A 72,089-nucleotide genomic window follows, 5' to 3' on the forward strand; every position below is an offset into this window, starting at 1 on the left:
TATCCGATAAGAATCAAATTCCAACTACATCAGAAATTTCAAATCTCTTAGAAATAAGAGAAACTTACTTCCAAACGGAGCACTCGACGTTGTGATCGCAGATATCTACTCGAGATTGAATTCCAACGAACGAATCGAGCTAAAATCAAAATCACAAAAGCTTGGGAAAGCTTTTTTCGCTTCAATGGAGTGAGAGGCGGTTGGGAGGGATGAGGGAGAAGATAAGGAAGACTAGTCAAGGCCTGCAATAATATAACAAATCCACATTTTGCATTTCAATCCCTGAAAATTCCAAAAATTGCAAAATGGTCCCTGATCAATAAAAAGTCGACTCTCGAATTCTGAAATCACTTATTATCTCAATAAGTTCAATAAGATAAAAAAACGGGGTGTTACACACATGGTTCAACTGTCGATAGTTAATACACAGTAGCATAGACCCATCTTTTTTCTTCATAAAGAGAACAGGAGCTCTCCACGGAGATACATTAGGACAAATATATCCCTTGTCCAAGATATCCTACAACTGTTGCTTCAAATCACGCATTTCTAATGAAGCCAGACGGTACGTCGCTCGGGAAATAGGTGACGTCCCTGGAATTAACTCAATGTCAAACTCTACTTCCCAAACATGAGGAAAACCTAAAATCTCATCAGGAAAAACATCAAGAAATTCATTAATGACTGACAAATATCCTATACCAACACTCCTAGTGGACATATCAACTACATAGATGAGGTAGCCTTCCCCGCCTAACTCCAGAGCTTGACAGACTCTCAAAGCAGTTAACAAAGGCATTGGAGGTCGCGCTCTCTCACCATATAAAAATCAACTATCATTTCCAACCGGATGAAACCACAAAAGTTTCTGGTAATAGTCCACTAAAACTCGGTACGTGGTCAACATATCAATACCTAATATGCAACCAAAATCTTTTATCTCTACTAATATGAGATTCGATGTCAAAACATTTCCCTCAAATTCTAAAGGATAACCCAAAACTAGACATTTATCCAATGCTGACTGACCAGTTGGTGTAGAAATAGAAATTACTACATCTAGAGAAATATAGGGTAACTTGTGACGCTTGAAGAAACGTGCAGATATGAAGGAATGAGATGCACCAGTATCAATAAAAATAAAAGCAGGTATAACACATAAAATAAACATGCCTGCAATAACCCTCTCATTATCCTCCATAGATTGATCATGACTCAAAGCAAACACTTTGACTCGGAGCTCGTGGTCGCAAATTAGAACCTCCCACTGATTGCCCTGGTGACCTCTACTGGACTGTAGTTTGAGAACCAGAACTTGATCCTGCTCCCCCGGCCTGTCGACAATCCTTCTTGAGATGACAAATCTCCCCGCAACGAAAACAAGCTTCTGCAGCTGATAAGTGCATTTTGTGCACTTAATTTGCATTGATAATTATGGTTAATTTCTTTGTTTCAAGCGGATATATGTGTGGTTTGTTGTTGTTTGAGTTGGATTTTAGGAATTACAGGAAATAGTGAATTGGAGAATACTTGGAACGAAGACGTAGGCTTTTTAACCGGACACTGAAGCAATACTACGGCTTTATTATTCTATCTTTAATTTTCTTTTAATTGTCGAATTATGTTTGGATTATTAAATATGATTTGGTTGTGCTTGAATTTTTCTTAGTCTAGAGGTTGATGTAGCCTGATTGAGACATGTTCATGAATCTTTGATTTTATTGAATTGAATTTCTCTAGATTAATTGTGTTTCTAGTTTTGAAAGTCTTTTCAATTTACTGGCCATAAATTGATTGGTTAAATTTATTTGAAATCCGGCACTCGAAAGAGGGGATTTTGAGTAGGATCAATAGAATTCACACTATTAATTGTTTATATAACTCGGGAGAGTATATAACTTTAATAGAGCCTTAAAAGAGCATCGTTTTACACATATCACTACAGCTATATTTTTAATAGGGATATTGAAATTTAACTGTAGTTGATACACTCTATTTGTTACTCGGGAGAGGGGAATAGAATAATATAAGTATTCTTGGTTATTAATTGAAAGAAATTCAAGAAAATAGATTAATTAGGAATGAATATTGTTGAAACCAGGTGAAATCAAAATCTCTAGACCATTTCTCTATGATTGATAATCTCTTAAGAATTGTGTGTGCGTGTTTGCTAAAATTTACTATTTCTTTAATTTTTCAGCAAATATCTAAAACTTGATTTTCTAAATAAAATTAGGACTATTTTAATTACAAGTACTGAATATTTTCACGTTACTCCTCGTGGAATTGACACTTTACTTAATTTATACTAAAACTTGGCAATCATGCGCTTGAAAGCGTAAATTTCGCAACAGCAGCCTTACGGCATTTATCCATTGGGTGATTCTTTCCATAGTGAGCAAACTGACCCTTCTTCCCAAAACGCACAACTCCATCGGATCCATAGGAAGAAGTAGTAGAAGAAGAAGACTTCTTAAAATCTGGGCACGAGGACCCAAATAACTCGTGGGTCGAGAAGACTGAAGCATCCTACCACGGTTCAAACTGATCTCTACATGCCTACAACGGTTCACCAAGCCTTCATAAGAAGTGGGGTCATCACAGACAGTGACCCAATCAAAAATCTCTTGTTTCAATCCCAGCAGGAAATGATCATACTTCACCTCAGAACTAGCGCCAATATGAGAAAAATACGGGAGAAGGTCAATAAAGTTCTGCTAATACTCATCAACAAACAAGGATCCCTGCTTCAAGTTAATCAACTCAATTGCTTTTTCTTGGCGGAAAGCTGGAGGAAGATGCAACTGACGGAACAATCTACAGAAATTAGGCCACTAGACATGACCATGCTCCTGAAGTAACGGTGCAGACGCAGATCTCCACCACTTACGAGCATGCCCATACAAGAGAAAAGTAGCGCCTCCATCTTCTGGTCCTCGGAGCAATCGAAAGCATGAAAACAGTTCTCCATCCGCTCCAAGTTCAAGAAACTCTGATCAAACAAACTTGGCGTCAAGGTATGTAGCACTCTGTGTCGTCTCACAAGAAGGTGGATCCCACACCCTATTGTGGATATCGGTGACCTGATCACGAATACACGTATCAAACCATCCACTAATACTTAGGGTAAACACCCTAACGTCGGTTATCTCAAGGATAAAAGCTCAATATAAATATGCATGAAGCATAATATCGTGACATAATATATGTAGATAAAATCATGTCATATAAAAATACAACACATAATACATGCATACTCAGTCAGGATATCTCGAACAGTACTTTCATACCTCAATACTCTCTGGAAAGCTACACCAGCTCTACTGTCTAAGCCTATAATCACAAGATTACTATATCACTAATCATTATCTAAAAGTCTTAACTAAGCTAATAAATACTACCAACTATTTATAGAAACTCGGATTATACCTTCGTCCGCCGTTAACCCATTATTGTCGATTGCCCCATAACTTGGACACAACTCCGCTACGACACCGGAGACGCCTCTCCAAGGCTCGTCCCTCGAAAAAGAAACTCTTGAAGCCCCTAATATACTCAAGAAACCGAGAGAGAAAAGTTGTGAATTGGAAAATAAAATAGGCTCTCGGATGCCCTATTTATAGGCAGAGATCTGACGTTCCAAACCCCTGATCGCACGTTCCGATCTCTGCATGTTGTCCATGTCCCAAACGGCCACGATCGGAAGCTCCGATCTAGACTTCAGAAGTTCCGATCCCATGCATTTAGCTATGTGTTCAAACGTCAATGACACGTCATAAGTGTGCATTGCCTAACTCGATCGGAGGTTCCGATCTCACTTTCAGACATTCCGATCTAGCTTCCTAACACCATCGCTTGATCCGATCACTTCGGATCTTCCGATCTCGTTCGAACCTTTCGAACATGTCCAAGTCCACTTCGACCCTTTGACCATTTCTGACATCCTGAAGTCGATTTCTTGGTCCGATTAATCCAATTAAAATCACTTAATTAATTTTAACCATTTATTCTTGTAAAATACGACTGAGTTACTACACCGTAAAACCTCCCTATCACCCGAACCTCGAGTACAAAGCTAAAGCCCTAAGAATATAAACTGAATCAGAAACTCACACACACATTTCACACACTAAAATATGAGTTTTGACCCTTATTTATAGGCAAGGGTTCGAAAGCTCCGAACCTGCATGACTGCCACCCTCAAAATGCTTCTGATCGGAAGCTCCAGTCTGTCTTTTCGGAAGTTCCGATCGTCTTCGGAAGTTCCGATAGGAATGTTTTCCCACGTGTCTACACACACTTAACAAGTCAATAGTGTGCATGGCCTAACTTTTTGGAAGCTTTGATCTCACGTTCAGAAGTTCGATCTCAACCCTTGCTTCCGAACTGCATCGCTTCTTTCGATCTGATCGGATCTTCCGATCCTTATTAGTTCAAGTTCGGTGGTTCCGAGCCACCCGAACCCACTTTTTATTATGTCCCATTTCCGATAATTCCTAGGTCGATTATCCACTCGATTTAATCATATTAAAACTCTTTAAACATGTTTTACTTATAATAAACACGATTTAATCTGCTTTTTAAATAATATTGATTGTTGAATAAATTATTTTGATGAATTATGTAAAACGTTCAGTTTCTTGATTTACATATTTTGTTTTACTTTGATCGTGCTATTCAATTTTTTTCATATATATTCGACTTTTCAAATTAATGCAAAAGAGGGTCATATTTTAATCTTCGTTTAGGACCTCGTTTTTCTCAGGACCGCCCCAGATAAAAACATGTGTGGTAAAATTACAATGTGTTCACATGTTGTACTGAACATCTATTTAATTTTCTAATAGTAAAAACATACATGAATCGTTCCTAAGATTGATCAAATAAACTCAGATAAAACTATCTTCGATTTCAGTTGACACCACCATTGAAATTTATTAACTTGATCAACGATCCAATAATATCAATTTATTTTAAAATATCCACCATTGTAATTTTACTTCATATCTTTCCTTATGATTAGACGTTAAAAAGAAATGGAAAAATTATATATATTACCATTGTGAAATCTCAGGTTTGTTGATAAATCCTTATGAAAGTTTTTTGAGCTGATAACCCCCTATGATTACAGATATATAGCACGCGCACCCTTCTGGCTATGTTTTGTACTCACGCGCTTGTAGTGCGAATATCCAGTTTTTTTCGATAAAAATTGTCTAAAATACCCTTAAATAACTATTATGAACTCTTCTATCACTTTTTATTGAAAATTTTGAGTAAAACATCAATATATTAACTTATATTTCCAATTCATCTTATTTATAAAATTACCTTAATTACCTTAATTAATTTAAATAAATTTTATTTAAAAATAATTAAACTTATTAATTAATTTAATATAATATACAATTTTCTGCTACAATATATTTCACATATAACTACTATTAAGATAAAATAATTATATATAATTTTCATAGTTATTTAATTATTAAAAGTTGATTATTTTATTCAATTAAATAAAATTATAAAACAAAATTAATCTAATTATTTATTTAAGAATATTTTTGTCATTTTTATTTTTTATTTGAATAAATTCTGAGATAGGGTGCATGTGCTACATATCTGGAATCACCGGGGGTTATCAGCTCAAAAAATTTTCCATAGGAGGTTATCAGTACGTAAACCCGAGATTTTACATGCATGATATATGCAATTTTCCCAATAGGAAACATGTCCTAGTTCAAATCTTATGTCTTATATATCAATTAAAGCAATCTCATAAAAACGATAAAACTTTAAGAAACTAAACAACACAAATACAAGCAGTTTCATTTATTAATCTAGACAACTATTTCTCTTAGACTTAATAAATTCAAAAACAAAAATTATTAATTTTTTTGCTTCACAAATTAGAGAGATGATCAAAAGATAGCATATTTGATATCTAATTCAGCAATATATTAGATTTTAATATAAATCAAATGAATAACCAATAATCATGAAAAATAGAAAAACAACTAATCATATTCAAATATATATATAAATTAATAAAGATTAACGCAACCATCAATTCAAATCTCACAAATTAATAAAATATATATTTAGTACAAAAGTCTTGAGAAGCAAGTCTTCTTGCACAAATCCAGATCCTTCTAATTAAAAGTAAACATCTTCTTCCCTTTTCATTATTTACCCTATCGGTAGTTTTTCCCCGTACGTTTGGAGTCTTCCAATTCATGCTGATGAAAATAGTGACGAATTCTTCACCTATTTTATCTCCTTAAATTAATATCCGCGAGATCTTGCTTCATCGGAAGGACACGTTGCTCTTTTCCCTTTACTTCTCAATTTGGTATGACACATGAGTCGAATTATGAGCACTACATGGGCATGTGTTTTTTTTTCCATGGCACATTAAGGTATAAGTTATGAGCACTACCATGGGCATGAGCACTACATGGGCATGTTTTTTTTTTTTTCCCATGGCACATTAAGTTAAGTTATGAGCACTACCATGGGCATGTGTTTTCTTTCTATCATGTCACAAGTTGTCACGCTCCAGTCTCTGCACCATGGACTCTATATCTATTTTCGTTTTACGAAAATGATTAATTCAAGTTGATATAAAAGTTCATTGTAACTCATTTTCAATTTTCTGCATGTGGGACATAGGTATCGTAATCACCACTAGCTCTTTAATTTAGACCGGCACTTAGCACTGCATAACACTTATTTCCAAATGTTCCTCTGCTGCGTCAATGTCTTTGATGGAATTTTATCCCGTCTCTAGCTAGCCTAGGCCCAAACAAGGCGACTGCACAATGAATTAAGTAAGCGAATACGTACGTTTACCGGACGCCATGCAAGTATTATAGCAAACCTAATTTGGAATGTGATTCGTTATAATTCACACAATTTCCAGTCTGGTGGGAGTTTGATTTGTCCACTAGAGGCTGTCTGGCGGCGACTTTCTCCGACATATGCCGAACAATGAAGTTGGACTTTCTCCGTCAAATATTAAATAATAATAGCAACAACAAATTTGGGTTTTAAATTTTATTTATTTTTAACGAGCGAGTCATGTGACAATGCTCTATATCATATCATAATCATATTAACATATATGGCGCGTTGCGTTTGAAAAAGGATAAAGTATTTGAAAAAAATATAGCCGATTAATAGTAAAATTTGACAACAATGAATACCAAAATCACAGATAAACAAATATATATAGAGTACCGAAGAACTATTTTTCATTTCTATGCTTATAATTTATTTGGTTAAAAATGACATGTGTACCGTGCCAAAGTGGGATGAAATGTGTTATCACCTATGTGAAAATTACAAATGAAAAACCCTATATTGTACAAAGTCAATTGCATTTATAATCTTGTATTTTTAAAAATCAAACGTAAACTCCTTGTAAAGTGGGTAAATGCGCTTGAATTTTAAAAACACGAGATTAAATGTGTTTAATTTTTTAAAACAATGGAATATATACACAAAAACCTTTTAATTTATCGATGAAATTTCTAATTTTTTAAAAATATATTTTTACAAGGACCTAAAATGTTATTTACACTGTATAATTATTTATTATTATTTTTAAATGATGATCGAATTCATAACCCTATCTTTTTGGTTTACACTATGTAAACTATTGCATTAACAAAATAGCTGGCATGCATGCATAGGTAGGTTAGGGTTGGCAGTTGGAAGTCGTTACACAGCCAACTAGTCTATATATCATATTATTAATTAGGCAAAATTATTCAGAAACCTATTAAAAATATATTTTTCGTCTAAAAATTATTATAATTGTTGTATTTTTTTAAAACAACCAATTTATTTAAATTTAGCTAAATTTTAAGAAATTAGATATAAAAATACCATAAGGGGTAAAATACGATAACTTATGAAGTGAGGCGATGAGCTTATTCAGCCTCGATCGATAAACTAGAATCGAGACAAAATTAACTCTGTGTTCCATATTCTTGTGCATTATATTTAGCTCCAAATTATAGTATTTTCTCAACTTTGAATATTCTGAATCAAGACACAAATTTTTGCGGCCATCGCCCGCTTTAATTTGTGTTGATAAGAAAGACGAATATGTAGTAAGATTATTTTTTTTTTTCAAAAAAGCAAATTTACATACCGATTAAATTTTTATTTATCTTATATAATTAATTCAAAAAATAGTTAATACGTTTTCCATAAAACAAAAAACTTCTATGAAACGGTCTAAAAGGTCATTTTTTTGAGAGTGATCTCTTATATGAATTATCTATTAAAAAGTATTACATTTTATGCCAAAATTATTACTTATTATTATAAATATGGATAGGGTTAACCCTCTTTTCACAAATAATTTAATAGAGGGCACATTAATTAAAAAAAACAATTAAACTACATATTTATAAAAATTAAACAAACCAAGAAAAAGGGGGAAAAAATATAAAAACTTGATTTCTTCGTGTTTCATGGTTTCCCACAATATAATTTACGTCCAAAAGAAGAGCAAACAACACACGCAAAGTGGAGTGTCAACACTTGATTGGTATACTTAATAACTTCAAAACACAGAGTGAAGCTATAACCCCTCTACGTGGTCCGCTTTTTAGCCATGCAATACAATTCCCTCTTGCTCTTTTTCAGCGTTTGCATTAATGCTCAATATATGCAATCGACGAACTATGTGTAATTTTATTTTATTTTTAGTAATACTATATTTTATTTTGTTTTTAAATACCTTTTATTTAATAAAATAAAAAAAATTAACATTTCAACATAAAATATTAATATTTCAACGTCTTATTATACGACAACATACATATATATATATATATATATATATATATATATATATATATATACAAAATCATGAAATAATTATCCATCCTTAAATAGACTTTAAAAACAGAAGCTTAAAATTACCTCAAAAAAAAAAAAAAAAAAAAGGAAAAAAGCTTAAAAGTATGAATGCTGGAAGCAAATGAAAGCGCCCCTTATTACGGTTAATTTGACACGCAACTAGTCCCATCAATCTCTCGCGCGAACAAAGCACAAAGTTCCACGTTTGATGCCACAATCTTCTACGCTTCCCCTAACTTTCTTTTCTAGCCACCCCAATATCAACACCAAACAATTATAACCAAGAAACAAACCAATTAAAGCAAACCCAATAAATCTTCTCTTTTCCAATCAAACAATATTCTCTCTTCCGATCGAGTGGGAATTGATTTTATATTTGGTGAGCTATATGGGTGCTCTAACTCTGGCTTTGGTACTCCCTTCCAACCTCGAATTCCACCCCTTCTTCTCTCTAAACAGACCAAGAAGGAGATGTTCCACCAAAAAAAAACAATCCACTGTCCCGGTAATTATTAATTAATTTTCTTCAAAACATATTTTATGTTTTTTTTATAATAATAATAATAATATATCTGCTGCAGGTTGCGAGATTATTTGGGCCAGCTATATTTGAAGCATCGAAGCTGAAAGTATTGTTCGTAGGAGTGGACGAAAAGAAACACCCCGGAAAGCTTCCCAGAACTTACACGCTTACGCACAGTGATATTACTTCCAAGCTCACTCTTGCAATTTCTCAGACCATCCATAATTCCCAGGTAATTCATTCATTTTCTTTTTCCTTTTTTTAAGGTTGTAATTAATAATGGGATTAGTGATTAAACTTTTTTTTTAGTTTTAATTTAATGGGTTATAACTGGGGAGATTTACCATTTTCTTGTCTGTGGATACGTTTCCAGAAAAAGTTAGAAAGTCAAAGTACTGTGCAAGAAGACGGTGGTTTAATTAGTTTAATATTCCGTAATAAAGACAAGAAAAATTGACTGTCGGCCGTGATTTATCTTTCTTTCATTTTTTTTTCTACTTTTGTTTTTTGAAAAAAATATATATTTATATATGTAAATAAATGAGCATGGGAAATTATTACTGGTTGCTTGATTTTCATTTTTGGGCCATTAATTTGTGGCGTCGGGGAGTGAAAGCGATAGCATGACATTTATTTGTCGTCGGGTACAGTGTGACACACTTGGATGAGAAGAGATTAAAATTGAAAAAATTTGTGTGTGTAAATTATTGGGTTAAGATTATGATATAAGCCGTGATTATGTATTAATTAATTATTAATTATAATTGGATGGGATATGATGGATGCAGTTGCAAGGTTGGTACAACAGATTACAGAGAGATGAGGTGGTGGCAGAGTGGAAGAAGATCAAAGGCAAAATGTCACTCCATGTTCATTGTCACATCAGCGGCGGCCATTTCTTGTTAGATATGTTTGCTAGGCTCAGATTCTACATCTTCTGCAAAGAACTTCCCGTGGTAATTAATTACTAGCTAACCAATATTTCTTACGTAATTTCATGATCATGATTACTAAAAAAATTTGGGGAATTAATTATTATTAATTTATTTTTATCATCTGTAGGTTTTGAAGGCGTTTGTACATGGAGATGTGAACTTGCTCAACAATTACCCAGAGCTACAAGATGCATTGGTTTGGGTATATTTCCACTCCAACATCCCAGAATTCAACAAGGTGGAGTGTTGGGGTCCTTTGAAAGAGCCTGTTTCTCCTTCCGTGCCCCAGCAGCTCGATTCCGACAACGTCGTCATTTCGCTTGTGACCGATATTAACCTTAAACAATTAGTGGACACTCCGAAGCCATGCCAAGAAACTTGCACATGTTGCTTCCCACCAATCACCAGCTTGCTCCCTGCAGCTAATTGGCCCTCTCCTAATCAGGCTGCAGATGGGATCGTCTCCATTGGCTTGGACCACTCCAGTAACATCGTCTCGGGTGAATCCTGACGATTTCATTCATTCGATCGTGATATTTCAAAAGGTGTATTTGGTGGAAATTGTGTGTACGTGTGAGGTTTAATGTAAAGGTTAGAATATGATTTATTTTTAGAGTTGTACGTAGAAGTGATCATCAAAGGTGAAGTACCCACATTAATTAAATTTGTAGGCATTATTCCATATGATTTGATGTTGGATTCAAGGTCGATCGTGTAAATATTACACTTTAATATTGTTAAATATTCGATTATTTATTGTACATGGTGTTTGTTTACTCGTTTTTTAGTACTGGTAGATTAGTTATTTAAAACAATTTCGTTTTTCTTCAAATAAATAAATAACTTTCTTGCTATGAGTTAGGAAAACCTTGTAAAAGAAATTAATTGGTCTCAAATAGTTTTACATATTTGTCACTTTGGTTTTGAGTGGGTAAAGTAAATGAATGCTTGATCAATAATCAATATTTTTTCAAAGTTATTTTATTCTACATTATTTGTTTAGTACGATTTACCTGACTATAATATTTACATATTACTGTGTTAGCCGATAAATTTATCCCACACGTCGATTGTAAAAGCCACAAGTATAGTCCTCGATCGGAAAAAAAAAATAGTTGATGGCCTTTCGGAGGCATGAAATATCTCCTCATTCTATAATAGGAAATTCTTGTTCCCTGGGTAGATGATATGACACGCAATTAGTCGAGTTTTGATTTAGTTCAGTAAATGAGTTTTTCCATGTATTTAGTCTGTTAGAGATTTATATTATTGTACCGTCATTATTGATAATTGCAGTTGAGAATGAGAACATCCACGAAATAGATCTAAGACTGGTGAAATTAAAGAGAGACGAAATATATAAACAAATATTAACAGCAGAAACAAAAAAAAAATTAGATCTTTTCACGGAATAATATTTTTGTTAGAATTATCTCCGATTCAATTCGAATCATGAAAAATATTATTTTATGTCGAAAATATTACTTTTAATTATACATATAATCGAAACGATGTGTCGATAGATATAAATCCTAGTGATCTTACAATAGACCGGCCTATTTTATGAAAAATTGGCCAAGAGCAAAGAAATATAATGCAACGTAAAGCAAAGTAATGTAATGGACACACAAAAGATCTTTACTACACTGGGCCACACCCAAAAATCAAACAATTCACTAACAACCGACCGATGTTACAAATACCGACGAACTTATTTAACTGGAGACTCCCTCTCAAAAAAATAAAATAAAATAAAATAAAATTGACATCTAAGCAATGAACAAATTTTAACGAATCTAGCCCAAGAAAAACACTTTCCTCTCTCGAAAGATGAATCAAGATACTGCAAAACTGGATACAGACCACCTCGAGTTACTTCTCTTCAACACGTACAGCATGAATTTGGTCTCAAATTCATTGCAATAGAAAATAGAAACTTTGTATATTCATAACTACAATATTCAGAATTATATCTGTACAAAATCTTATTATTTCCAGCTCAATCTTTATTAAGAATTAAAATCAAAATAATTTTAAATTGATCTGGACTAGATATTCTCAATGATTTATCAATCTATTCTGAACACACACAAATATATGCTATTTAAGTATACATAAAATTCCTACAAAAATAACTCTCGTGAAATGGTCTTATAAATCAATTTTATGATACAGATCTCCTATTTGGGTTACCCATAAAAAAATGTTATCTTTTATGCCAAAAATATTATTTTTTATTGAAAATATAGGTAGAGTTTATTTGTCTTACAAGAGACCTACTCTAATTCATAGAAGACTGTCTCACATGTCAATGATCAATTAGTGAAAAGAATCTCTAACCTACCTGCATGACAGACGAGATTTGAGCGTGGACTCGAAACGTATTTATTTCGAGCAGAAGAATTATTATTATTAATAAAAAAAAACTTCTAAATCTACCTAAATAAATTAAAAAAACTACCCGCAGTCAACGGAAATCGAATCTTTTGACCAAAGAACCTCAAGATCTTAACCTTAGCCATTGAGCTAAGATCTCATCGTCGGATATGCAAGATGTTTAATAGAACAATATCTAGCAAATATAATCGTTATCTAATATCCATGAAACAATATCATCCTAAATCAAGTAATGACAAATTCCAAAACAAGCTAACAAAATTGAAAAACATAACCACTCGTAGAATTTTGAATAATTGATTTAAGAGGAGTTTTTTTTGAAACGGTTTCATATATCTTTATTCGTGAGATGAGTTTATCCTACCCATATTTACAATAGAAGTAATACTTTTGACATTAAAATTAGTACATTTTCACGGTAACTCAAATAGAAGATTCATCTCACGAAATTAATCCCTGAGACAGTTTACATGAGTTTTTGTGTCGATTTAAATGATGCTTGAGTAAATTTATTTGAAACAATTTATAAGCTCATACACTGTATTTTGAGCTTACTAATTGTATAGTTTTATTTTAAAAATACGTTTAATTATGCGTAGATAAACTTATTTAAACATGTTGAAGGGTTAGATCTTATAAGTTCTTTTATTTTAAAAATTACCAAATACGATGATAGTATGATTTTCTTTATTTATCATTTTAGATAAACAGATTAAAAATTGACTTACCCCATTTGTAGGGAGTTACCCAAAAAAAAAAAGTATATAGACCCTGAAATTTTTAATGTCTCCACGTAATAAATCTGGGCCGACACAACCGACAATTATTTTTGTTATGACCAGCTATGTTTATCCTAATGGATGAATATCAGTATATTTTTGGAAAAAGAATTGACCTTGAAGGGATCTTTTGTCACATGAGTACATGAGTGAAAAACCCATTAATTTATGTGGGGTTAAATCGAAGGATGTATACGAACGACGAAGACCTGAGTGAAGAACCAACATCCAATCCTAGCATACCAATGGTATATATTTATTTACTAACAACACGTATCTTAATAAAATGTGCTAAGAGTATGCCTAAAAAATTAATATATGTGGAGCGGAGCCCACAATTTTTTTTTTTTAAAACACATGTCTATTTATCGATTCAACTTTAGAGTAATATTCAATAAATACTGCAAAAAAATCTAAAGTGCCATGACATGTGCAAGAAGAATCGAGAAACTGAAGAATAATCGCCGAAAAATTGCCATAAAAAAGGCACGTGACATGCACGAGGGCCCCAAACCCTTGGACTTGTGTCATCTTTAAGGCCTCTGTCTACGTAACTCTTTTGCTCCTTCTTTCCTAAATTCCTATGTCTATCCATGTTCCAAATAAATAAATAAAATGTCCATATTTATCTAAATGTTGAAAGTTAAATAAAAATAAATATATGACAGATATGACATAACATTCACTGTCATTTTCGTATTTTTATAAGGATATTCATATTCGTTTTAACGTTAATATTTTTCACATTTTAAAAAACATAAGGTCCACATGCCACATACATATTATATTAAACAAAATATCACATATACATGTAGTGTTACATGTTGAGTTACTTACATAATACACATGAAATTACAATATTAATACTTTTCTTTCACTCACATTTATTTTAACTTTAATAAATACTCATTAGTTATGAGTCTCACTATCCACTTGAATATCTTCATTTTTATTTTACTAAGTAAATAATTTTTTTATTTATAATGTTTAAATAATTACTATTTAAAATAAAAAAAAATATCATTACTTTTTAAATATATTTATTACTTAAAATAAGATTTATGATTTTTTAAATGTAAAATAAATTTGTTTTTTTTAAGTTAAATAGATTTGTTTTTAAAAATTAAAGTAGATTAATATGCATTCACACTTCTTGTAATTAATATTCAGTTTTATAACTCTAAAAAAAAATAACCAATCTGCAGATGCTCTAAGTAACTAGTGTTTTTTGGGCTTGAGGTATAGCCAGTTTTTCGATAGTACTCTTGTTATAGAAAATCGGATATTGGATTTAAAATTCAAAATCACATCTAGAACTATATAAACTTTATTTTAAACAAATTAGATAGCATGATAAATTATGGTTATCAAAGGTTATAAGAATAAGTTTGATTTTCTTTCTATAGTGGAAAAAATAAAGAAGAAACTTAATTTAATAATATATTGAACAGAAAACTGATTATTTTTTTTTACGTTTTTATTTGATTTCATATAATAATATTGATATAAGACAATAAATGAAATTATAACAATAAGAATAAGGATAAATAAATTAACAACAGAAATAATCATAATAATAGCATAGAAAAATATTTCTGGAGATGACTATTTTTCCGTCTGAATTTAACATTGCATAATTATTTCGAATTTTTAATTCAAACTGAAGATTTGTATTGAAATAAATAATTTTACTTCTTTGTCCATAAATAATAATTGGGGTAATTGCATATATACATTACTCATATGAAATACCGAGATAGATAAAAAAACCTCTATGAAAAAATAATGATTTACTAGCTTCCTGTGTTTTTTTAATCTTGAGCACATACTTTCTGTGTTTTCAAAATTTGAGCACATAACCCTTTGTTCGTATGTAATTTCATGGATATCTGTGCACAAAATTTGAAAACACAAAGAGTTTATAGTCATAAAATTTTTTTAACAATCTCATGATCATTTTGAGGTAGTATATGCAATTATCCCATAATCATTTGTATAACGTACGGCTCCCGCCACCAATTAAGTGGCGGTAGAGTGGAAGAAGATCAAAAGGAAAAAATGTCACTACTCCATGTTCATAATTGTTACACAAGTCGCGGCCATTTCTTGATTGATATGTTTTCTCGGCTCAGATTCTACATTTTCTGCAAAGAACTTCCCCTAATAATATATATTATACTTTTCTTATATTCTATTTATATGTTCTTCCTATTTAGATCGAGATTTTTCGTTTTTAAATTTTTTTTCCCAGCGTGGACATCCCTGCAAGAACATGATTGAAAATGGGAGTTTTCCGTAAATTGTTTCAAATAAAAATACTTGAATGAAGTGTAAGATTTGGAGTATATGACATTCCATGAGTTCATTATAACGAAAAGATTGGAACATATTTTATTAGGTTCTAAATGTTGGAACTATTTTTATTGGGCTTACATAAATAAATTAATTGTTCATGGACTGTTATCTAATAAATAATCTAATAAAGTGATGTGATTAATTATGATCAGTTTCTAAAATATTAAAGTAAACTGGTATGGTCCACTTTATTTGTAGAAATCCAGCTCAATTAGGTCTTCTGTGATGGGTAGAAGACTGCTCAGGTTATATATATGGATCCTGGTTTCCATCCCAGGCGAGAATAAAGTGGTCGATTCTTTATTGTCTTGGAAGATCCATAACTCTGTTAAATCAATCAATGGATTCAGTTATGTTCTTACTGTTATTTACTTTCTTTTAATTCGACATGAATTCTTGGTTGTTGTGAGTTCAATCACAATTATTATTAAATCTCCAATAAGTGGTATCAGAGACAGGTTCATGTTGAATTATTAGAATTTTTTTATTTATTGATCATGCTATTTGAATTATTCGGATTTAGAAAATCAAATTGATTTTCATGAATAATTACATCAATTTTTTTTTGACATCATAATCTGAAATTAAAAAAAACAATTGAAATCCCCAAATATTATTGTGGTGAACCCTAGTTTGGAAATCAAACAAATCAATCGCCATAAGGAATCCACTTGCTGGAATTGAAGGACTTCGCCGGAATATCACGTCGGAACGACCACCAAGGGACCACCGTTCGCGGGAAACCGCTGCAGAATGGCCGGAAAATTGTGATACATGCGCGCGATTTCTGTCCAGTTTTAGATGATTTTTGCTTCGATTTCTGGTCAATTAGATCGCGGGCTTGACTTTATATGTCAATATAATGAAGATGAAGCACATGCATGTGATGGTGGAGATCGATGGTTAAACTGTCGTTAATTGGCCGGATTTTGGCCGTTTCTTTAAAAAAAACGCGACGGATTGCTGGCCGAAAAAAGGTACAGATGTGGTCGGCCATGGTAAGCGGCCATGGGTCATGGTCTCCGGCGGCGGGTTTGGCCGGAGGAGGTGGCGGCGGCGTGATTTAGGTTAATGGGTTAGGTTTTTTTTTGATTTGGGGATTTTCTTGATTTAGGGTTACTCTTTTACACCAACCTAGCCAACCAGATTAGGTAGCCCAACGTCAGCAGCTTGACATACTAGATCTTCCCAGGAGGCACCAATCCTAGTACTACTCTCACTCTTACACTCTTAATCCAACAATATTACCCCCAAAAAAGTATAGAAATATGCATCTTGAAAGACTCAAATCCATGAACTTGGCTCTCATACTAGTTGTTAGGATCAAGTGCTTAACATTAGACCAAAATTTATAGCGGTTAGCCAAGATGCAATTTTATTTTTTTATAGTACTTGTGACAGCGCAACGTCAGCTTGACGCACTAGAGCTTTCCAGGAGGTCACCCATTGATAAGTGTATTTTATACACTTAATTTATGTATGATTTTAATTGTTAATTATTTGTTTCGAGCAGATTTATGCGGAGTTTTGTTGTTTTTGTGTTCGTAGGATATTATTGAATTATTTTGGGAAGAAGAAGAAAAATGAGAATTGAGAAGAGAAAAGAATGAAAATGATAGAAGAGGATGTAAAGAAAGAAGACAAGGAAGAGAAGAAAATAAACGAGAAGTGGGCTTCTTATTGGGCCTCTTTAACGCTTAAAGTTAGCGCTTACATAAGAGCAAACGCGCGTCTCTTGTGAAGAATCAAAATTAAATCTGCGAAGCGAAGGTGCCTCCGTGCCGCTATGTTGAGCGCCCGCCCCGTCGCTGTAATCTCAGATTTTTATTATTTCGGGCAATTTTCTTGGGCTTTTGTGCAAAATATAAAAAGGCTACACTAATCAGAGAAAGGGGAGGAGCTGCCACACACATCAGAACATAGTTTGGAGAATTGAGATCGAGGTTTTGAAGAGAAGAACATCAATCAACAAAGACGGACGTCGATGGACTGGACACAGAAGACCGACTACGAATTTGTTTCCTTGCTTTGAATTCTATGTTTATTGAATTGATGTTGGGTTTTATAAACATGTTTTGTATTTATTTAAATTCGATTATTAACTAAACTTTTAGAGTCTAGAGGTCGGATGGAACCTGGTGTAGACACTCTCATGAATTTGTGATTTTACTGAATTGAGTTCCTTTAGATTAATTGTGTTTCTAGAATTGATTGTCTTTTCAATTACGTGATCAATAATTGAATTGTAATATTTATTTGAAATCTGGCACTCGACAGACGGGATTTTGAATAGGACCAATATAAAATACACTGTTAATTATTTATATAGCTCGAGAGAGTATATAATTTTAACGAAACTTAGAAAAGAACATTGGTTTTATATAGATCACTACAAGTAGATTATTAATAGAGATATTGGAATTGAATTGTGGTTGATATATTTTATTCGGCACTCGAAAGAGGGAATAATACACTTAAGTGTTCTTGATTATTAATTGAAGGGAATTCATGAAAATAAATTATTTAGGAATGATTGTTGTTGAAACCAGGTGAAATCTATACCTTTAGATCATTTTTTCTCTGATTGAGTTTTATCTGAAAGTTGTGTGCGTGTACTATCAAATACTCTTTGATTATTTTATTTTTTTGCAAAATTCTCAATTATTAATTTTCTAAATAAAATTAGGACTATTTTAATTACAAGAACTGAATATTTTCATTTTACTCTCTGTGGGAACGATGCTTGATTTTTCACTATATTAAAACTTGACACTCGTATTCTTGCGAGCATTTTTTACAACAAGTTTTTGGCGCCGTTGCCGGGGAGTAAATTTTGATTATTTTTTAGTCTTGTTACCAATCAGTCTAGATTTTAATTTAGAGTTTTTTTTATTTAATTTCAAATTACTAATTGATTTCTTCTTATTTTTAATTGCAGTTTATGCGACGATCTCAAAGTGCGAATTTTTTACTGTTTGATCCGGAGATCGAGCGCACTGCACGTGCTTTGAGAAGAGCGAGAAGAGAATAAGTTTATAGAATGACTGAAGAAAATCAAGCACCCTTGGTGCCAATTAGAGATCACTTCCGACCGACGATCCAGACTCACTACTCTGGAATAGCTCGTGGAACCATTAATGCCAACAATTTTGAGCTAAAGCCTGCATTGATCAACATGTTTCAGCGGAACCAGTTTAATGGGAGCGCCACTGTTGATCCTCTCCTACACTTACGCATTTTTTTAGAGATAACCGATACGATAAAAATTAATGGTGTGTCTGAGGATATTATACGCTTACGCTTGTTTCCGTTTTTTCTCAGGGATCAGGCCAGAAGTTGGCTCCAATCACTGCCACTAGGAAGCATCACTACGTGGGAGGAGATGGCAAAAAAATTTCTTGCAAAATATTTTCCTCTTTTTAAATCCACCCAACTGAAGATTGAAATCAGCATCTTCAGGCAGATGGACACTGAACAACTATACGAGGCATGGAAAAGGTACAAATATTTGCTTAGACGTTGTCCTAACCATAAATTTGCAGATTGGGAGCAAATAGAATTATTCTACAATGGGCTGAATGCGCCTACAAGGATGAATGTGGATTCTGCGTCTGGAGGTACTATATTTGCAAAGGACCCTGCACATGCCTATCATATGTTGGAACAGATGACGATCAATAGTTTTCAATGGCCATCTGAGCGTATGGGAGTCAAGAAGCCAATTGGAGTGTATGCAGTGGATCCTCTCACATCTATCACTGCTCAATTATCTACACTGAATACACAAGTAGCTGCGTTGAATAAAGTGAGTGTTGCAGAACCAGTAGGTGTTCCGGGTGCTATGGACGAATCTTACTATCCTGAACAAGTGCAGTACATAAATCAGAGAGGTTATGGAGCTTACAGAGGTAATCCTGTATCCAATACTTATCACCCTAGTTTGCGTAATCATGAAAATTTTTTGTATGCTAACAATAAAAATGTGTTGAATCCTCCGGGGTTCATTACAAATAAGGGTGAGGGTAAGAAGTCTTTGGAGGATGTTGTTAGTACATTTGTGCAGGAATCTGGTAAGAGGATGGCGAGGACTGAGACTCGCCTGGACAGCTTAGAGACACATGTGACCAACATGGGTGTTGTATTGCAATCCATGGAGACTAGCATTGGCCATTTGGCGAGCATACTGAAAGATAATAACAGAGGCCATTTCCCAAGTAATACTGAGGTGAATCCCAAGGAGCAGTGTAATGCTGTCACATTGAGGAGTGGGAAGCAAGTGGATAATGAAGAGCGCCAACCTGAGAGCAAGACGCCTGAAAAAGCTGTAGTTGAAGAGAAAGAAGTCGAGGAGAAAGAAATTGAAGCTGAACCTGAGCCAAACCAGATGTACAAACCTCCACTTCCATATCCCCAAAGGTTCAAGAAGAAAGCATTTGATGAACAGTTCTCCAAATTCTTGGAGATTTTCAAGAAAATTCATATCAACATCCCCTTTGCTGATGCTTTGGAGAAAATGCCGAATTATGCAAAGTTCATCAAGGAGGTGATGTCCAAGAAAAGGAGGCTGTTAGAAAACGAGGTGGTCAATCTAACGGAGGAGTGCAGTCCGGTGCTACAAAAGAAGATGCCACAAAAGCTTAAGGATCCAGGGAGTTTTACTATTCCTTGCACGATTGGTTCTTCTTATTTTAATAATGCATTTTGCGATTTAGGAGCTAGCATTAATCTAATGCTCTTGTCTGTTTTTGGGAGCTTAGGACTTTGTGAGGTGAAGCCCACAATGATTGCATTGCAGTTGGCTGATAGATCTATTACATATCCGCTTGGAATCATTGAAGATGTTTTGGTAAAAATAGATAAATTTATTTTTCTTGCGGATTTTGTTGTGCTAGATATGGAGAAGGATACAAATATGTCACTGATATTGGAAAGACCATTCCTGGCCACTGCGGATACCAAGATCGAGGTAAAGAAAGGTGAATTGTCGATGTGTGTTGAAGGCGAGAGAGTAATTTTCAACATATTCATGAAGACACTTAATCCACCCATCGAAGAACTATGCTTAATTGAGCCGGTTATGAAGTTGGAAGGTTGTCAAAGAGCTGATTTTGCGGTTGTTTCATCGAAGGAGAGAGCGCCAAATTTACCAAAGAATATGTTCACGAAAAAAAAAACAAAATTTAAAAGGCGGTTCGTGGAATTTATTTGGCGTGTGAAAGAAAAAGGGAAGACCGCCTAAAATCGGTGAAATTCGGGCTGACGACTTTAAACCAAGCGCTACTTGGGAGGCAACCCAAGCATTTTATTTTATTTTATTTGCTTTTATTTTTAGTTTATTTAATTTTTGTTATTTATTTATTGTTAAGTAATTTATTATCAATTTTTGAAACCTAATTCTTGTCATTTTTCAAATTTCTCGGGTTTAAAGAATCTCAAATTCGAGCAGACGGCGCGCCCGCTCCTCCCAATCGAGAGCCCGCTCAACCCCTGGAAGAAATAGATGTTGAAGTGCGAACAAGAGGCGCGCCCGCGCCCCTCCTCTCGAGCGCTCGTGCACACTTTACACTACACTGATGCAAGGATGGCTGCAAAGTGCGCAAACGCGCAGCCTATTAGCGCAAATCCATGCGCAAACCAGCTCCCAAGTGCGCAGACTCTTGCGCAAACGCGCTACTCTTCAGCGCAACTTAGGAGCAAACAAATGTCCTCAACCGCGCAGCTAAGGGCGCAATCGCGCAGCTCTTTAGTGCAATCCATGCGCTAACGATCCTCTTCAACTGCGCTTAATCATGCGCAAACGCGCTACTTAAGGGCGCAGACATCAGCGCAAACAAGATTACCAACAGTTCTTCATTATGCGCAATCGTGCATCTCTTCTACGCGCACAATAAACCTTCCACATATTAAAAGTCACAAAATGAAAAGGCTTCTTCTCGTCCCAGTTTATCTCACTCCCTCACTCTTACGCACGATCTCATCTCTAAATACTCGGACCATCTCTTGGATTTGGGGTTTTATCTTCATCAAAAAGGCCACTAATCAGATTTAATTTCTCCACGTTCGCACGGAAACAGGAAAGGAGCTTCGTGGAGGGTTTGTGCAGATTTCTAATTTGCTCGGTAAAAAGTACAAATTTTCTCTTATATTTCAGCCGTGCTCACGTTGTAATTTGAGGAAGTTGATTTCTGCGATTTTTGTGGTATTGAGAACGGTAATGCGTGTGTAATTGAATAGCATTGAAGTAGTGCACACCAAGTTTTCGATGAATTGGATTGGATATCTTTGTGCTTGAACCTACTTGTGAATTATATCTGAGACTGTGGTGATTTGATCGCGGTATTGGATTTGTGTTAATTTGTGGAGTTACAATGTTGCCAAAAATTAAAGGAAAGAGAGCATTGTCTTCTTCGGCTGCTGCCCCATATGATCGCCATCGTTTTTGGAATGTCACGATTGAGTCCTATTATGTTGATTTGATGGAGAAGGGAATGCAGATAGAAAGAGGAATGAGCCAAAGAGAGTATGATGCTCCGACATTAATTGAAGCGAGGAGAAGAGATTGGGAATCATTTGTCAAGAGTCCGCCTGTGGCTGTTGTATCTTTGGTTCGTGAGTTCTACGCTAATCTAATGATCAAAGATGTGAATCTCAAAGTTAGAGTTAGAGGAAAATTGGTGGATTTTTACAGGAGCACAATTAATAATCTCTATGGCATGCCAAACATTGAAGATGATGAGTATCAGGTATTCAAAAATGGTCCATTTCCCGATGATCTTGTAATTCAGACTTTGTGTCATGATGGGGCGGAATGGAAGAAAAATGCAAAGCAAGAACTTGTTACTTTTTCATCTATCTTTCTTCAAAGAGAAGCAAATAACTGGCATGAGTTTGTGGTTGCCAGGATGTTGCCATATGGGCATACATCAAATGTGACGAAGGCTAAGGCTACTCTTGTGTACTGCATTATGACGGAAAAATCTGTTGATGTTGGGAGGGTGATTTAGGATTCTATCATTGCTGCTGTTAGGGGATCCTCGACCATCACTATGCCCCATTCATCTTTGATTATAGAACTTTTTCAGAGAGTCGGTGTTGTATGGGATGATACTAAGCAACTTCTTGAGATACGGGGTCCTATAAAAATTACTGGTGCATTGAAACGTGATAAGAAGAAGGCGGCGAGTACTTCTGCACAGCTAGCTGAATCACCACCACAGCCTTCTGAGGCATTACCACACTTTGAGCCAGTCCCTCCTCCTTTGGAAGTCCCTATGTGGGGCCTTGGTTTGCTAATCAAATCTTGGGGCAATTAATCACTAAACATGATTAACTAACAAAGGATCAAAGATACTTTAAACAACAAAATTTTTTTTTCAAAGGGGGTTGCGCTTGGTCGGTTAAAAAGTGCTAATCGAGCGCCCCTCCCTAACCCCACTCTCGGGTTGGGGAGTTTTGGGCTGCGCCCGGTCTGCCAAAAAGAGCATATCGGTCGCTGATCTGGGCAGAAAAAGATCTTGTTTTTGCAGCTCAAACTTTGATCTCAAAACTCCTTTCCAACATGATATATTAAGTCTAAAACATGCACAAACATATATATCAATGGTCATGCATAATATCAAGCATGTCATACCTCAAAGTAGTAGTCTACAATACATCAAAAGAGTACAACTACACAAGAGTTTAACATGAGTATTCAAACTACAACCAAACTCTTATCATATAACAAACTGGATAGGAATCTAAAGTTCATCAAATCAGCTACAAACCGAGACACCACATCTACGTCTCACTCTCTCGAGCTACCCATATCAGTTCTGGTCAGCTCCTGCCCCACCTGTTGCCATGCTCACATACAAAATAAGACAACAGCCGGATAACTCCGGTGAGAATATAATTTCCAATATAAAAGACATATACATATCGAATTCATATCAATCAACTCTAAATACTTCAATTTAAAGCTTCAAAGCACTAAATCAAATCATACTTCAAATCAATAGATTTATATAGTGTGCTAGCGAATTGATTCATAATTAATCACTGCCATCAAGATTCGTATACGATATTGATATGGATATCCATCTATCGTAGTCGTCTGACTCGAAAATAAGGTCCATCAATTCAATTTTTTTCATATCATATATAACTCAATAAAGATCTACTACCTGAGATGGATCGACAACATCAAATTCTAAATCAAGAATAAAGAGCAACAAGTATGTGGTTTATCGGGACAACTCAAGAAGCTTCATCCTTGAGTTTCAAACCCTTGACTCTCGATGTCGTCTTATACCTTTCGTTTCGTTGAGTCGTGGTTGAGTTGCTCGCAATCTGGTAAATCAACACAACAACCTCATATCCAACTTCTATTCACAACTTCAACTCAATCGTCAAGGTTAACAAGTCACAACCCTTATTTTTTCGTCAACCGGTTTCGAAGTTGTCTTATTAACTTGAAGCCCCCTGTTTTCAATCTGAAAACATAGCATATATATCCAATAATGTCAGCAAGAACTCAAACAATATCCAGCTCAATCAATCTAAACTCAAACACTTTCCAATTCTTGACTCTACGGCATAACGGTTAAAATTCGGCAATCGTAACTCATTTTTACCAACTCTATCATTCAAATAAACTTCAAGTACAACTCATTCTAGCTATATATCATCAAATATCACAAAATCAGAAGCATAGGATCGAATATACTTCTGAAAAATCATAGCAATTGCAACCGACGCTTGTTCTTCGATCCAACTTCGATATCGTTATACATATCAAGTCTAACAATCATATTAGTTTCAAGTACACCTCCTAAACCAATATATCAGCATAAACCAACAACATCAAAGGTGTAATAATTCGAATATAAGCTGGAAGTTCATATCAAAGTCCAACAACATTCGTTCTTCGATTCGGTAACGCATATAAACTCAAGAACAAAAATTCATGCTTCAATTCTGATTTCCCAACATTATAATTTTGAAATATGCTGTAAACATCATAATACTTACACCAATTCGTAGCCCTCTTCGCAAGGATTCCGGAACTATATTCGGAATTCAAATCGGACGACCGGATCAAAAGATATCGAAATTTGAACGAAACGGTCATGGCTTTTTCTTCTTCTTTCTTGCTTCTCTCGATCTCTTCTGCTGAATGACACTAAGATGTACACAAATTATATACATCACACGTGTGATTTCCAACTTGAAAGGGAAATTGCACTTTAGCCCCTAAACTCTTCATTAATTGTGATCTAGTTCTCGGCCAATAAATTAATTCAATTTCAATTCTAAATAATTTAAGAATATTAAAATTTAAATCTAAACTCCAAAAATTCTCAAATTAGATATTCTCGGATTAAAATTAAAAATTGCATTCTATTCCTCGAAACTTCGATATTTGCAAAATAGTCCCTGCTCGAGTTTTACCTCCGAATTAAATCCTCTTAAATTCTTGGTACATGGAATTTCCATCTTCAATTTCAAAATATTCAATTCAAATATTTTATTCTTTTAATTTAAAAATTCCGGAATTTAAATCTCAAAATCCGTAAATTCTCAAATTAAAAATTTTCAACTCGGAAATTAAATCTCTAATTTCCATAAATAATCTAATTGAATATTTTCCAATATTCGAAATTTAAATCTCAAATTTCGTAATTAGTAACTGATTATTTTTTGGCCTTACACCCTATGTCATTACCGTCGCATTCCGCCGCTGAGTATTTTGCTCCGAATGATTCTAAGGCCATACTTGCTCAGATGAAGAAGCAGTGAAAGATGATGCGAGCTCATATGACATATATGCATGACTTCACTGCAGCTCTTGCTAGAAATTATCCTCCAACGATTGTGCCATATCCACTTCCTCCACAGTGGTCGCCTGATGATACTGCTGATGCTGCACATTCTTTCCATGGAGATGACGATGATGACGCCGAGTCTTGATGCTCGTTGTCGAAAGGTACGCGTCCCGTGTTTTTTTTATTATTTTTAATCTTTAGGGACAATGATTGTACTAAGTTTTGGGGCATGTATCATTTTGTCAATGATTTAGTTCCTTGTTTGGTTGATGATTTGAATTATTGAAAGTTGTTTAGTTGAATTTTATTGTGCTTTATAGTTAAAATTTTTGTTTGAGTTTATTTGTTGTGTTAGTTGAAGTTTTGAGTTGAATTGAGTCAAGCAAAAAATTGGATACATGGCCAATGCAGAAAAAAATTTTGTGCTATAACTGATATTCATGAATGTCCACCTATTTAACCAAATTCTAATTTTTTAAAAATAGAACCAATTGGATGAACAATTTCCTATATACTTTGTGAAAAATACTTGAATCTGATTTTTGAAACATACAAACATAGAAATGATTGAGGCATTTTTTGAAATTTTTGTGCCTGAATTTTATTGAATATATTTTATCCTTAGTTGCCTATTTGAGACTACATGTATATGAGTACAATGAGGTACACAAATCGGAATTTTGTTGTGAAAATCACGTTTACTGCTGATGATTATTATTTTTTGCACTGATTAAAATTTGTATGATTTAATTGTGGATTGAGACTTGTCTAGAACTAGTTCGAACACTTTTTGAGACAAAATACATGCATAAATGTGATTAGGGATGATTTAGGCAGCTTTTCTGAAATCGTTTGAGCATTTCAAGCTACCCATTGATTAATTTTACCCCTAGTACCTTGTTTGAGCCTTATTTAAAATCGAATGACATGCGTGTAAACGTGTGATAAAACCACCATTCGTCATTATTTCAAGGTCCTACATTTACTACCTATGATTAGCCTAAACACTAATTCCTATCTTTGAAGAAGTAATTTGAATGCTAAAATGTTATATGCTCCTAGTTTTTATTTTTGACTAAGTAATGGTGTGGTGGATGAATTGAAAAGAAAAAGGTAGTAGTGAAGAAGAAAAAAAAAGAGTTGAAAAGGTGTTTGAAAAAAAAATGACGGATGAAAAAGTAGTAGAAAAGAAAATGATGAAAAATCAATGAAGTGAAGAAAAAGTGAAAGTGTGAATGAAAAGGAGTGGAAATTAGAGTTGAGCATACATTACTCCTTATTTTGAATTTTTATTCCTTTATTTGTAGCCATGAGCCAGACCTTACATTATAAGCTGATTAAGTCCTATTGACCGAGTCTTAGTTGCCTAATATACTAATGGATAAGAGTTGCAAGAATTTAGCATATGGACTGTTGATTGATACTTTTAATGAATATGAATTTTTGATCAAAACACGCACACACTATTATTCTTTGCATTTACCTGAATGTGAGTGTTTTTGATATCCCTATATTTGATCCATTTCTACCTTGAAAAGTCCTCATGATCTATGAATGTTTGAATTGAACTTGGATTTGAAACGTGAGTTGCGAAGATTGTACTTTTATGAGGTTATTTAGTTATGATTACAATTTTCAAGTGTTAGTAGGTTGGATGAGATTGTATTTGAATTTTAAAATTAATGTTGAGGCCATTGCTCCAGAATATTTCTTGACTATTCTTGTTGGTTGTTGGTGATATGAGTTTTTGGTATATATTTTTTATAATTTTGCTCGGGACTAACAAAAGTCTAAGTTTGAGAGTATTTGATAAGTGTATTTTATACACTTAATTTATGTATGATTTTAATTGTTAATTATTTATTTCGAGCATATTTATGCGGAGTTTTATTGTTTTTGTGTTCGTAGGATATTATTGAATTATTTTGGAAAGAAGAAGAAAAATGAGAATTGAGAAGAGAAAAGAATGAAAATGAGAGAAGGGGCTGTAAAGAAAGAAGAGAAGGAAGAGAAGAAAAGAAACGAGAAGTGAGCTTCTTATTGGGCCCCTTTAGCGCTTAAAGTTAGCGCTTACATAAGAGCAAACGCGCGTCTCTTGTGAAGAATGAAAATTAAATCTGCGAAGCAAAGGCGCCTCCGCGCCGCTATGTTGAGCGCCCTCCCCATCGCTGTAATCTCAGATTTTTATTATTTCGGACAATTCTCTTAGGCATTATTTATTGGGTTTTTGTGCATAATATAAAAAGGCTGCACTAATCAGAGAAATGGGAGGAGCCGCCACACACATCAGAACATAGTTTGGAGAATTGAGATCGAGATTTTGAAGAGAAGAACATCAATCAACAAAGACGGACGTCGATGGACTGGACACAGAAGATCGACTACGGATTTGTTTTCTTGCTTTGAATTCTATGTTTATTGAATTGATGTTGGGATTTATAAACATGTTTTGTCTTTATTTAAATTCAATTATGAACTAAACTTTTAGAGTCTAGAGGTCGGATGGAACCTGGTGTAGACACTCTCATGAATTTGTGATTTTACTGAATTGAGTTTCTTTAAATTAATTGTGTTTCTAGAATTGATTGTCTTTTCAATTACCTGATCAATAATTGAATTGTAATATTTATTTGAAATCTGGCACTCGAGAGAGGAGATTTTGAATAGGACCAATAGAAAATACACTGTTAATTATTTATATATATAGCTTGAGAGAGTATATTATTTTAACGGAACTTAGAAAAGAACATTGGTTTTACATAGATCACTACAAGTAGATTATTAATAGAGATATTGAAATTTAATTGTGGTTGATATATTTTATTCGACACTCAAGAGAGGGAATAATACACTTAAGTGTTCTTGGTTATTAATTGAAGAAAATTCATGAAAATAAATTATTTAGGAATGATTGTTGTTGAAACAATGTGAAATCTATACCTCTATACCATTTTTCCTCTGATTGAGTTTTATCTGAAAGTTGTGTGCGTGCTATCAAAAACTCTTTGATTATTTTATTTTTCTGCAAAAATCTCAATTATTAATTTTTTAAATAAAATTAGGACTATTTTAATTACAAGAACTGAATATTTTCATTTTACTCTCTGTGGGAACGATAATTGATTTTTTACTATATTAAAACTTGATACTCGTACGCTTGCGAGCATTTTTCACAACATCCATCCTAGTAATACTCTCACATTGCACTCTTAACCCAACACAAATATAACATTCTCATATTTTTATAAGTAACTCTTTTTATAGAGAATTGGAAATTGGATATAAAAATCAACATAACATTTAAGATATATAACTTTTATGCTTTTTGATTAATTAAGTTATATTTGGTTAAACAAATATATATAGCATGATAAATTATAGTTATCAAAGGGTAAAAGAATGAAATTTGATTTTATTTCTAAGGTGGAAAAAATAAAGAAGAAACTTTAATAATCCAGGAAAAATCAAAGCATGCACATGTCACATGGTAATGTAAATTCAGCTTAATTTGCTTATAGAATATGAGTGCCTAAGGAAAATAGTCTCATTTTATTTTAAACAAAAAATGTTTTTTTCCGTTTGTATTTTATTTCATATAATTACTATTTTGTTCATAAATAATAATTTGCATGTGTTTTTATTTAAATAGTTTGGCATTATATATTGCGACACAATTAGTCAATTTTGGGTTTTAAGCAATTTCGTTCAATCGCTGGTTGCTCGATATGCTCCACGCAAAATACAAATTATATTTTTTATACGTACTGTACGTACAAAAAGAAAAAATACAAATTGTATTTAACAATCAACTAGTGTAAAAAGGAGGTTATCTAATCTCTCGTCTTTTGAAACTTGTTCACCATCGCAATGTATATGCTTAGAACTTTGATAATTTAAAGGGTTAATACTTAATTGTATATACCACCTTTGTAAAATTTTGAAATTGCTAAAAACCCATATGAAAAAAGAATGATCTATTAGCTCTCTGTGTTTTTAAATTTAGATCATTTACCCCTTGTCCATAGTCCATACATGTTTTAAGGGTATTTGTGCATAAAATTTGAAAACACGGAGAGTTAACAATTATAGGAAGTTTTTAATAATCTCGTAATTTCACAAGGATAATGTATGCAATAAACACTAATTTAAATTTGAATGCTCAAATTAAACATTCTTCTCGCCATTCACGCTAGGATTATCAATGTCTTATAGCTCATAAAGGGAAATTTTTAATATTAATTTTGTATATTTGTCTCATTTCAATTTTGTTAATCTGTTATAATAATTATAAGTCTGATCGTATCATCGTAATTATTTTGATTGATCGTATATGGATATGAAAAAGTCATGCTTCCGTAAATCGTAGAAAGTAATTTTTGAAGGATTGTGTGTGAAATGATTTCCTCCTTGATATGTCTTGTACTCTTGTTGGATTTCGAGCATCAATAAAGTGCAATTTTTATGAGGTGAAATTTTTTTAAGATGGTGCAGCATGTATGTGCGTGTGTTGGTTGTGCAGCGGCGGAGCCATATGTTTAGCTCGAATACTCGATTCAAAAAATTAAATAATTTCAGAATTTTAAATTTTAAATCAGGTAGATTTTAATCCTCCTAGATAAATATTAATATATATATGAAAAATAAGTATTTTGGTTTATTAACTTGTCCATGTTTTAGTTTTGGTTCATTAACTTTTTCGATATGGGTTTTGGTACACTAGCTTTGCATTTTCAGTGTTTTTGATCCAATTGCATACGTGTCAACTTCTGATTGGTCCAAAATGATGACGTGCACAAATCAGAAGCTGACACGTATGCAGTTGGACCAAAAACACTGAAAATGCAAAGTTAGTGTATCAAAACCCACATATCGAAAAAATTAATTTACCAAAACCAAAAGAAGATATAGTTACTAGACTAAAAAACTTATTTTTCATATATATATATATATATATATATATATATATATATATATACTTGTTGAGCATCTAGCGAACTTATCGAGTCTTTAGACTCATAATATAATCATCGTCTGATGCTGGTGAAGAAGATGGAAGAGGTGATGACATTCAAGTCATGAGGATGGTATTCAAGGCCGATCTTAATAATTTTTGGGCCTGAGTTTAACTTTTAAAAGAGACCTCTAAATCATAATGTGCGTTCATATTTTGTACAAAATGATTACTATAAAACAACTCGTCTAACAGTTTAGAGCTAACAATATTGATCAAATTGTTCAAAAAAATTTTCTCAATTAATAGCATAACCAATGCATTCAATCTTTTCATATAACATGGTTTATTGAGAAAATGTTTTGAAATGCTTTAAATTTGAGAAATTTTGTTTTGCACTTACAACTGTAAAAAGTATAATCAACAAGATTTTATAAGCAATGTGAATATTTGATAAATATCCATCAAATTTTTTTTTCAAGTAATTCACTACATCCATTGTCTATTGTGTTTCTCTTGGTAATGAGAACTTCAAGAATGTCAACTCCGAAAATGAATCGTGCTCATTAATATCAGAACAACTCTTATGAGTCAGAAAATATGTTTTTATATTCGTCCAATTACACTAATATATAATAAATTTAAATTTAGGGAATAAAAAAGTTTTTTGTTTATATTGGGCACGAGAAAAATAATTTATATTTGAAAAAAATTATCAAGAGACATAGGAATAATAAACTTCATAAATAAAATATTTATCAAGAAGCCCAGAAATAATAAAAAAAGGTTTATATTAGGCAGTAGACAAAGCAAAATAATTTTCTGAGATATGAATGAAAAAAGCCCAAGAATAATTAATTTATATTGGATCAATTTACACTTTTATATAATAATTTTTTTTTTCAATATTATGGGTCCCAAAAAAAATGGGTCTAAGTCGGAGAACTCTTCGACCTTCAAAGAAGAACGGCCCTGATGATATTAGGTGGGCCCACACTTACCCATATCTTTGTGCTTTCCACAAAAATGTTACAAAGAATCTCAACATGTCAATATATTTTTTAGATTTTGTGTTATGTTCTATTTGAAAGGTGCATGAATATGATATGGGTGGATTAGGCATGCACGTTTTTCTTTAGGTTGCATTCTTTTCAAGTAGTACCGAGACCATGAACAAATATTTATCTCAATTTCTTTCGCATTCTGGTTGCATGATGGTCCGAAATATTTCGTTTCCCCTTTAAATAGAAAATTTTCGCAAACGTGAGGAGGTTACAAATGTATGTTGCATCATGTTATATATATAGATATGCGTAAGTTTTTTGTGAGACTGATCGACTTGATATACATATAGAGTGAACATTAATATTTCTGATCATATAAAAAATAAACTTTCTCATGGATCGGATCGGATCAAATAAAATATCTGTCTAATAAAATTAACTCCTGAATTAATGGTTTCATAAGGTTTTTGTGCATGTAGATATACACATATGCATGGAGGCAAAATGATGCATATACTTATATATAAAAATTAAGCACAAAAACTCTCATGCGACGATCTCACAAATCGAATTTGTGAAGGCGAATCTTTATTTTACCCGACCCATTAAAAAATATAATGTTTTTATGAAAAAAGTATTTTTTTCGTTATAAATAGATTATAAGTGGTTTTATGTAAAATAAATCTATGTGTTGTATTAATGAGAAATTCGGAGATAATTTTTCTACTATTTTACAGTAATGAATTATAATCTTTAGTTATTTTAACTTTATGATGTTTTATAATAAATTTATGTATGAATTAAGTGATATATTTTACTGAAACATCGATAAGATTGATATATATATATAATAAATTTAGATTTAAATATATAAATTAGATATTTTATATAATTGTAAAATATTTCTTCAATATATTAAAAAATATATCAAACATCATATAGAATTATGAATATTTTATGCACCCAATATCACACCATGACATCGAATTTTAAACTATCACCCTCTCGTTTAATATTACAATTATAACTATACTATTCATAAAGAAAAAACCCTCTATATATATAACTACCTTTTGATGGAAATTTTTTTAATATTTCAAAATTGTCTTTAATATATATGTTTTTTTAACACTTAATTTCATATTTTTGTGAAAATCATTACATATTTTTTTTTATTTCCATGATCGAAAATTTCATTCAAAAGAGAAAGATACCACCAAAAATCATCATCGATTTTATTGTTTTATGATTTTATAAATATCTATTGAATTTATTTTTATCTTTTTTGAACATGCATTGTGCGCCAAGGTACTACTTAATATTACAATTAATTGAAGCATAAATTGGTCTGCGATATGACCTTATTATAATACCGCTGTGAATATTTTTATTTACATATTACCTGATCTATTTTTATTACAATCACAAAACTATCTTTATTATATAACATAATTACAGAAATTGATTAAAAATAATAGCAAAACCAAAATTGTACCAACTACCAAGCATGCATGTAAGGACTAAGGAGTGCTTCGGACCATTAGCATCGATAAAGTACCTACGACGGTCTTATAAAAAATTAAATAACATATATTTCAAATCTAATCTTCAAGATAATTGAAAGAAAATATAAAATGACATATTATAATGCATTCAATTTGTTTCTTTTAGAAATATGTTCATAGGAGTAGGGCTGGTTCGGTGCGGTATACCTGGTTTTCCAAATAATATCGTATACCGTACCGAAATATTTGATATCGAAAAACATGATATCGATACCATATAACTTTCATACATCGTACTGCAATATCGGATTCGTTTGAAAAAATGTTGGATAAATAATCGAAATATTCAGTAAAATTTTTTGTTAATTTTTCTTGTTGAATGCGATCAACCCTTAGCTAGCTAGGTTGATCAAATTTGTCACACTATATTTAATTTGTTTCGAAGGAATGTTTTCAAACTTATAAATCGATTAATTGTGCTTAGTCCGTGCATGCTTCTCTAATACCATGCATGCACTGGTTTTAGGCGCTAGTCATTCACTAAAAACATTTTTTCCATGAAATTGAATTAATAAAATTATAATTTTTGAAAATACATTACGTACATGACATGTATGTGAAATTATGCACACGACATCAAATTAATTAATTATTAAAAATGTTGAAATATATATATATATATATATATATATATATATATATAATAATATTTATGTTGTTGTATGAAACAAGTGTACGTATATTATAAATTCCCGCCAATTAAGTCCAAATTAAAACCACTAACCGGTGTATGTTTCCGAAAGGTCGCTTGTGCTTGTGCATGAATGATCGCCAGCAATAGCATGCACCCCTTGAAGAATATATCACATATATCGATCTCCTGGCCTGGCCTCCATGAATTAATTCGGTTCCATGGAGAGCGAGAGCAGCAACAGCAGTAACAGTACTGGTGATCATCATCAGGGACACTCTCCCCCGCCGCCGCAGTTGCGTAGAATTAGCGGCGGACCAAATCTGGGACCTGGCCAACTACGCCTTGCGGGGGTATCTTCTACTCCTCCGCGAGCCATCAGGCCCTTGCCGGCCATGGGGGTTCCTGGTGTGTCTGCCTTTTCTCCATACACAAGGCCTCCTCCGCCTAGACCCGCCGGCCCAAGCAGCAGCACTACTACTGCTGGACGAGGCATTCCAGGTTTGCCGTCCTTCACCATTTACAACAGTGCCCCTCCGCGTCCAGATTGGTACCCTCACCCTCACCCTGGCCCCCCCGGCTTGGGTTTTGGGTACGGGTATGGATACTTGGGCCCTCACCCTCACCCTCCCATCGGATCGGTTGGGATGAGTACTGGGCATGGGCCGTTTGAAGGCGGAAAGTTTGGAGGGACGAGTGGGAAGGCGCCGTTTGAAGGTGGCGGCGCTTTGAGGATCGGTGGAAGCCCCGGCAAGAAGAGGGGTCGCGAAGATCAGGGAATTAATGCTTCCGGGAAGCAGCAGCAAGCTGCGGATCAGGGCGGATCAGGAGGAGGTGTGTATCCGCTGCCTTGCCCCATTTGCGGAAGGGAATTCATGTCGGAGAAAGCTCTCTTCGGACATATGCGCTCCCACCCCAACCGCGGCTGGAAGGGGGTGCATCCGCCGCCGGCGTTCAACGCGGATGAAGAGTTTGCTGATGTTCCAGGCCTTAATCGTCCACAAGTAATATTGGAGGCTGCTGCTCAAGGAGAAGAAGGAGGGGTGGCAGCAGCAGAAGGCGGAGGAGACATGGAAATGCATGCACAAGGTGGGGCGGAGCAGGAGGAAGAGCACTACACTCTGCCTGATCTCAACATGCCGCCGCCTCCCAGCCCCGATCAGTGAGGGAAATCATGAATCTATCTACCTTAATTTCATGCAATATTGATACAATGTTTGTGCTATTTTAATTTGTTTCAGATTATTGATGCATGCATGCATGCGTGGTTGTGGGTTTTGCAAACTTGGATTTGATTATTTCTGTTGTTGCCTGAATTCTGATCATGTTTTTTCAGCACTATTTCTTATTATTATTATTATTATTATTATTATTATTATTATTATTATTATTATTATTATTATTATTATTATTATTATTATTATTATTATTATTATTATTATTATTATTATTATTATTATTATTTTGTATGATTTGATTTGATTTGATTATTTATTATTAATGAATTTGATATATTAGGACATGACATGAATAGATTGTTTATTTAAATTGTACTAGCTAGCTAGGTTGATATATTTTTCTTAGAAAAACAGCAGAAGAATGTGATATTGTGACTTTATTATTATTATATGATAAAAATCTACATTATTATCTTCAAGTATAACAGTAGCATTGCTTGATTTATATATAATATTGTTTTCCTAATAAGGTAATAATTATATTGCTTTTTCATGCACTCTCACACTCTCACTCATATAATTTGCATGTTATAAGATCAATTCCGAGAAGAAAACCAACATTATATATAAATAAAAAAAAATTAAAGGATTAAGTATCACTCCATCTTTTCCGATTAAGCAAACATCGATCCGATGCGTTGGAAGATGTTTTTTTTTTCCCTGCATTCATGAGATTTGAGATATATCATCCGAAAATAAAATAAGACAACTTTTTTATTTTAGCATATCTTCGGAGATGAAATTATTAAATAGTTGTTTGTGAAAAATAATAATTAATTTAGGGTATAAAATAAACTAACAAGCTTTATGCATTACATAATCAATCCATAAAGAAAACCAAATCCATTTTCTAAAAAAGAAGCCCAAAGTTAAACCCATTTGTATCTACACCAGACCAAAACAAAAGCCCAATCGAAAACCCGAATCGTCCCATGATCCCGACCAATCGTGATAACTTGAACGGCATAACAAACGTCATCAATCGAACAGCAATGCAGACCGGCGGCGGCGGTATAAGAGCTGAAGAAGTGATTTCGAAGCTGAAGGACGACGGGGATTTCGATCGGCTTCGTGTCAAGATCATCCGTAAATTCAAGGAAAATGTGAGTGTGTATGCTTATATCATTACGAGATGCTAATAATTAGGTTGAGCATGTTTGATTAGGGTTTTTGGTTTTAAATTGGTTTCTATATAGGAGCCTAAGATTCCGAATTGAACCAGAGACCTCGCCCGTGAACTAAATTGTGTTTCTGAAAATTTAATTTTTTTCTTTTCGATATGTCTCGATATTCTGAAAATCAACATTTGATAATGCTGCACCACACTAGTTCACATTGATTACAGGCGACCCTTCCATACTCTAATGCTGACAATTTTTGGGGTTAATTAACTAGAAAGTTCTCTGTAGTTCAGATTGAATTTTGGTACTTTTTTTTTTTTTTCTTTGCCTTTAAATTTACTATAGTTCACGCCTTGTTGTTGAATGACACTTTAGGAGGAGTTGCGAGGAAACATCATATCCCTTGTGAGGCAGTCCGCGGCGCTCAACAGTCAAGGTGCGGAAAATATGAAACCTCGGCAGCTCTCCGACGCGGTACATAGAGAAATCGGGTATGATTGTTGCACTTGATCAGATGGCGAAATTTGTGAAGTTAATGTTGGTGGATATGATGCAATAAATGTTGATTTGGTTTTTGGTTTTTAAAGTCTTGAGCTAGTACCGAGTTCTTGTATTGAAAAGTTTCATGGAATGTTCTCTTTGCTCTAGGGACAAACTCATGAGCCAAGTTTCTGATGGCCTCTGGAATATAATTAGATCTGCGGATGGCATGCAAACTGAAATAACAGAAACTGTACAGTCAGTATACGAGAAAATGTTAAACCCGCAAAGAGATGACAATGGCCAACCATCTTCCAGCATGAATTATCGTCCGATCCGGAGCGATATTAAGAATACTCTGGATTCAAAAAGTTCTGCTGGTGAGATTGATGGCTCTCCGTTGGATAGAGAACCAAATGAACCGCCAGGATTTAGTTTGAATGATCTTCACCGAAGTAATGAGATGAACAACATCGATCAACAAAACAAAATTGGTTTGCACCCCTCTTCTCGTAAGAGGAGACGCATGAAGGAAGTTAGGGACAAAAATTTGCACTCGGAGGATTTGAAAGAGCCAAACAATTTTGATCTTGATGGTCCTCCAGGATATTCGTCTTCCCTTGAGCATAACAAATCAGTAGATGCCAGTGATGAAGATCCTGATGTGCCTCCAGGATTCGGTTGATGAACCACAAGCAGCATAAAGTTTTTTGTCCATGGATATCCTTAATTCTTCACGAGATGAAACAAAGTTCAATACTTCATGTATATGATCATGCAACCAAGACTTTGCTGAACCCATGGTAACCGCATGGGAGATCTCCACGTCTACCATAATCTAAGGTAACTGAACAAATGTTGAGGAATTATTTTGAACTTCGTTGTAAGTACTTACCATCATTGTTCCTGTGATATTTCCCGCTGACCTAAGTAATAAACAGAACTAGTTTTTATTTTTTATTTTTTTTACAATGGTTTAAATTATTGATTTTTTTGGTTTGGCGTGAATTTTCCATTCTAATGATTATGTGCTACATGATCGTTATTTGATGGATACTGATTTGGTAATCTGTTTTCTTGTATCCACCTTTCTGCAGCATACCTCGATTTATAGTTGGAGTAACGCATTGGTTTATGGATGTAATAGTATGTGTATGTATACACGTACATGTACGCTCGCATGTATTTCTGAGTATAGTGACTTGAAGTTAGCATATTGGTAGATTTTTCATAAATTTGGACGTTTATGCATGTTGAAAATTGTCCATCATGTACGTTTCCAGAGTGTTAATGCTGTGCAATGAATCTGAACATGAATTTGACAGAAAAGCAAATGTATGCGTTGAGTTGGTTCTCTTATTTGATCTGATACCTTAACGATGCCAAACAGTAAAAACAACGTTAATTTGAATGTCGAGAAACATTGAATTCTAATAATCAATCTCAACTCTGTAGTTACCTTTCAGTATAGTTCTACTCCTCTACTCCATGAAGATTTGTAATACCAAATTCTGTTTTTTTTACCTTATATTTCTTGGGATCTATGAACTTAAAGCAGTAGCAGACAGCTTTACTCAAGCAATAAGCGTCAAAGAAGGTATATCTATTATATTTATTTTCCGGAGGAAAAATTGTAATTTTAGGTTCATATTCAGACTACAGTCATTTTTCAGCCAGTAACTAAGATTTCTGAGTGAAAAACATGTTGGTTCACGAACTACTAATAACTAATTGGGAAAATTTCATCCTACCCCATGGGTTTTACCCCATGTGATAGGTGGAAACACATGATTGGTCAAATTATGCGGGGCCCACATGATTGATGTGGGACCTTTATAATTTAAACCAATGAAAAAGTTCCACCTACCCCATGGGGTAATGCCCATGGGGTAGGATCGAACTAACTAATTGATGTACGAACTATTGTAAATATTTCAATCAGCATATGATTTAGCTAAAAAGTCGATTTTACCGTTAATTTAAATTGCTTTTAAGTCCAATTACTTTTATTAAATTTTACACATTTTTTCGAGATCATTTTAACTGATAAATTATTTTTAAAAATATATATTAATTAAAAAATTATTTTATGATAAATACGTATCATATTCTTTGGATTAAACAATGATTATTAATCAATAAAAATATATATCAATTAATAATTGTAATCTCAAATATAACATATTTACAAATACGTTTTTTCTCACATAAACAATTATATATTTCATGTATATTAAATTATAAACACTGGTGAAATATATTTTGATATATTAATAAAAATATAATACAATAAATATATTTTTTTACCCGTATCTCTCCTTATATATAAAGAATCTCTCCCTTAGACACCATCTTTTAAATTGCCGAAATTGCCCTTATGTAATATAAATATTATAATTTTATTTTTATTTGTTTTTTTTTATATTTCAAATTTCCATATTTTTCTCAACTAAACATTGTAGATAAGATAAATTGATAAAAAAAAATTTAATTTATTTTTATATTATTTTATAAATGTTAAAAAATAAATTTAAATATTATTTAAAAAATAATATTTATATATAACATACAATATTAAATATATTGCATGATTTTATACACACGCAATGCGTGTGCGATTATGCTAGTATAAATTAAAGTAGGTGTCTTGAAACTACAAAACTTACCAAAAAACTTAAATTAAGTGCATAATTTTTATTTTTTTAATCATCGGAATAATACAAATACATGACAATGAGTAAGATTTTTCAAATGCAGTGGTATTGATTGTGCAGCCGGGGTTTTTTCCCCCTAATTTTTACTAAGAGATTTGTTTTTTCATGATTAAAAATTTTCACTTTGAACTTCTTTTTAAATTCTCAACGGGAAAATTAGCAATTTGGTCATGTATGTTGGCTTGTTTTTTTATTTTGGTCTTATTTATTGTCATGTTTTGGAAAAGATACAATAATTTAGATATGTTTTTTTATTTTGGTTCTGTATATTGTTATATTTTGGAAAAAGTCAATAAATTGGATATTTTTTTGGTTTTGATCCTGTATGTTTTCATGTTTTGGAAAAGATACAATAACTTTAATTTTTTTTTTATTTCATCCTATGTTACCAAAACTCTCGAGTGAGAGCTGTCGGATTTTGCTTAGTTGACAAGATTTCGCCAACTTGACACCTATTAAATTTCATGTGGTATAATTTGGGTTCAATATGAGCAAAATTAACTATAAAAAATTAAAATATAAAAAAAAATACGTGAATCATTTAACTCAAACAAAATTTCACAAAAACAAAAATTTAATTAAAGGGTCGGTCCCTTTATCTCAACAAAAGAGATTTAAATGGCTAAATTTTCTATCACATGACTTGCATATGGATACACTGCCCGCCATTTACCTCGAAGGTAACTTATTAAAACAAAAAATCTAACCAAAGTTTATTGGATTTGATTATTTAAGAGTGGTAGAATACGATTTGTATTCGACCGCTTCAATTAGGTTTTTGTTTGTGTGAAATTTTTTTTTAGATAAATGATTCACGTATTTTTTTTAATATATATTTTAGGTTTTTATTTTATTTTTTGTTTTTTTAAGTTAATTCTGCTTATGTGAAATCTAATTTAAGCCATATAATAATCAATAAGTGTCATGTAGACAAAATATTATGTTAACTAAGCAAAACATGATAACTCTATCAAGTCATGACAATATACATGACCAAAACAAAAAAAATTTCCAAGTTATTGTATCTTTTCCAAAACATTGCAACATACAAAACCAAACAAAAAAAATATATCGAAGTTATTGTACATTTTCTAAAATATGACAACATACAGGACCAAAACCAAAAAAATATCCAAGTTATTGTATTTTTTCTAAAACATGACAAAATACAAAATCAAAACAAAAAACAGGCCAACTTGCAACATCAAAATGCTAATTTTCCCATATCAACAGATAAGTACAAGATTCTTAAAACTATAATGACGATTACAAACAGTGGCGTACCCAGGATTTTTAACCAGGAGGGGCGAACTCAACAAATTTAAAAAATTAATACAACGCAAAATATATAACAAATGTCATATATAATTAACTTCATATGTTTTTACAATAACACTTACCAAGATTTTATAATCTGAAAATAATGAATAATACTCAATAAAAAAAATGATGAATAATATATATATTATCAACTGTCTCAAACACACATAACTCAATATATGGTATCAAACAATCATTTAACAACATATCATCTCCCAACCTATTACGAAGTGATGTTTTTATGATTTTCATTGCTGATAACACTATCTTTAGAGTTGCAACAATAATAATAATGCTAAATTTAAAAGTAAATCTGTGTACCAAATGATATAATTGATTTTTTTATTGAACCATTTTTTTAGCAAGTTCGCTAATCTCAACAACTTCAGAGAACTAATTGTTATTTTCAAATGTAAAAAAATAAAGTTATCAAGTTGGTACTAAAATATCTTTAACTTGATAAAATCAGATGGATAATTAAAATAAATTTTTCTTATCATATTCAAGTCAAAAAGACTTTTCGTTTTCGATCTTTAAAAAGATATGGGACAACAAAAAGCATAATGTCAAATTTATTATATCCCAAAATAAATTTATTCTTATCTTATTTATCAAAGACTTTAATCAATATAAAATTATATTAATATTTTAGATATATATATACTAAATTTTTTAAAATTTCAGGGGGATCGCACCCTTTCAAGACCATGTAGGTCCGCCACTTATTACAGATGTTTTTTGACCGTCCGAAAACAGCACCTCTGGTAGATACTTATTAATTATGCTGTCATCAACATTTTAAAATAATTTTTTTGTTGTATATATGATTTTTGTATTTAAATTGTCATTTTATTAACATATAATCATATATTATAATGTAGAGATAGAAAAATATATTTTTTATTGAATATTTTCATAATTGGATAGCGTATGAACCAAGTTACTTTAAAAAAAGTGGGTCACTATTTTAAAAACGTTGTTGAATCCCCTAAAAAAAACGTTGTTGAATCCGGGGGGAATTCTATGTTGGTAGACCGGTACTACCCGGTCTGCCAAATTCAATGGCCCCGGGCCATTTTGCACATCACATCATGGTGATGTGTCACGGCCTTGGGCCGTTGGATTGCCCTCCGGGCACTACCCCGGAGGGCGGCATAGAAATTCCTATGAATCCGATGATCGAATCAAAAAACTGTTATATTATATAATATATAATATAAAATATACTTTAAAATTTAAAGATAAAGATTTTAAATGTGTATAATAAAAAAATATCTGTCAAATTTTAGATATAAATGTGTACGTATTTGAATGTAGAAAGAGTAATTGGACTAAAAATCAATTTAAGTTAAGAGTAAATTTTATTTTTTTAACTTAATTATGTATTAGTTGAGCTATTTAGAATATTTCATATACCAATTTGTCAATTTATCAGCAGTTTATATACAAATTATTATTTACTCGTTATTTATTTTTATTTTTTAAATCCTCCTTTTTTGGTAGAAGCCACAAATCTTTCGAATATTGTTTATTAGACAACAATAATCTTCTACTTGGATAATGTGGCAAGAATAGAACCAATATTACAAATATTAAAATGCATTTAAACAAAAAGATTGGGGAAAATAAATTAAAACAAACCCCAAATATTTTCAAAATGGGAAGAAAAAAGTATGTTGTTATTTTATTTTACTTTGGTAAAATTTAATGTATACAATTAATTTATTCTCGTCAAACTAGCCACGTAAGAAAGCATCGATGTCAAACAAGTAAATATTCAATAAATTTAATGATTTCAAAAAAAAAAAAGAGCCAAAACAAAAAAAAAAAAATCAAGTTATTGGATGAAAACCAAATTTTAACAAGTTGTAGGACTAAACCAAAAACAAAACAACGTAACATTGTTTGACTCGTGGATGAGATGATGAATGATATATAATATTAAGATTATAAATCATTATACTTGCAAAAAGATAATAATGCATGACACAAATATATACTTTGTAAAATTTGAGACAAACATTAAATAAAATAAAAATGAGCAATCAATGAATATTTTATCCCTGCGTACCAAGCGGACATCCTAATTTTTGCTTTTTCCATAACTCTCATATGTTGTTCTTTGGTTCTACTTATTTATTTTTAGTGTACCACGAACTTATACCAGTTCTACCAAGAATAAAAGAATTTACCAAAGAACTTTGCGTGGGATTAATTTGTTATGGCATGTGGTTGCAGAAGAAGAATTAAAGATTTTTTGATTTTTTTTAAAAAATATATACATACATATATATATATATATATATATATATATATATATATATTATATAATAGAAATCCGTTAAAACCTAACTTTACTAAAAAAAAACTTAATATAAATTATATTATCTGATTTATTTTTTAAATATGATTTATTTCTCGTTGTATAGTGGATTTAGCTTTCAAGTTAAAGTAAATTATTTGGAGGATTAATTATATTTTTTATGCTATACGAAAGGATTTTTAATAAAAAAAACCAAACCCCTTGTCATTTCAATTTTCAATACAAGAAGATGGATAAGGGTGGATCCAGGATGTCGTATATTAAGTGATGGCAATGTGCAATACCGATGGTATCGAAGTTACCAATTTTCAGTGAAGACTGTTAGTTTTGTTATTTAGATTTGGTCTATGCATTATATTTTTAAAATTTCGTTTGAGTATGAGATATATATAGAGAAAAAATATTTTGAGAAAATTTTTGTTAGAGATTAATTTTGTTCGAAATCAAATATTAACTTAGTAAAAATCCTAATTTTTCATGTCATTTTATACTTTGTTAATTTTTAAAATTTAATTTAAAGTTAATTATTTTTTTAAATTAATTTTTTAGGCCTTTTTCAATACAAAAAATTGAGTTAAAATAAAATTTTGAAAGTGAAATTTTAGTTTTATGTGAGATACCCACGCTAAATGTGAATAGTGAATACATGAATTTTTTTTTTAATTCAATTTAATAAAAACTCAATAATAGACATTAAAATTGGCACAATCATTAAAATTGACCCAATCAAAAAATATTGAAAATGTAGGTGCCAATTATCCATGTATAAGCACAACACGAGACAAATAAATTATATATATAAAAAAATTAAAATGATGGGCGAGAAATAGAATCGAACCATGTGTCTCTTCATTTCCTAAATAAAAAAAAAATCCATGTTTAACCATCCAAGCTAAAGGCCAAAATAATTATGCAAGTAGCTTACAAGAATATATAATTAAATTATTTAACAAAAAAATTCATATATAATTAAATGTTTAAAATTTTTGGGGGATCGAGTCCTCACGTAAATCTGCCCCTGATTAGATGGATTATTCCTGAAATCAAGTGAATATTACAAGCATGACATTAATTTAATGCGCCTATCTAATTTATAATCAAGATACAAAAAGGAAATTAACAAATAATGATTAGCTAAATATTCTTCCTTTATGATAATAAATTAATTAGAATGCACGCACGCCCATGTATATTTTGTGTCTCTATAAAATGCACAAATCCATGATCTCTTCTAAATTCAAACAATATTATCATCATATCGACCGAGCTGGAATTACAACTAAAGTATAGAATAATGGAGGTCCCAATTACTATTGCGATCCTCATAGCCATTGTGGTGGGACTTGCACTACTTACTACTATAGTTTCTTGGTTTGATAATTATATGACGAGAAAAAAGAAGATGAAAGAACGGGATGGTGACGACAGCGACAACGGTTGCGACGTATAAGAAAAGAAATTGAATATTACGTGCGTACCCTCGGCCTACATCGGTTTCTCTAAAGTATATATTTATTTTTATATATTAAATAAATAAGATTTGTAAGTTTTTATATTATTCAGTAGCTTCATATCTTTGTTTATTTATATGTGTGTGTTAATAATAAAATTTGTCAGTTTATATATTATTATTCAGTAGCTGCATTTTTTACTCTCCCTCTGTTTTACTTGTACGACCGATATTACCATGGCTAAAAGGATACGTCGCGCGATTGGTGTCGATTAACGTTTAATTATAGAGTCAATTATGAATAAATCCCCAAACCCAAACTTTTCTTTCTCCCAACTTCCTCCCTTAAAGATTCTTTCTTTGCACTCCCTAAGGACCACAAAACTTGATTATTTTAATATTTAATTCTTGTACTCAATAAGGGTTGTTTTGTGCTTAGATCTGAAGGTTTTATACTTATATCTAAAGATCCATGTGCTTATATATATCATGTTTTAATGCTTATTTTGGAACAAAGAATTATGTGCAAAAAATGGTATCAGAGCTTTAGGTTAAATATTCAGACTTAATATTATTCGTTAACTCATACTTTTCTTTGTTGAGGAGAATATTTTTACAAAAGATGACTTCAAACGAAGGTTTGAATCAAGAGGATTTTATTTATATGAAATCCTATAAACAAGTTAATCTGTTCACAATAGATTACTTACGACAGAAAGATGATTTCTAACTCTCAATTTTTAGAAATTACCCCAGATTCCTCTAAACTCTCCGGAGATCTTAGAGAAATTCAAAAGACGGTACAATATTACAGCAATCAGCTGTATGAAATACCTCGGCAGATTGAAGGAATCCTTAAGAAACAAGAAAAAATTCTTGTAACCCTAAAGGATCTTCAAACTAAAATCACAAATCTAGAACAAACTTCAGGTTCTAGAAAAGGAAATACAGGAGAAAGGTTACCACTCTCGTTTGGTACCGAACCGTTGTTACATCAAAAAGGTAAAACCAAAATGGTTCAAAAACCTTTAACTGATGATGAAAGGATGATTAATCTTATAAAAGCAGTATCAGAGAAAAACACTATCTGATGACTACTTTAGAGAGATTAAATCTCGAGGATCTACAAGATCTCGCGGATTCTTTTGCGAATCTCAAAGTAGTAGATCTAAAAATGAACTCTCGTGAGGGTGAAAAACCCATAGGGAATCCCCTAAGATATGCGGTTAAAACAGAAGAACCACATAGTGAGTTTCAGGTTGAAGAAAATTCACATCCAGCAGGAACCAGATCAAGAAGGAGTAAAATCACACTCCATCAAACTCCTTACGGAAAAACTGTTTTAGATCCAATACATCCTTACGGGGTTATGTTAAACCTTGATGTTTTGGACTTCAAAAATAGAGAAGATCTTATAGTTGATTGGACGTCAGCTATGAGAATTGCAGCAGGGACATTAGATCTCAATAAAGAAGAATTCATTAAACTTCTAGAAATGAGTCTAATGGGATCTGTCAAGATTGCTTGGGAGATGACTATGCCAGATACGAAGGAATCAATCTTAGCAGGAGAATCCCTCAGCAAAATTGGAGAAAGAATGGCCACCCTATTTAAAGCACAATTCATAGGGGTAGACTATTTCAACAATCAAGATACAGAGAAAAAGAGAAGATATACTCAAGCTCTGTATAGCCTCGAGTTACATGATATCTGTTTAGTTGATGAATACATTATGTTATTCACTAAATACAGATGGAATTCAGGAGTTGAGGAAAATATAGCTATTCAGCTATTTTTCGCAAAAATGCCAAGTCCCTGGAGAGAAATACTGATTAAAGAATACGTTCCAGGTCATCTTGACACTTTGGCAAGACGCGCGTCTTTTTGAAAGGAAAATTGGAAGAATGGTGCCATATGGCAGCATTACAGAAGAACTACAAGAAAATAAGGGGTATAAATAAACGTACACCTTTATGTTGTAAAGATAATGATCTTCCAACGATCATTGGAAACAGATCACAGGGATTTAAAAGGAAGAAATTCAGAAGTAATCCCTACAATAAAAGAATGAGAAGTTCTTGGAAATCAAGAACATTTTGGTCCAAACAAAAGGCCAGATCTTATAGGTCAGGAAGAAGAAGTGGACCTACAAGAACATCCCCAGTAACAAGCTCATCACAAAGCAGGGGAAGAACACCATCAAGAAGAACTTTCAGAAGAACTCATACAAGAGCAAGTGAAAGTTTCAAGGATTGCAACTGCTGTACATGTGGAGCAAGAGGACATATATCTACAAATTGTCCTATTAACGAGAAAAAAGGAGTTAAACTCTTTGAAGCAACACCAGATATGGATGATGCAGTCTTCTTTCAAGATCTAGTCCAAGTATATCAATTTGAGGATATCCCCTCAGATGAAAGCATATACGAAGAAGAGATATTGTTTAGTCAAGAAGATTCTGAGGATGAATCAGAATCAGAATCAGAATCAGAATAAAGAAGAAGTGTTTTGGCATGAAACACATGAAAGTTTGGCTGGATTCTTTAGCCAAACCACGATATCTCATAATATGGTCCAAAGGATTATGAGAGAAAATCCAACGTTACAAAAGTACCAGAGATTTTCGGCAGGACAAGTAGAAAGAGTCTTAGGCAACCTAGGGCTTAGACAAAGAAGACATAATTTGATTTACAAAGTATCCAGAAGGGAAATGGCAATCCCCATGGAGTTAACAAGTAATCAAATAGAGATGCAGTTAATTCCTTTTGAAGAAATAAGAGAGGAATTGCAAAAGTTGAAAGGTGAGGTAGCAAGGACGATGTCTTGGATTCATATTGGAGCAATCCAAATAATGATCAAGGCAACTTTTAAAGAAGGAATAGATTCACCCATAGATATCGTAGTATGCGATAAAAGAATGGGGAATATTCAAGATGCTGTCCTGGGTACTATCTCAGGAAATCTTTGTGCAGAAAAAATTGTAGGAGTTATCTATCCAAGAATAGCCTACAATTTATTTGACAGGGACTTTAGTCGAGCCTTGACATTGCATCAAAACTTCAAGGAAAAGAGACTAATGAAGGAAGGTAATAGACCATATTCTATTACATATCAAATTTCATATGCTCTTTCTAATACTCATCATTCTGAATTATTTATTAGAAATGAGTTCATTGAAATTCCAGAGATCTTTGGGAAAGTTGCTCATGCAATATACCCAGAAAGAATCGAGTTTCCTTTAATTCAGGAAACAGATATTCAAATCCAAGACAGACCGGTTCTATACAGAGACCTTAAAATAGAACCTCGAAGGCTATCTTTTCAAGGAAACCGAATGACAAGTAGGAGATGGGACAAATCTCCTATTCAAGAAATTCCACCAGAAGAAAAAGAGTTTTCTATAATAGGAAAACTTAGATCTCCAGAAGGATGGAAAGAAGTGAAAATAGTATTCGATATTACAAGTCATCGAAACCAGTTCCCTTGTAACTCGATTTACTATTTGGAACAACATGAAAAAGGAACTTACCAAGGATTGATAAATATTGGAGAATTGGAAGTTCAAATATGTGGAATTCCAGGAAAAGAAGTGGATCAACTCATTCTTGGCCTAGAGTTTCTGGAGGACCATAAACCATGAAAACGCCTTGAAAAAGGAATAGAGTTCATGGCAAAAGAAAAGACTTGGAGAATTCAATAAGAATTCTACGAAATGGAAAACCAAGAGAATTGGATAAGGGACAATCCCTTAATCAGATTCGAGAACTCTGTTTACAAACAGAGGAAGAAGCAGCTGTTAAAATTAGTAAGTCATGAACATGATTTACTAGAGCGCATTGAAGAGGTAGAAAGGAGTAACCATACTCTACCTTCTGAAGCCTTAGGAAGACTAAAGGTGAATAGTCTTAATCGGATTACTGAGTTACAACACAGTCTGTTAAAAATGGCAGGGCCATTTAGTAATCCCTTTAAAAAATGACAACAAATCCTTTCTCCATATACATTCTGATAGGGATGTTGTATGAACAATATAAGGCTGAATACTTTGCAGCTTATATTAATTCGAAGCAGGAATTTGTACAGCAAAAAGAGGAGTCTTCCTTGAAAAATGTGAAGAAGATTTGCCAAAAATTGCTGGACGAGATTTCTCTCGAAGAATTTCAATTCTTTGCAAAGGAATAAAACAAGCAGAGATCCTTATAGGAGGAGCAGGTCAGACACCTTGGTACAAGGTAAAGACACCACCAATCTATTTCCATGATACAGGAGCTGATATCCTATTAGGAAATAACTTCTTACAAATGTTTAAGAAGTACACACAAGACAATGAGTCAAGAAGACTTATGTTCACTACAATTTTTGATCATAAAATTATCGTTCAAAGACTCAAAGTTGCTTTTTATCGACAATTGCCGATAATATTTCGTAGCCAGCGTGATGATAAGGGACAACTTTTTCACCCAAAAATGAAAGATCCAAGAAGGTTTGGAGAAACCATGTTGAAAATAACAACAGAACAAGAACTCCAAACAGAGGATATGAAGCTTCTCAAGGTAACTCTAAATCATAGAGATATAGAGTTAGAAAATAAGGTATCCCTTGAAGATGTCAAAAACAGGCTCAAAGAAAGTTATAATGAGCATCCTTTGGCATGGTGGGATAGAAATCAACTCAAAGCCAGTCTTACTCTAAAGGAAGACAAAGAGTATGAATTCGTCAGATATAAGCCTATCCCGATGAACATAACAGATCAAAGGGATATGAGAATGATTATCAAGGAACATTTGGACCTTGGTCTAATCAAAGAAGGAGTTTCACCATATAGTAGCCCAGGTTTTCTGGTCAGAAATCATGGTGAAATAAAAAGAGGGAAACCCAGGTTAGTTATTAACTACCAAGGTATTAATAAAATCCTGGAGTTTGACGGGTACTTCATACCTAGTAGAGAACATCTAATTAGCTGTGTACGAAATGCTAGAGTGTTCTCAAAATTTGATTGTAAGTCTGGATTCTACCAGATAAGAATGGAAGAAGGCAGTAAGAAATTCACAGCCTTCTCTACTCCACAAGGACACTATATTTGGAAAGTTATGCCTATGGGATTGGCTAATGCACCCCAGATATTTTAAAGAAAGATGGATAACCTTTTTAAAGATTATTTCAACTTTATGTTTGTTTATATTGATGATATTCTTATAGCATCAAAAAATATAGACGAACACGTTAAACACTTAGAGATTTTCTCTAAAATTTGTAAACAAAAAGGACTGGTGTTATCTGAAAAGAAAGCAGTCATAGCAACAAGGAAAATTGAATTCCTCGGTACTAAGATTGATGAAACTGGAATAATTCTACAACCCCATATTGTGGAAAAGGTAAAGAATTTTCCAGATAAACTCAAAGATGTAAAACAATTCCAGAGTTTTCTTGGAGTAGTTAATTTTGTAGGGATGTTCATTAACAATCTAGTAATGTACAGAAAGGTGTTCAGTCCTTTGTTAAAAAAGGATGCTAGGTTTATATGGACCGATGACCATACTAAAGGGGTAAACCAATTAAAAGAGATATGTAAGAATCTCCCAAAAATGGCTATACCCGTAGATGAAGATGATCTGGTATTATTTACGGATGCCAGCGACGATTGGTGGGCGGCAGTCCTTACCAAAATCACTCCAGATGGGGAAATACCATGCAGATACTGTAGCGGTCTTTTTTCAGAATCTGAGGCCATTAGATGGCATATCAACGAGAAGGAATTTTATGCGGTTAAAAGGGCTTTTGAAAAATGGCCATTATTTTTACTTGCTAAAAAATTCACTCTGAAGGTTGATAACACCCAGGTAAAAGTTTTCCTAAAGAATAAGATTGAATCTAAACCTGAGAAAGCTAGGTTATTAAGATGGCAAGCATTATGTCAAAATTATATTTTTGATATTGTTATTATTAAATCTCATGAAAATATTCTTGCAGATTTTTTAACAAGAGATAGAAGGCAGTGACGTGGATTCCATCCTGAAAATGCAGAGGCATCTCAGGAAACACCTTGGGTTGCTTCAAAACGAGTTCAACCAGTTAGCCATTAATGCTGAAATGGCCGGCAGGTTACATCAAGCTGATCGGATCAAAGTATCTAATCGAATTACAGGATGTATGCAAGCTCAAACACAACTATGAGCTGCTATTCAAGGGCCAATTGTGAAGGCTATAGAGAAACCATTGGTTTCTCATAAACAAGATATACTAAAACCATTGGTTTTACAAGAACAAGAAATACAATCACCGGTTGTGAAACAAGATGTTGAGGAATCTAAAACTCAAGAAACAAGAGCTAATCTATCATCAGCCTTTGATGATCTGGATGAAGCAACAATTGATGAGGATAACTCATCAAGTCAACCCTCCGCCTCTGGGGTAAAAGAGGAAGAGATCAATCTTAGGCCTAACACTGACAAGGGCAAATCTAAGATTGATACTAATCCATCTATTATTTCTCCATTCCAGGTTTATCAACAGAAGTGGGAGAAATTGAATACAAGGAATGAAATCAACCCGAACACTTGCAGGGTTGATGTTGCAGGAATATATCCAAGGGTTTGGCTAAAAAACAATGTCAATCCTAAAGATGTAAAACTCTGGTATGAATTTGGGGCTTTGGCCTCAGTTTATACAACGTCACCAAGCTTTCTGGAGATATCACAGTTACCAAAATGGATTCAGGAAGCAGTCCAAGAAACATGGGCAAATAATGATCATTTGTCCAGAGGAGATGTACTTGAGTTATATTTTTTCAGTGCAGCTCCAGAACCAACAGTGAAAGGATCAAACGAATCCTTTCATTTTATCAAGCTGATGAGACCTGATATAAACAGTCATAAATTTATCAAGGATCCTAAAACTGAAGAAATACCCTTGGTGTCCACTTTCGGGGAAAATGAGATCTCAACCAGAAGGGCATTGGGTATTTGGGTCTGTCTTACTGAGATGGACAAAGTCAAGTTTCCATTCAAATTTTATCAGAATTCTGTGAACGGATCGTTTCTGTTGAACACAATGATAGAAAAAACTACAACATTTGCGGAAGAACTCTTCGAAAAGAAGAGAAATTTTTTGTGGAACAACAAGCTGCCGGGGAGTAAAGAAACTCGCCGAAAATTTTGTAACATGGCTCATATTGGACGATGGTCAGAGAATATCTGCCCAGAATGCCCAAATCAGAAGGAGCCAGAATTTGGAAAAACCTTTAGACCCCGAACGGATCGAAAGGATTTTTCCGAGACAAGCAAAGGTGGACAAGGACAACCAAAGATGCGTTTTCACAGGGGTCTACTTCAAAAGCAAAAGATGCTCCGACAACAATAAAGCAGACATGTGAGGAGAATAAAGCCAAAAGAAAGTGGCAGACATGTGATTCCTCCACTAGTAAAAGATGCCATCAATAATGGCATAAAAAATTCAAGACAGCTGCCTCCTCCACTAGTAAAAGATGTCATCAATAATGGCATAAAGAAATACAAGACAGCTGTAAGATTCCCTGAAGTTTCTCGGTGAAACGAGTGGAACTACAACTATAAATACAGGCATTTGAGGAAGCTGAAGACATCGATCATTCCCTTCAGTTTTCTTACGAATAAAATTGTTGTAATATTTCTCTTTCTATTGTAATAAGTTTTCGTTTATGTATTTCAAGAACGAGGCTACTATGAGTAGCTAAACAAGTTGTCTTCTCCTCTTCAAAGGAGTTGATTTATGTAATAATATTATGTCTGAATAATTTTTCTAAATTCTCTTGTTCTTTCATGTTCATATTTTATAATTAAATTTATATACCATACGCCTTAAGGTAGAAAACGAATTAAGGCTGTGCTGGGTGTCGTTGAAGGAGCTTGTGCAGAAACCATCTGTTGCGACTGCGTGGTTGGAGTGTGAGGAGCACTTCGTAAAACTCGACAGGTATGACCCGACGACATTATGGTCAAAGAGGTATTTAAATTTGATTTACTTTACGGAAGCATGTTGGACCCTAATCTAAAGTATATAGGCTGGAAACCTTGCGCAACCAATAGTTCTTCACGACATGAACTGGTTCGATAGGTAAAACAACGCCAAAGTACAAAAGATTAGTTGAATACTTGTTTAATCAAAATTGGGGACCACTAGGGAGTGCAAACTAAAAAATTTGAATGTAGGGAGTTAGGAGAAATTTATGTTTAGGTTTAGGGATTTTAAAATAATTACCCCTTAATTAGAGTTATACAGCTTGTTCTATTTTCCAAAAAATATATAATTTGTTAGGTGTCTTGTTATTATAAACAAAAAAAAAATTGTTCGAATTAAATTTATTTATTTATTATTTATAAAATCAATATAATCGGGTAACACAGTAAAATAATTTGTTTGAGAGGATGATTGGTGAGTACAATTATTGGATGAGAGTGAAAGTAAGGACGTAATTTTCTCGCTGCAATTACCAAAGCCAGTGCCAGTTTCTCGATCTTTGTATATCTTAATTCTGCTCCGTGTAAAGTTCGACTGATATAATAAACTGGCTTGTGCTCACGTCCTACTTCAGAGACCAATACTGCACTTACCGCCTCCGCAGATATTGCCAGATAAATTAACAGGGTGTCACCTTCGTTTGGTTTCACCAACAACGGCGGAGAGGTCAGATGTACTTTTAACTCGTCAAATGCTTGCTGACACTCTTCTGTCCATTGAAAACCTTTCCCACTCCTCAACATTTTGAAAAATGGTAAACCCTTGTCTGCAGATCTTGAGATAAATCGGTTGAGGGCGGCCAAACGTCCTGTCAATTCTTGGATGCCTTTTACACTCTTCGGAGGATTCATGTTTAAAATAGCTTTGATTTTTTCAGGGTTGGCCTCTATTCCTCGTTCTGACACCATATAACCGAGAAATTTGCCTCCTCGTACACCAAAAGTGCATTTATCCGGATTAAGTTTCATCCTATATTTTCTGAGTATACTGAAACATTCCTCAAGATCTTCCAAATGATTAGATGCTTGAATACTTTTGACGAGCATGTCATCTATATAAACTTCCATGTTACGCCCGATCAATTGTTCGAACATGCTATTTACCAAACGCTGATAGGTAGCTCCAGCATTTTTCAGACCAAACGGCATTACATCATAACAATAAATTCCTCGATCAGTGATGAAACTTGCTTTTTCTCGGTCTTCTGGCGCTAGGCCGATCTGATTGTATCCTTGATATGCATCAAGAAAAGTGAGCAGCTCGCATCCTGCTGTCGAATCGACTAACAAGTCAATTCGAGGGAGTGGAAACGGATCTTTGGGGCATGCTTTGTTGAGATCAGTGAAATCTATACACAAACGCCACTTTCCTCCAGGTTTTGGTACTAAAACCACATTTGCAAGCCAATCTGGGTATGAAACTGGCCTGATGTACTTTGCCACTAAGAGTTTCTCCACTTCCGCGGCTATATGCCGATTTTTCTCTGGACCAAATGCTCTTTTCTTTTGCTTCACCGGTCTCATTTTCGGATCAACACGGAGGTGATGAAGCGCATATTCATGAGGTATTCCTGGCAGATGCTCATCACCCCAAGCAAACACGTCCAGATTGCGACCAAGAAAATTTTTCAACTTCTCTTCCAGCTCAGGAGGTAATTCGGTCCCAATCTTTAGGGTTTTCTTGGGATCAGTTGGAATGATTGCCACATGTTTCAGAGTTTCAGTTGCTGTTATTCTCTCTTTGCTCTCAGCTTCTTCATCCACCAAATGAATTCCGTTTTCACGCAAAAGCTTTTCGGGTTTTGGTGGTTTTTCCTCGCTAGAGACTTGTCTTTTCCGATTTTCTGACGAACCCCGCAGAGTCACTACATGACACTCTCTAGCTAGACGATGATCACCAAGGGCTTCTCCTACTCCTCCTGGCGTCGGAAACTTCAGCTTCATATGATATGTCGATCCGATGGCTTGGAATATATTGAGACTTGGTCGTCCCAATATCACATTGTACGCAGATGAAGCTTTTACCACAAGGAATTTCACCATTTTAGTAGACCGCTTGGGGTAAGAACCCAAGGATAGAGGAAGCGTTACCTCTCCCAAAGCTTCAACTATTTCTCCGGAAAATCCGACTAGTGGAGTGTTGACTGGAGTTAACTGTGCATTACTAATACCCAACTTTACGAATGCATTATGAAAAATTATGTCGGCCGAACTTCCAGAATCCACTAGAATTTTCTTTACCCAAAAATTGGAGATTGTGGCTGAGATGATTAAAGCATCATTATGGGTACCCCGAGGGTTCTCCAGATCTTTGTCACTGAATGATAATCCATCTTGGATGGTTTCAACTTCACATATTGACAAGGATGTGGGGCTGGATAAATTGTTGGTTCCTTTTGCTGCTCGCAGAAGAGCTTTTCTTGCATTGTTCGAGTCGCCACAAGCAGGCCCCCCAGTGATTACGGCGATTACCCCTCCCGAGGGCAAATTTTCATCCGCTCGTTCATGCTGTTTCCCAATTTCGTCATGGCGCTTTTGATAGTCATGTTTTGGTTGTTCGTCCCGACGCCTGTCGTCTCGTTTTTCACTGCGGGACTTGTCCACGAAATTCCCCAAATGTCCGCGCTTTATGAGTTTTTCAATTTCTGCTCGCAAACTGAAGCAATCTTCTGTAGTATGGCCTTTATCTTTATGAAAATGACAATACTTTTCCGAACGTAGGCGCTTTGGGTTATTCTGCATTGGGCGAGGGGGACGTAACAATCCTTGTTTTTCAGCCACTACCAGTATATCGGTCAGACGTGCATTGAGGGGTGTATTCTGGAGACGGGGGCTCTGTGCTGTTCGCTTCTCGTCTCGCTTTCTAATATCTGGTTTATCTTCTTCTCTCTTTCTTTTATTCAGGTAGTGTGGTTCAATAGATTCCTCAACCCGAATGTATTTCTCAGCTCTTTCCAGTAATTCCTCTAGGTTTTTGGGCGGCCTTCCCGCTATTGATTCCTTGAACTTCCGATGACGCAAGTTTTGCTGCATTATTCCGGCTAACAAATCATGGTTCACATGTAAGACTTCGTGCACCGCATGAGTAAATCGCCGAACATAGTCCCTCAGACATTCTCCTTCTTTTTGAATGACTGTGAACAAATATGCTGCTGTTTTTGGGTATTTTTTGTTAATTGAGAATTGCTGGATGAAGCAGTCAGTAAGTTGCTCCAAATTGGCAATAGATCCGGAGGGTAACTTGTTGAACCATGTGAGCGCTCTTCCTGATAATGTTGTTCGGAAAATTTTGCAGTATGCAGCATCTGTGATATCATACAAATCCGCTTTCGCGTAGAATTTGTCAATATGGTCTTGGGGGTCACTCGTTCCATCGAACTCAGGTAAGCTGGGGATTTTGACTCCCTTTGGTAATGCTTCAGATAATATGTCATCAGTGAAGGGGCTTCGGCGTGAAGGCAAAATTGCGGAAATATTCTCTCCAGTTACATGTGTGCGAGATCCATCCTTCCGAGCTGGATTAGTGATCTTGTTTTCGCCAGAAATGTCATGAACTGTGTGAACACTTGCTTCACCGTCTTTCTGAGTAGTATTTTTCTTGGTCCCCCCTTGATCTTTATCATTCACTTTAGATTTATCTTTATTTGGGTCTCCGTTATTAGGGTCAAGAGATGACGAGCCTTCAGTCTGAGCCTTTTTCTTGCTGCTTTTGCGCTTGCGAGTTTCTAGGTACTGAGCAACTGCATCTTTTGCTGCGAGTGCGGCTGTGTTTTCCATTAGCGCGGTCAAGTCTTCACGGGTGAGAGTAATACTCTGCGGTGCGTTTCCATTGTTAATATTTCCTTGAGACATTTTTGAAGTAATATGTGTTCTCAATGACGTAATGAACAGGTTCCCACAGACGGCGCCAAGCTGATGTAGCCAAAAATCACTTGTATAGGACACGATGCTTCCGCAAAGTCCGGAGTATCAGTAAGTCCTGGTATGTTCCCGGAGGAGATCTTCAGTGGGTTGTTCCTACGTCACAAAACAAAGTCAGAGGAGCCGGGAGGGTTCCCGGCGAAGGCACTCCGACGCTCAAGTCAGTTACTACTCAAGGAATAATAATCGAGAATAGAGCGATATATTGCTCAAGAAAGTGTGTACCTTAATAATGAGGTGACTTGAGCTATTTATAGATATTTGGAGAGCCGTATGGGCTTGAGCCTCTTATGGGCTTTTGTAGAATTCAGGGCCTGCTTGAATTAAATATATATAATATTTAAATAAGCTTGGGCCTTAAAAATATTCGGAGTGGACCTTAATGATTGGGCTTAGGCCCAGTTGAATTTTTAGGTGTAACCTATCAATGATGTTAATGTATATTAATTGTTTCTTAATATTTTTTTAGTAATGGTAGATAGTAAATAATTTTAGAATAATGTATTTTAAAAACATTGTATCAAAAGTTAATCTGATTATTGATGTCTAGAAAATTATGGTATCAACAATTCTCTTGTGTTATATATACTAGCATCCAGAACACATGATTTTTACGTGCTTGACAATTTAATTATTTGAGTAAAAGAAAAAAAAATTATAATAGATTAATAACATGTGAGTTTTTAAAAATTAAAGAGAATTTGAAAAAATTTATTTCGATAATTTAATAAAAATGGTAGTATATATATATATATATATATATATATATATAATGAAATTTTAGATTGAGAAAATAAAAAATTGTGATATTAAATCTCAAAATATATTAAAAAAAATTGTTAAAATAATACGAGAGAATTCAATTGTATTTCATATCAACAAAACACCCCCAATGTTTTAATATAAAAAATTCAAACCGTGAGGAAAAAAATTTGCATCCTTAAAAAACGTGAAAAAAATCGTTAACTATTTGATTGATCATATTAAGCATGTAAAAACATGAAAAAGAATTTAGATATCCAACCATGACTTTTGCAAATTTTCTTGATCAGGCCTCTCATGATAGTAGCACAAACGACATCATTCAACCACGATAATTGACAAATTTCTTGAATGTAGATTGTTTGTGCTTCATTATATTTGTTTTGATATCTAATATCTTATATCAAGAAAAGTTATGAATTGGGGTATTAAATCTCAAAACACTAAAAAAACGTGTTCACCAATAATTGTTCCAATACTTGACCAACAATTAAGAAATCCTCAAAGAAAAGAGACAACAATATTGGGACTTGAAACATAATGGATAGTAGAAGTTCATGTTAGAAAAGCTTGAACATTTCTATTGCTTACAGCCTCACAGATCGATCAAATTTCACATGATAAGTCAATTTCTGATTCTACGCCCTAAAAACCAAAGAACATGGGGCTCGACCCTCACAGTAGCACCCCACAACCCAATTATTTCAACTCTATAAACTGAATTTTACTCTCTCAAATTGGTAACTGTCCGACTACATGCCTGAGAAATAGTTTCAACAACCACGGAAAATGATGGATAGTTGAGTTGTGCTTCTGGGATACTTGAAATCTGTGAGCAAGTTACGTCTCGATTGACAATGTAATCGATTTCTTGATCTATGTATCCTAATCCACATAAATCTGACAGGTAATCTTGTGGGCTCAAGTCGTAAACGAGACCTGGATCGATGACCTTGAGTATGTTTACGTGAACTGAACTGGTGGCGAAAACACTGGCGGGACGGAGAGTTTGATCCTCGATGTGTGTTCTGGCCAGGTTAACTTGATCGGTGGAGGTCATGATGGCGAATTTGATAGAAGCAGGGAACCATTCCGGGTGCACGTTTCTCAACAATGATGCGATGCCACACAAGTGAGGATATGTCATTCAGGTTCCAGAGATGATGTTGAAATTTGATTTTGTTTTTGTGTTGGTATTATTCTCAACTGATTCATGCCAGGCTGCGAGAATGTGTGAACCAGGACCAATGATATCTGGTTTTATGATTTCGGGGTTGCCCTTGTTTGGACCCCTGGTGGAGAATGATGCCACGTTGTTTAGAATAGGGAGGGGGGGTTGGAGATTTAGGTTGATCGATTGGCCCCCTTTAGCAATTTAAAATGATCTTTCAAAAATGCAAGAGAAAGTCTTAGGGACAATAAAAAATAAGTGCAGTAATAAATAAAGTAAATGACGGTAAATAATAAAGCAGTAAATAAGAGAGAATATGTTTATAAAAGTTCGACGATAAAAATTTTACGTCTTTCCTTCTTGGTTAAGGTCGATTAACCAAGGTATCACTAGAAATTCATCTTGACATTGATGAATCTAAGTTAATCAATACAACAACACGATCATCACATCTTCTTGGCCTTAAGAGCTCCAAGGATAGCCAATAGAACAACTCAATACACCTGACTTTATGGACTTTAAGGATAGCCTCACAACAACTCGATAAACTCGGATTCTCGCTCAAGTATTGTAGTGACCCGTATCCAGAATTAACGATTAATGAGTAATTAATCGTGTGATCATGTTTAGATTTAGTTAAACATGATTAAGGGGTTTCCAAATAGATTAACGGATTCCAGAAATGGATCCAGGATACTCGAAAATGGCCGAGAAGGTTCGGAGGGTTCGGAGGATCCGAACTAGGTTAGGAGGATCCGAACTGGTTCGGAGGATCCGTACCTAAGATCGAAGAATCCGAACATGAGATCGGAGGATCCGAACTTGCATGACCAGCTGTCCGAGAATAATACGTCATTGGTGATGTCACTGATGGGACTTCAGAGGATCCGAAGTGAGGATCGGAGGCTCCGAAGTCAGGAACGGAGGATCTAAACTGGATCGGAGGATCAGAAGTCGGGTTCGGAGGCTCCGAACTTTGCCTATAAATAGGGGGTCAAGATTTCATTTTCAAGCGCCCCTTTTCTCTTTTCTCTCTCGATTCCTTAGCCTTCTAGCTTAGATTTAGGGAATTCTAGTTGTCCATTTGGGATTTCGAAAGTGGCATAGCGATCCAGGCGTCGTAGCGGAGCTGTGGCCTAGTTTTGAGGCAATTGTCATCAGCGGGTTGACGACGGACGCAGGTATAACTATGGACTTTTTAAATTGTTTAGGAGTATGAAATAGCTTAGTTAAGGCTTTTAGAGCTTATTTATTGATGCATGTGTATTTGCATTGTAGAGTTGATGATATGCTTGGAACCTAGAGTGGGACTGCTAGGAACTACCTTAGAAAGGTACGCAAGTACTGACTGAGATAGCCAGCGGTTATGCATGCTTATGTGTTGCATTTATGTGTCATATTTTGCATGGATTATTATACGGCATGTGCATATCATATTGTTCCTGTAAGGAGCCATGGAGGGCCGCTCAGCCATGTTCGGACGGTTGATGTCTAGTGCCCAGCGACCGACGGGTTGGGTGGTACTAGCATCTGGGGGACACGGTCCACGTCCGGTAGGAATGAGCAGTGTACGCAGGGTTTGCTCCCCGGGTTGTACCACTCATGTCCTAGGCGCCAGTCTGAACAGTTATATATAGTTATCCCAGATATGGATACCCAGTCATATTCATATGCATGCATCATGTTTGTATGTTTTACCCGTGCTTTTGTATTGAGCTTAGAGCTCACGTCCAGTATTTTCTGTGTATCTGGACACCCCATTCGACGGGGCAGGTGTAGGTGCAGGTTTGAGCACCAGGAGCTTGGATTGGCCAGTGACCTTGGAGACAACGAGATTAGCTGTAGGTTTTTGCCCTTGGGGCTTATTTATTCGATTAAGTTGTATAATCGAATTTGTTTAACCGGTTGTATCCTGCCGGTCTGATTTTATTTAAGTCTTTCGCAACAATTTTATTTAATGCATGCTTAATTATACTCTAACTCTGATTAGGTAGTGGATCTGGGTTGGGTCGCTACAAGTATACACGATTTTGATTTTCAAGCACTATACAAACTTTCTTATACACAAATGTATTTGATAGACACAAAAAAATGCTTTGAAGGCTCGAAAGAATGCTCAAGAGATTCTTGAAGGATTGTTGAATGAGTTGTGTTTCAAATGCCTTCGAAATGGTCTATTTATAGTGCTGAATTTGGTGGAGATCGGATCATCCGATCCTGGCTTCGGATCATCCGATCCTGGCTTCGGATCATCAGAACGTAATTAAATTCAAATTAAAATTTTTTCGGCGCAGTCACACTTCGGATCGCCCGATCGGCTGTATTTTATTCTTTGTCTCGTAAAAGTTGATCAAACAAATCTTGTCATCATCGTAATGAGATCGGATCGTCTGATCGTGTCTTTGGATCTTCCAAATTCTGAGATTGTTGCCTCCAAAGTCCATTTCGAAGATTAAAATATTGAATAAATGTTCGGACCATCCGATTTGTGATCGGATCATCCGATTCTGGGCTTTGCAACATCCGAACTAGCTTCCGACGGTGTCTTCAATTTATACAGTTCGGATTGTCCGAACTCAACATCGGAGCATCCAAACTCTGCAATTCGAACAACCTCAGTATTTCTTTGATTTTAATTATTTGAACTTGCTTTCAATTTTTTATGTAGCAACGATTTTTGATATATGCAAATTCTCACTTTAAACAACTAGCAATAATTAACCTAGTTTTGTAATCATTAAAACATAATTTTTGTAGATATGTTAATGCATTAAAAATATTAATCTCACAAAACGAGATTTGTATGCGTTTAATGCGTAACAATCTCTCTTTTTTTGTTGATCACAAAATTTTGTTAAATAGGAGAAATAAATATGCATTAAAAGTAAAGAACATAAATAAACATTAAATAGAGAACTCTCCTCAATTTAATAAATCCATTTTTAATGCATTGAAATTTAATCAAATTTATTCTCCCCTCTTTTTTGCGATAATCAAATGACTATAAATAGACAAGACATGCAAAAAAGATTTCATTAATAAGAACCAACATTACATTAAAGATAAACATAGAATCTTAAATACAACAAATAAAAATCTAAGAGTCTTCATTCCGTAGTGGAGGATGACTCATGTAATGATCAAATCGAGACTCCAAAGCAGCAACTCAAGTAGTCAACTCAGTCATAGAAGCAGTCGTCTCAGCATGGTTGCTTGCGATGGTGTTCTCAAGGCGGTTGAACAACTCAAAGAAACGATGTGAAGGAATTTGATTTATTGGGGTTGGAGGAACCTCAGGATTTAAAGAAGGGATATCAGCCAAATTGATAATAGGCGGAGAAGTATAAGACATAGAAGAAAAATAAAGAATATCTTCGATAGGAGGTCCAATAGAAAATCCCTTTATTTAGCAAAACGAGGAAGATAATCATAAGGAATAAAAAAGTGATCAATTGAGTTGAACTTTGAAAAAGCACGACTAGGGTCGTCAACCCAACGAGAGAAGACATGATTCCAAGATAAATCCATCTCTGTAATAAAAACTTTATCAAAAGTATGATAAGTATTATTGGACTCATGTTCCATATCATCAAAAACAATATCAAAATAAACTAAAATTTGATTGTTGAAACAAGCCAAAGGAAAACTTACCCACTTTGGAGATTTTTCAATGTTATGCATAACCTGCATAACAAAGCGAGAAATATTGAAAGGACAAGAAGAAATAATATAAAAAAGAACATAAAGATCTACATATTTGCAAGTTGAGAGGCCTCCACTGCGAGGAATAATAGAAGAAGTGATGAGTTTTTGAAAAATTTGAAAATCAGGACAGATATTTTTGAGAGTGAGTCAGTCGTCGGCGGCAGTGGAAGGATGACCGAGGATAGTAGTCAGCACCTCGTCACGATCAAAAGAAGGGTCATTTTGAGGCCAACGCTGAGAGAAAAATCTGCTCGGTCCATTCCTTGGAAGGTTGAACCAGTCAGCAAGATCAACATAAGAGAAGCGAATATGCCAATTTTGAACCACAATGGAAACATGAATATCATCGATGCCGAGTTCTATTTCAAGGTTGGCGTAGAACTCATATATAAGAGAACGATAAATATAATCAGGATTGGAGGGTTGGAAAGAGGGTTCCCAATGTTGAAAAGTGATGAAATTAAACAGTAGGAGATGGGATTTGGTTAGGTAAATGGTATCGAAGATTCAGCCCAGAAGAATGGGTCGAGATGGATAATCGTCGGATATAGGGCGAGATATAGCATGTTGATTTGGATCAAGTGGTTGGGCTGCAACACGGGGTCAGATTTGACAACTCGGACCTGCACCGTCGATATTTCACATAAGACCAATTTAGGAGGCTAGAAATCGGAAGGAGGTAAGAAAAATGAGTTTTGGGTGTGAAGAAAATTGGAAGACATGATCTGTATTTATAAGAGAGGGATGATGGATAGAATTTGCCAATTTTTGGATAAGAATTGGAGATCGGATGATCCGAAGTAGTTCGGATCGTCTGATCTTTGGGAGGTGGATCTGAAATCCAAGGCGGTAATTAATTTGAATTTACTGCTGACGGAGGATTTCGGATGGTCCGAAGGTGTTCGGACGATCTGATCTCTTGTTTCGGAGGGATAATTCAAATTTTGGAACAAATATGCGGGAATAGGATCAGATGATCTGAACTGTGTTCGGTGGATCCGATTGCACCGAAAGCAAAAATTGCAGAATTTGACTCTTTAATTTTTATAAATTGCATTTAAGACCCTAAAAAAATTAAATATGCTAATTTAAAATACGAGCTTATAATTTTGAATAAATACAATTAATTTGTATTATCCAAAATTAAATTGCTCAAATTTTTATTATGCTCCCCATTAATTTGACACTAAATTTATTTTATGTGAAAATGTGTTTACAATTCAATCATACCAAGTTCACCACACAAACAAAAAAAAAAATTTATCTAGTGGTTTTATAAAAATATCAGCAATATGATTATTGATGTCAACATATTGAAGTTCAACTTCATTTCGTTCGACACGATCACGAATAAAATGATGTCGAATATCAATATTTTTAGTGCGAGAATGTTGAATATGATTCTTTGTAAGACATATGTCGCTAGTATTATCAAAAAATTGGAATTTTAGAAAAAGATACACCGTAGTCGAGCAATTGATGCTTCATCCAAAGAATTTGCGCATAAAAACTACCGGCAACCATATATTCGACATCGGTTGTTGACAAAACCATACAATTTTGTTTATTTGAAAACCAAGACACCAAAAAAGTTCCCAAAAAGAATCACGTTCCACTAGTGCTTTTCCTATCCATCAAAGTTTGGCATCACAATATGCTTTTAAATCAAAAAAGGATTTTTTTAGTACCATAAGCCAATATTTGGAGTATTTGAAAGATATTTGAAAGCAAATAAGTGTGACTCCTTTGAACATGATTAAAACTGTGCACACAAATAAACACTAAACATAATTTCTGGTCTACTAGCAGTTGCATAAAGTACGGAGCCTATCATGCTACGAAATAATGTTTGATCTACATGTTTACCATTTTTGTCTTTCTCAAGTTTGACTGATGTGCTTATTGGTGTAGATGATGCTTTCGAGTTCTCCATGTCAAACTTCTTAAGAATCTCATTAATATATTTTCCTTGATTGATAAATAACCCATATTTGCATTTTTTGATTTGAAATCCGAGGAAATAATTAAGTTCCCACATCATGCTTATTTCAAAGTGGTCCTGCATAAGCTTAGAGAATTCTTGGCACAAATTTTCATTAATAGAACCAAACATAATAATATCATCCACATAGATTTGCACAATCAATAACTCATTATCTTTAGATAAGGTAAATAGAGCCTGTAAGAAAATATTCTGGTTGTTTGTAGTTTTCTTTGGGCGTTCGTGAAGGAGTGAGCTTACTGAGATGTGCCGAATGATGTGGCTAATATAATCGTTAGACACTGAAAAGATATAAAATTATTTTTCATGCTGAGACGATAAAGAGTCGTCAAAAGAGCCAATATTGACTATATCGCTTGATAAGAAGTCATGTCAAGATGACCAACATAAGACTGAGCATAAGACATAGTCTAGGAAAATACTGATTGCTGCAAGAATTCGGTAGATATCCAGATAAAAATCCAAACATAAATATAGTTTGATATAATGGTAATTTGACATTTGAAAGTCTATCTCAAATAAATATTTGTAGATGACGATCTGGTTAGAGCTTAGCTCAAATAAAGAGCAATAGACAACAATCTGATGAAACCTGGCTCAAATAAAGAGCTGTAGAAAATAATTGTTGTTGCCGAGCGTGTGGTCGAGCTTATGTATGTGCCAAGTTAATGGGATTAGACTGTGCCAAGTTAATGGGCTTAGAGTACCGAGATGATCAGAATTTTGTGAATGGCAAGTTATTGGACTTAGAGTGTTGAGCGGGTCGGGCTTTTGTGAATGCCACATTTTTCTGGGATTGCATGGTGCCAAACAATCGATCTTTTTGAGGCTTAAATGTTTATCTGGGCTTACATGGTACCGAGCTTGTCGGGATTTTTGGGACTGCCACGTTGATGTGGGCTTACATGGTGCCGAGCGGATCGGGATTTTTGGGCTGCCACGTTTATGTGGGCTTACATGGTTCCAAGAGGATTGGGATTTTTGAGGGCGGTCATGTTTTTCATCGGCTTAAATAATTCCGATATGATTGGGATATTGGGAGCGGTCACGTTTTGCGTGGGCTTACATAGTGCCGAGCTGGTCAGGCTTTTCGGGGCGGCCAAGTTTTGCGTGGACTTACATAGTGTCGAATGGATCAGGCTTATAATGTGACTGCATGCCTGATATAATATAATAGGGTCTTACTATGAGATTGCATGTCTGATGATGTAAAAGAGAGCCTTACTGCGAGATCACACTCCCGATATAATAAAATTGGGACTTGCTACAAGATTAAATACCCGATATCTGTAAAATAACCCAAAAAAATACAAAACAAAATAAGTCCAACAAATCTGATTACAAGAAAACATACATAGAACTTTGATACTAGGAGAGGTTTTAGAGAAGATAATAAATTTTAAAAATAAAAACTTCGATAATTTATTGTCAAGATAAGAGTAACTCAAATACTTCTTTCATTTTGTCAATGACTTGACTTTGGATATATGACAAAAAAATCATCTTCTATTCTTTAACCAAAGAAACAAATTAAAACAGTTACCAATCATGATGTTCACCATTCATATGGGAGTCCTGATTTCATGAACATATGGTATAAATTTCGAATTAATCCAACGGTTAGATTTTCCGTAATCGTTTTTTCAAAAATCCTGCATAGTAATCATGAGAGAAGAACAATAGATTATTTTTGGCCGTGCATATCCAAGTTTAGAAGATTATAATATAAATCTTCACCGTTCATAATTTTTTTCATGATGATTCAAGTTCATGGTATATATTTCAAATCAATCCAACCGTTACATTTTCCTAAACCAATTTTTCAAAAAATCCGCACAAAAATCATGTGAGAAGAACATCAGATTTTGTTTGCGAAGATCTCGGCCCCTATTTATAGGCAATGATTGGAACTTCCAATCCCTCATTCGGAACTTTCGATCCCTCGTTCGGAGCTTTTGAATGCACTTTGGAACTTTTGATCTCCCAATTGGAGTTTTGATCTCTATCCACCAAATGCATATCCTATGATTGGACAAATCCATGCTACTTTCAGAGTTCGAACTCTCCAAAGTCAGCTTCAGAGCTTCCGAATGCCCTCGTGTCAATCACCAATAAAAAAATCTCATACTTTCTTATCAAAAGGCGATCAGAACTTCCAAACTGCTAAGTGCCTTTGATCTGGCACATTGTGATCGGCGTTCAGAGCTTCCGATCTTGAGTTCGGAGCTCCGAACTCACCCTCTGCATCCAAACTACAATCTCACTTCCAAAGGGTTCGGAATCACCGATTCATACATGGTCTTGGTTTGGATCTTCCGAACTTCCCAGACACTTGGGATTCCCTAGACTATTTCTGATCGTTTTGAATCCGATTTTCAACTCTATAAACTCAAACAAGAACTCTTGACCATGTTTTGACCAATTAAATATGATTAAGCATTTGATTAGATTAATTAGAAAATCAATATACTACAGTAGACATTCAATATAATCCTATAAAAAACGATTAAACATTTTGAAAACCATTTGAAAATATTGCAAGTTGAAACAATAAAAACATTTAGTCGAAGTATTTTATCAAACACTTTATATGCAAGATTTGGTATTTTAGAAAATACATAAAATGCTTCAAAAAATTATCCAAAAATAACAACAATAAGTAAATGAAATGAAATAAAGAGGCACAAATTCATTTATGGAAGTTCGAAGGTCAAATCTTTCTGCATCTTCCCTTTTCCATTTTCAAAAGGATTCTACTAGAATAATTTGGTTTTACAACGCTTTGTAACAAACCACTCCAAATTTAGAAATTACTCATCACCAAAATTGGAACTCCTAGAATCTCTCAACTATGGTTGGGACAACAAGTCTCACAACCAAATACAAAGATTACACATTCTTGAATGTCTTTGTGCAAAGACTCTCACTCAACTATTCTATGAAATACGTCTCAATTTTGTATGAGTGATCTATTCAAATGGTTTTTTCTTCAATAATTACACATGGAAGAGTGTTCTACAAACTCATTTTGGTGTGGAGGATTTATCTATCAAAACCCATCTCTTGTATTTTTTCTCACACCTCACTTTCTTGGGTTTGCTCTCATTCAAGTTTTTTTTTTCTTGTATAATCTTTCCATAGTTTGAATCCCCATGAAAATCTCTTGTTTAACCTTCAAGGTTTTGTTTTTATATCCTCAAAATAGTGATATAGATGTTAGACACAAGAATATGATTGTTAAAAAGATTTTGTACTGTTTTTGTCAACAAAATAGTCATATTTACGTTTTTGTATAGCTGCCGGCCGGTTGTGAAGAAAACAAGTGAGAGCACCAGGTGATAGGTAGATAGACAAGGTGACAACACCAGGTGACAGTACCTCGACTAGTCGAGAAACCAGGTGATAGCACCTCGACTAGTTGAGTAAGTGTTGTCAGATCCGGTGCTTATAACTCATGATTCATTTATTTCTGGGCAAATTGATTAACATAAAAGTTGTATCCCTTTGTATTGTATTTCCAAAGCATTATGAATCACTCAATTTGGAGTTTATATGAGAAAGTTATGCACAAAATACCAGAAAGACTAAAAAACGGGTGAGTGAACTCTTCACCGGTCAAGAGCCTCATCGGTCAAGGGAATGTTGACAGGTTGAGTGCTTATAGATCTAGATTTGTTAATTTCTGGGCAACATAATGCACATAAAAGTTGTAGTAATTGTCTTGGATTTCCAACGCATCAAGAAGCATTTCATTTGGATTTTATATGAGAAATTTATGCTTGAAGTATGAGTCCTGCTAAAAAATAGTCGAGAACAAAATAAGCGAGTGAATGTGGTCCGGTCGAGTGATTATATCTCTTGATTCGTGTGCAAAGTGAGCAACATGAAAGTTGTATAATCTTGAACTCTATAGAACCAGCAACTTCATCACGATGTATCGTCTTCGTAGGCTCCGATTCAGACATTTAATTGTGGAAATGATTTGTAGATCAGGTTGTTATCTTTGAAACTCATACTTAATGATTCCATTTGCATGACAGATCTGAGAGATATGGCCATTAAACCAGAGCTAGTTTTTAAATCTACTTGTTGCTATAATTTCTTCTAGCTCTATCTTGAGATGATGGTTTGACCTAGAAAACATCTGAATTGGTCCACCTGGTATGAAATATGAATTATAGATTTTTACGTTGGCATCTCAATGGTTTTGAGTGCTGGTGTAGTGACCCAATCCTGATCTACTATTAATCAAAGATTAAATCTTAATTAAGCATGCAATTAAACATAATCAGAGATATGCTACGGAAACCCAAATAAATACTGAACCAACGGAATACAATCGGTTAAACAAATTTGATATATACAACCGAATTGAATTATTCTTAATAACAATAAATTCTATAGTCAATCCTGATGTCTCTTTCTGATCACTGACTACTCCGATTCTCTAGGCGCATTGCCTGTACCTGCAACTGCCTCGTTGAATGGGATTTCCAGAAAACAAAAAACACTGGACGTGAGCTCTAAAGCTCAATACGCTAATACGGGTAATTTTACAAACATGATGCATGCAAATGAATGTCAGGATATCATACTGAGAATCATATTCTGTTCAGTCTAGGCGCCATGGTATGTAGCACACTGAGCCGTCGCATCGGGAGGTGATAGTCGTGTTTTGTTTGCATATTTTTTTGTTATTTTGTTATTAGTTTGCATGCATTTCATTGGTTTGTTCATGTTTTATCTTAGTTTTGTCTTTTGCATGCATTTACATTCATAACATACTCCCGGGTTTAATGTGTAGGAGATTTCAAGTTGAAGAAAATGAAGGCAGAATGTTGGCCGATCGGACGTACTCAATGCGATCGAGCGCGCTAGCCTGTTCGGGAATAATTTTATAATTTTGGAAATTTTGTTATTTTGGACTCTAGGCTTTATTAGACTCTTAATTCCGTTTTTGAGGATTATTTATCAGATTTTGGAGAATCTCTCTTGGAGGCTAGGTTTTGTTCTTCAATTTTCTCTCTAGTTTTCTTCTTTTCTTTGAATTTTTATTGATTTGGTGATGAATAGTTGTAGCTAAACCTTTTATACTTGGTTGATATATTTTATTCATGAGATTCGATTCGTAGTGTTTAATTCTTGTTAAGTATCAATAACTGATTTGGTTTATTTCATGTTTGTATGCGAGATTTTAGGATTGGTCATCTTAGGATTTTGTTTTGCAAGCTATAGCTAAATTAGAATTCAAATCCGTAATTGTTTGAATGAACTAATTTGCGAAGCAACTACGTTTGATATTTTCTACTGTTGAATTTATTAAATTGTAGGATCAATTATTGACTAGGCTAAATACAACCGCTGGTGTTTGTGTTGTCTAGGTTCGTCAGTTTTACTAGTTTGAATACTACAGTGGATTTAAATCTAGATTGCTGTTATCTGGATTAATTTACTGGTAAGGGTTAATTTAGAATGCTGTTTTCTAATTAACTAAAATTAAGGTGAAACAGGAATTTGATTTTCAATGACGAATATTTAATAGGATTAATTATTTTTAGGAAATCAATGATTGAATGAATGAATATCAAGGGTGTAGTCGATTGATACCAAGTCTTGTCTCTTATTGATTTCTCCAGTCTAATTTTCAATCTTGCATGATAGTGATAATTTGAATATTTAATTGTTTAAATTTTTAGTAGTTAATCTCAAATCTCAAAATCCCCTTTTGTTTACTTAGGACACATTAAATTTTCTTTTCCTCGTGGAAACGATCCCTACTCATACTACTACATTTTTAGTGATTATCTGCTTGAGTTGGGTAATTTGGGCGTGACACAATTAAGCGCAACCAAATTTTGACGCCGTTGCCGGGGAACGGTGTTAATTTATTGTGTTCATTTTCTTTTTATTTTATTTTGATTAGTCTCACTCTCTTCTCTATTCTTTGTTTCTAGTTCTCTCTAGTTCATGCTTTCAGGTGACCTTGCTGAAGAAGACTTTCTCTACGATCCGGAGATTGAAAGAAATTTGCATAGGCGAAGGAGAGAACTCCAAAGGCAACAACAAGAAGCCGCTGCTCGAGCTGCTTTTCCAGAAGAAGAGATGGCTGCCAATGCTTACCCGAGTCTAAGAAAATTGGGCACTCTTGATCCTAATCAACAATCTTTATGCATTACTTTTCCTACATTAGAAATAATGATACTTTTGAGCTTAAGTCTGGATTAATTCACTTACTACCTTCCTTTCATGGTCTTGCAGGTGAGGATCCAAATAAACACTTGATGGAATTTCACGTGGTCTGCACGAGTATGAAACCCCATGGAGTGACAGAGGAACAGATTCAGCTGAGAGCTTTTCCTTTCTCTTTGAAGAGTGCTGCTAAGGATTGACTATATTACTTGCCCTCTGGCTCCATCACAACTTGGACGGAGATGAAAAGAACCTTTCTGGAGAAATACTTTCCAGCCTCTAGAGCTGCGAACATCCGGAAGAAAATCTATGGTATCAAGCAATACTCTGGGGAATCACTGCATGAATACTGGGAGCGGTTCAAGAAGCTTTGTGCTAGTTGCCCGCAGCACCAGATAAGTGAAAATCAATTGATACAATTTTGCTATGATGGTTTGTTACCTCATGACAGGAGTATGCTAGAGGCAACCAGTGGAGGCGTTTTTGTGGACAAAACGCCGGTACAAGCGAGGACTTTGATAGAGAGTATGGCTGCCAACTCTCAACAATTTGGCACCATTAGGAATGAGCATCCACCAAGGAAGAACAACGAGGTAAATGTCTCTTCCCTTGAACAGCAATTAATTTAATTGACGTCTCTTGTGCGTCAGATGACTGTAGGGAATGGACAGACTGCAAAGGCATGTGGAATTTGTGCTGCAGTGGGACACGCTACTGATATGTGTCCCACACTTCAAGAAGATTCGGTTGAACAGGTCAATGCTACTGGAGGATTTCCTGGACCACCACAGCGGAAATATGATCCTTATTCCAACACATACAATCCTAGTTGGAAGGATCATCCGAATCTGAGATATGGGAATCCTCAAGCAAATCAATCGGGGCCTCAAGCACCACCACACAATCAAACTTATAGGTCGTCGTATCCTCAACAGCAGCAACGTCCTCAAATTCCAAATCCAGGTGAGTTTCTTGAAAATATCGTTAAAGATCTTGCTACTAACACTGTATCTTTTCAACAGGAAACCAGAACAAGTATTCAAAAATTGAATACCCAGATGGGACAGCTCGCCACCGCCATCAATAAGCTGGAAGCACAGCACTCCAATGCTTTGCCATCTCAGACAATTCCGAACCCAAGAGAAAACGCAAGTGCAATCACTCTATGGAATGGGAAGGAGTTAAAGATCAAGGAAAAAGAAGTGGAGGCTTCAACCAAGGAGAAGCCACAAGAAGAACCAAAGGCGATTGATGGCAAAACAACCAAGGAAGAAGCGCCAAGAGGTAAGTTTCCTCCACTTTCTAAATATAAGTCTGTCGCCCCTTTTCCCTTAGCATTAAAAGAGACTAGAAAAGATGAAGGGATGAAGGATCTTTATGAGAATTTTCGTAGATGTGAGGTGAATATTCCGTTGTTAGATGCCATTAAGCAGGTACCTCGATACGCAATTTGAAGGAATTGTGCACAGCAAAGAAGAAGCAGACACTGAAGGGTTGTCAAAAAGTGGAACTTGGTGAGAATGTATATGATGTGATCCAACGAAAATCGCCCGCAAAATGCAAGGATCCAGGTATGTTTTCTATCCCATGCACTATAGTGAATGTTAGACTTGAAAAGGCCATGTTGGATCTAGGAGCATCAATCAATGTTATGCCATATTCTATCTATGCATCCTTGAAACTTGGTCCATTGAACAAAACTGGAATTGTTATTCAGTTAGCAGATAAGTCTGATGCATACCCTATGGGAGTAGTAGAAGATGTGTTAGTGCAAGTGAATGACTTGGTGTTTTATGCAGATTTTTATGTGCTAGACATGGAAAATGGAGATCATAATAGTCCTATTTTGTTAGGCAGATCATTTTTGAAAACTTCCATG

General features: G+C 34.3%; 4 protein-coding genes across 5 annotated transcripts; 2 read left to right on the forward strand and 2 right to left on the reverse strand.

Moving 5' to 3' along the window:
- The first annotated feature begins 9,062 nt into the window (after positions 1–9,062).
- Positions 9,063–11,093, forward strand: LOC140865863 (protein STAY-GREEN homolog, chloroplastic-like). The gene is made up of 4 exons (XM_073270688.1): positions 9,063–9,379; positions 9,456–9,629; positions 10,186–10,353; positions 10,460–11,093. Exons 1-4 carry the CDS (start codon positions 9,263–9,265, stop codon positions 10,841–10,843), a joined length of 843 nt encoding a protein of 280 aa, XP_073126789.1. The 5' UTR covers positions 9,063–9,262; the 3' UTR covers positions 10,844–11,093.
- Positions 11,094–35,970: 24,877 nt separating this feature from the next.
- LOC140866810 (uncharacterized) lies at positions 35,971–37,963 on the forward strand. Of its 2 annotated transcripts, XR_012144978.1 has the most exons (4): positions 35,971–36,161; positions 36,555–36,670; positions 36,828–37,502; positions 37,757–37,963. XR_012144978.1 is itself a non-coding variant. In XM_073271863.1 (3 exons), the coding sequence occupies exons 1-3, from the start codon at positions 35,991–35,993 to the stop codon at positions 37,342–37,344; spliced, it is 804 nt and encodes a 267-aa protein (XP_073127964.1). In that variant the 5' UTR covers positions 35,971–35,990; the 3' UTR covers positions 37,345–37,723. The 2 variants fall into 2 exon arrangements, 1 of the variants encoding a protein (XP_073127964.1); XM_073271863.1 differs by lacking the exon at positions 37,757–37,963 and having other exon boundaries at positions 36,828–37,723.
- Positions 37,964–52,817: 14,854 nt separating this feature from the next.
- Positions 52,818–56,312, reverse strand: LOC140860655 (uncharacterized). The gene has a single exon (XM_073263661.1). The coding sequence runs from the start codon at positions 56,310–56,312 to the stop codon at positions 52,818–52,820; it is 3,495 nt and encodes a 1,164-aa protein (XP_073119762.1).
- Positions 56,313–57,867: 1,555 nt separating this feature from the next.
- Positions 57,868–58,290, reverse strand: LOC140860656 (subtilisin-like protease). Its single transcript, XM_073263662.1, has one exon. The coding sequence runs from the start codon at positions 58,288–58,290 to the stop codon at positions 57,868–57,870; it is 423 nt and encodes a 140-aa protein (XP_073119763.1).
- Between the last annotated feature and the right edge of the window lie 13,799 nt (positions 58,291–72,089).

This window comes from Henckelia pumila, chromosome 4, assembly GCF_033568475.1.
Source record: "Henckelia pumila isolate YLH828 chromosome 4, ASM3356847v2, whole genome shotgun sequence".
Taxonomy (NCBI): Eukaryota; Viridiplantae; Streptophyta; class Magnoliopsida; order Lamiales; family Gesneriaceae; genus Henckelia; species Henckelia pumila.

Coding starts and splice junctions, on each gene's coding strand:
- LOC140860655 (XM_073263661.1), bottom strand. CDS start 56,312: ATGTCTCAAGGAAATATTAACAATGGAAACGCACCGCAGAGTATTACT.
- LOC140866810 (XM_073271863.1), top strand. CDS start 35,991: ATGATCCCGACCAATCGTGATAACTTGAACGGCATAACAAACGTCATC. Junction 36,162..36,554: donor TCCGTAAATTCAAGGAAAAT/GTGAGTGTGTAT, acceptor ATGACACTTTAG/GAGGAGTTGCGAGGAAACAT. Junction 36,671..36,827: donor GCGGTACATAGAGAAATCGG/GTATGATTGTTG, acceptor TCTTTGCTCTAG/GGACAAACTCATGAGCCAAG.
- LOC140865863 (XM_073270688.1), top strand. CDS start 9,263: ATGGGTGCTCTAACTCTGGCTTTGGTACTCCCTTCCAACCTCGAATTC. Junction 9,630..10,185: donor AGACCATCCATAATTCCCAG/GTAATTCATTCA, acceptor TGATGGATGCAG/TTGCAAGGTTGGTACAACAG. Junction 10,354..10,459: donor TCTGCAAAGAACTTCCCGTG/GTAATTAATTAC, acceptor TATCATCTGTAG/GTTTTGAAGGCGTTTGTACA.
- LOC140860656 (XM_073263662.1), bottom strand. CDS start 58,290: ATGACATATCCTCACTTGTGTGGCATCGCATCATTGTTGAGAAACGTG.